This window comes from Rousettus aegyptiacus, unplaced genomic scaffold, assembly GCF_014176215.1.
Source record: "Rousettus aegyptiacus isolate mRouAeg1 unplaced genomic scaffold, mRouAeg1.p scaffold_m13_p_2, whole genome shotgun sequence".
Classification (NCBI taxonomy): Eukaryota; Metazoa; Chordata; class Mammalia; order Chiroptera; family Pteropodidae; genus Rousettus; species Rousettus aegyptiacus.
In genome coordinates this window covers 66,869,304-66,941,392 of record NW_023416295.1, presented here as the reverse complement: position 1 = coordinate 66,941,392, position 72,089 = coordinate 66,869,304, and the positions used below count along the sequence as shown (strand labels likewise).

Here is a 72,089-nt window from a genome sequence, read left to right as displayed (position 1 = left end):
AAATCAAGATCCATATATAGTATTTGTATATACTGCGATCAACTTTTAAAAAAGACACATAAATAATTTTTGTTTTATAGTCGTAAATTAACCTTTTAAATGACCTAATATACCTCATCAAATATACATGAAAAATACACTTTAGATTTCATTCATTTTTTTTAAATTCACAATACAAAAAATAGGTTAAGCACCTTTGTTAATTAACTCCATTTCATTAAAATTATGACCTCTAGTTTAAAATGCCTCCACTCTTGTGTGTTAAATTTATGTGGATGGTCCATAAACAGTCCCTAATTAGTCACATGTGTATTCAGATGTGGGCTCGTGTGTTATAAACTAACACTGAAGTGTATAAGGAACTGTCAGTCAGATCAAAAGTCAACTGAAATCATCCCGTTTGCAAAGCTGAGAGCCTGTCACAGTTAGTTAGTCATAAATGTTTAAAACAGCAACCAAACTTTTATTCTAATTGAGCATGAGTTGAAAGGCTACCCACTTTGATGTCTTTGCTTTTATCATTTGTATATAGCTTAAAAAAAAAACTACTATTATGCTTTTTTTAATCCCCTCTTAGAGTGGTAGACATTACTTGGTTCTGAAAATATACAGGTAGATCAATCTATAATTGCAGGGCCTTTGTACAGTTTCGGTTATGCCTATAATCTTCCATGTGCAAATGTTCAAAAGTAAAATTCTTCCCTTTTTTTCTCTATTTGATCTCTTTCTCCACATACATGTGATTCAAGACATAAGGAACACATCTTTGCAATATTTGAGGGGCTATTATTTAAAGTATAGTATTTCTCATACCACACTTTTATCAGCCTTCAATAGAGGCAAGTCAAATCATATATTTTTTAAAATTAACATTTTATTAGTAAAATTCAGTGTCATTAATGGCCCCATTTTAGAGATTTAGATATGGAGATTCAGAAGTGAAGTGACTGTTAAAGTCCTAGAGCAATCTGTCTTGAAATACAGCAAAGACCTCAAGTGTCAGGGAGGTACACATTGCCATTCTTTTGGAGGAGAGCTCTGCATATGCCCAGGGTTCTCCTTCCATGCCACTTTCTCCTTCAGATAGTCTGTACTATTAACTCTAACTGCCTTGGTTTTCCTGTATGCTTGGCTCAGCCATTCCCCTGAATTCTCCTCAGTTTTTCCTCCCTATGCTATATATGTCCAGGAAACTACTAAGGCATAAACAGGGGGCGAACTTAGAGCTCACTTTCTGTAGTTTCCATCTCCAAGGGATCACTGTCCTTTATCACCTGATAGCCAATATCTTAAAAGATTGTTTTATTTATTTCATCTGAATTCGATGTTGTTGTTCGAAATGTAAGGTGGGAGGGTAAATTCAGTTCCTATTACTCTGTCTTGGCCAGAATGATTAGTTTTTGATGATTAGTATATCCTAGGCAATGCTCTAAATGCTTTATATATACTAACTCATTGAGTCCATAGTGTAAGCATTACTACCTCCTAGTGCAGACATTGTAGGTTACATGAGCTTAGTTCCTAGGACATCATTCTGTCCTTTATGTATGTCTACCAGAAATGACATCTATGTTTGATTAGGTGTGCATCTCCTCTGTGCATTCAATGGTGTATATTTCATAATCTTAGTGAAGACTATTTCTTAAATAAAATTCTCAGGAGGAAAATGTTAAGAACCAGAATAACTATTAAAGTGCAGTCCTCAAAAGACATTTTAATTGTATTTTCTAAGATTTGTTTGTGGATGATATATATGAATTTCTTTGCTGATTCCTAATACACATTATCAGTTATTGCCTTGTTTTCCTTTTAATATTTTAAACATATTTTGACAAAATAACAATTTCTATCAAAAGAAAGTATACTGAGTAAAAACACATTCAAGGCATAAATAAGCTCTCAAGAAAGTACTACTTTAATACTCTAAAATCTACTCCCAGCTAAGCCAAGACTCAATTAATATGTAACTCTAAAATGATAGAAAGGTGTGCATTGAACCTTGAAACATGCTGATACCTATTACAGAACAAAAGTAAATAAACAAAGTAAGAAACGTATTAAAAAGCACACCTGTTAATGGTTGGAGTTATTTTCTGGTTTCGCCTTCTAAAAAACATCCATAAAGAGGAAATCTAGAATAGATGCAGAACATGTGAAAAAATACTATGAATCATGACAATTCTATATATAGACAAAGATTAAACAAAAACTGTAAGTTCGAAAGTGTTAAATAATAATTTAGGAGTATGACCCACCAATATATTTTTGTGATGTTAGTCCTCAGTATAAATATATTTGTCAAAAGCTTTTATATGTTGTATTTAAGTAAACTGCACAGTGAAAATGATATATGATTCTTGGAGGGAATTGATAACTACAGTTAAAATGGCACCCAAAAGAAACTGCATATTTAGGAACTAAATGTAAGCTATATGTCACAGTCTTGTTGCATTTGGAATTAAACCGAGAAGAGTATAAGAAATTGTGAAATAATATAAAAGCAAAGATGAGAAAAACAGAAGTGAAGTTACTTATGGATTCTTTATTGTAGAGCTATGATATTTATAAATGTTGACCTTTAGTCCCCTCCATCTGTAAAATAATACACCATGACCTAAGGTTGGGTCTGCATTACCCATGCTAGAAAAATCATTTTCCTTACTAGAATGTTTAATTTTAGTGAAATTGGAGGAAAAAGTTCTTTCTGTTTTATTTGTTTGTTTGTTTGTTTGTTTGTTTTTGTTTGTTTTTTGTAGCTTTCATTGTCAAATTGCAGGTATATAGTCAGGGCTATCAGTATTTTCTTTTTCTATACAAGTGGGTGAAATCTAATCTTCCTATAGAGAAGATAAAGCAGTGAAAGGAGAAAGATAAAGCTGTGTATAAGGAGAAAGAGATTGAGAAACAGAAAAATACTGAAAAATACTGAAAGAAAAACAATTTTTGCGGTATTGAATCTCTGAAGATCTTAGTTTTCTTTGGTTCTCTGAGCTTTTCCTTTGATTCAGTGAGCTGCCCCAATATTACTTTAATAAACCTCTATTTAGTCTGTCATAAGTTGAATTTCTGTTACTTAATCTGAAAGAATTTTGAATCAAGAGAAAGCATGAACCATGTTGATCACGTGTGATCTAAAAGCATGAAACTTCCTATTTCATATTTAGGACTTAGAGTTTAATAGTAAATTGTTCATACAATTTCACCATGGACCAAGTTGATTCTAAGTGCTTATTTTCTATTCTACTGACTTTAGTTTATATGTTCCTCTGTAATCTACACATTTAGTGAAATGTAGAGAATATGAGAAATCAGGGACTAGACTTGTGAACTAAGAACATTATTTTGAGGTACCTCTTGTATTTTTAGCTTTATTAAAAATGAAAAATATTACTCATATATCATACAAATAGAAGTATTTCTTTCTAAATGAAGTTAATGTTATACTAAACAATTATTGAAAATACTATGTTTTGTGAGTAGTTAATTCTAGAGATTGAATATAATAGTTAGATAAGACCAAAGTCATGTATTCTGTTTTATTTTATTTCTCTGTCACACTTTTAGTATGTGTAAGAGCAGTTCTAAAAAAATCAGGTGTGATAATGTATATGACCTTTGTTTGATGTATCATAATGTTCAATTAAATGTAATTTTCTCTCCTTTATTCTACTACTTTATAGTGAAGTAGTCCCTTTTGGAATATAGTAGCTTGTAGAGAATAAGAAGAGATTTCTGAACTGAAGAGATCCTACTAAACTCTGCTTCTAAAAGTTTTCTGTACTAATATTCTTCATAGTAATTTGTTAGTAAAAAAAAAGGGGGGGTTCTATTACTAAAACAACATTTGAGAACCTCTAATTCTGGTCAAACTTGCTTCACTTGTGAGTCCCCAACTTTTACTCAAACCATCTCTCAAGATAGAGACAGGTTCTTTTAACTTCTCACTCAAGTCACATTCTTCCCATCAACTAACATGCATCTTAGAACTCAACCTTAAATGCCCTTCCTCGATCTTTCAAGTGGCATATACAATATAGAGAAAATAATAATAATAACTTCCTAGAGGCACCCAAAAGTGTTCCAAGGACAATGGGTCAGTGTTAGGGAAGAGGGGAAATTTTGAATCCTTTATGGGTTTGGGTATTGTTCACTCAGATTGTTCTCTGGCTCCATTGGCCTTATGCTTGGCTCCCAGGGAGGAGGGAGGAGATTGCAAAGATTGACTAAAAACTGAAAGAACTCTTTCATTAGAATTTCTGAAAGATTTTGGAAGCCCAAGGCAATAGTACTTTAAAACCTCTGTCCTAGTGGGATCAAAAAGAGTGGGGATGAATAGAAGAGTGCAGGATACTTTTTCCTACTCCGGGTTTCTATCAAACATAAAAATGTCACAGTGTTTGAGCAACGGATCAGCTGATTGCTGGAATGCAGAAAAATTGGATATGGTATTTCACTGTGATGAGATTTTGTTGCAGCATTGATAATTTGAAATAAAATTAAGACCATAGTAGGTAACTGGAGATGGAAACCTTACAATGGCTTGATGTCACCAAATGATCCATATCAACAGAAAAAGGAAGTGGTAAATTCATGCAGTAGCTGGGAAGACAACTTTCTTAGCACAATTAGATAATCCTGGACCCACGTTAGAGGAGAGTGATTATGTTGTAAAGTCGGTGGTCCACTAAAGCCTCTAACAAGTTGAATTGTATGCTATGAGAAAAAGAATGAGATATGAATATTCAAAAGCAAGAGCTTTAATGGAATCTGCAGGAACTGGAGTTGGAAGTATGCTGGATCCTTGGAAACTATAAAAATCTCATTTCAGGCATTTCACTGTAATGCTTCCAAATTTGAATAATTGCTCATATTCTGAAAGCATTCTTATTTCTATCCCACCACCAAATTGCTTCCCCCGATACAGAAAATTATAGTTTGTTAGGAGCTCTGTCTCCTCATCAGACAAATCAGGGTTTTAATCTTAGATCTCTCACATACATGTTCTTGACCTTGGACTAATCACTCACTTTGGTGAGCTTCTACTTCTACATTGTACAGATGGAATAATAATTTTATCTACATCATAGGATTTTTGTGAGGATCAAATGAGGTAGAGTACATAGTAAATGTTCAATAAATATCAACTGAGAATATTTTTATCATTATTTTGGAACTGTAACCATGGCTAACATGTGTTTCACTAGATGTTTTCTTATCCCTTCTATATCATGATTTTTCAAGTACTTTCTCACTAATAGGTATCATAATCGTTTTGCATATTTTGATTGACATGAATCATCTTTTCAAGATTCATAAATTATTATTTTCTGAATCAGTTGGTTCAGTTTCTTAAATCCATAAAATTAGATATAAGAGCAATTAAGTGGGGAAAAATACATAAATACATAGTTGATATTTTTATTATATAGATCATATCTTTATGTACATATCTGTATCTCTCTCTCGCTCTGTCTATCTATCTATCTATCTATCTATCTATCTATCTATCTACCTATCTATCTATCTATCATCATCTATCATCTATCTATCATAGCTTACCTTGATGGTCAGCAAGCCAGTCATAGAACATAAGTACCTACTTTGTTTCAAATAATATATTAAGTTCAAGAGATATAGCTCTGAGCTCAAAATACAGACTTTCATTTTCCTGGATTCCCAGAGCTGTTTGGAAGAAATCTTTACATGGACTAAAACTACCATAGATCCATTGAGGATACATATTTATTTATTTGTTTGTTCATTTCTTTTAAATGTATTTATTTATTTTTTTTTATGGTGACATTGGTTAACGAAATCCAATAAGTTTCAGCTGTACACTTTAACAGTAAGGCATATACATATATTTACACTGTGTGTTTGTCCTATTCGTTTGTTGCTGTTAGGTTTATATCACACATATAAATGATATCATGTTAATTTTCAACTTTTCCTGTCTGGCTTATTCCACTTAGCATGATTATCTCAGGATACAAGGAGTTTTACATGTTGTTATTTTGACCTTAAAACCCTCCAAGCACTCATAACCTAGGGAAACATGGATTTCACTTTGCAAGTCTGAGGACTAGAGCATTTTGAAGAAAGAAAGCCTTGTGTTTAGAAGATCAAGGTGGGAACACAGAAAAACCCAGTTATGACTTTAATACTGAATGGGAACTTGGACCAAATGAGGCCATGATCCATGGTTCTAGAAAAAAAAAAGTAGTAAAACTGGGACTTGTGATGGATAACAGTATAGAATTTTGTTAATACTAAAACATGTGTGAGTCTCTAAAATAGTTTTAGTGCCTAAGGAATAGTAAAGGACATATGTTTTGTTATTGTTTAATATATTACAGAAAAAGTATTATTAAAATAAAAAATATCAGCATGACTATTTTTTTTAAGGAATGAACTAGAATTTAAAAATCTCTGTATCTTAGTTGAATGAGTGAATAACTTTTGCAAAAAAAAAAAAATTAAGCTATGTTCTACTAGTTTAGTAATTTTAAAAAAATTTAAAAACATCTCAGCAATTCTAATACTATATTGGAAGAATGACTAGAATATCTTGTGATAAAATTAGGGAAAAAGAAATATATCATGAAATCAAAAGACTTGAAAAAATGTAAAATAAAATATATTTAAATTTGAAGGTCTAATTTGTTTTATTTTATAGAGCATATTATCTGTCATGCATAAGAAAATTTAATTTACAAAATGACAAGTGAACAAAAACACAGGATGACTTATATGCCAAAATGTTTGTTATTTTCTAGAGCGCTGCTTTTCAAAATTTTATGTGCACATCAATTGACAGAGGATTTGTAAAAATACAATTTTTAGTTCCATAAGTCTGGGATATGGCCTAAGATTCTGCATTTTAAGTATACTGCCGGGTGATGCTGATGTTGCAGGACTAATGATCATAATCTTGTCTTATTATTTTTAAATACTAGATTTGCATTCAGTTGTAAGAAATAATACATAGAGAATCCATATTCGCTTTATCTAAGTTGTCCCAATGGTAATATCTTACACTTTTGTAAAAAGTTACTTGGGGACATTTATGTGGATCTATTTCTAGGTTCTCCATTTTATTCCATTAATCTATACTTCTATCCCTTCAGTACCACATAGTCCTATTTGCTGTAGCTATGTAATAAATATTAAAATTATGTAGACTGATTTCTCTCACTTTTATCATGTTTTTTCTAAATTCTCTTAAGCTTAGTTCTTTAGCCTTTCTATATAAATTTTAGAAAAATCTTGTCTCTGTTTCTAAAAATCTTTGCTGACATTTTAATAGAAATTATATTAAATCTATTTGAGGAGAGTTGACATCCTTAGATCCTTAGTTTTTTACATCTCCCAAACCATGAACACAATGTGTCTGTTTATTTAGAACTTCTTTGACCTTTTTTATCAGAATGTTTTAGTTTTAGGCATATCTTTTAGGTATTTTGTTAAACATTCCTTTGGTTTGTATGAACAATCATAAATGATATTATATTTGTTTCAGTGTTCATACATTTTTCCTAATTTATAGAAATACTATTCTTCTTATGTATTTATCTTGTATCCTGTAGTATCGCTAAACTCACTTATTAGGCAACGGCTTTTTTTTTGGTAGATTTTACAGAATTTTGCAATCATGTAATACCATATTCCTGCAAACAGGAATATAGTATTCCTCCCTCTCTCATCTATATGTCTTCCCTCCACCCCCCCTTTTTTTTTAACCTGGTTATACTGGCTAAAATGAGGTAAGAGCAGACAACCTTACCTCATTCCCAACTCTAGGGTGAAACTAATCTGTCTGCCATCATTAAGTATAATATGAACTGTAGATATTTTAAAGATGCTCTTTATAAAGTTGAGGGAATTTCTTTATCTTCCTATTTTCCTGAGGCTTAGGGAGTTCATGTAACTTGCGCTATGCCACACTTATAAACAGTAGAATCTGACTGAGAACACAAGGCTTTCTCTTTAAATGCCATTCTCCCCAGGATGTGAATGCAAACATAAAACTAAGGTTTAAAAAGGATAGTCAGAGAGTGGTGTGGCTAAAGCACAGTATGTCTATGAGAATGGTAGTGTTTACACACAATTAGACTGATATGTAGACATCTTTAGTGTTTACAGAATAAACAAACAGGATGGGACTGGAATCAGGGACCTAAGTAACAAGACATATATTCTTCTGGCAACAATCGATGATATCCTAAAGTAAGAAAGTGGTAGTGGAGATTAAATTGTTTGTAATATCTAATTAGTTCTTTTGATCCTAGGTAAAATTAAGTTTAATGTCTATAAAAAAAATACTTAGGAGAGTATAATTACTGTAACAAATATACCTACACGTTTCAATGGTTTAATGTAATAGATTATTTCTTGCCCATGCACCAGTCCAGTATTCATTGTTAACATGTAGCTTTCTGCCTTGAGATGATTCGGGAGACCCAGGCTGCTTGTAGCAAAGTGGCATCCAGTCTGTGTAAGTGAAGAGGAGAAAGAAAAGTAAATTTGTTTCTGAAAAGCCTTGGCCGAAAAGTGATATGCATGACTTCTAAACATATTCCATCGTTGGATACTCTGTTAATTGATCATATATAGCCACAAGAGAGACTAAGAAATACATTAATCTGTATGCCCAGGGTGAGGGGAGACATAGAGGGTGAGGCAGACACAGATTTTGGTGAAAAGTACTCGGCGAGAAGCCTTTGCCACAAATTAAATAAATACATACATACACAAACAAACAAACAAACAAATAAATAAAAATAAAAAATAATGAACGTCAACAATTATGCAGAAATAGAAATTCACAAAAGACTGAATGAAGAGTTATTGCTTTAACACATGTAATAGTTTCTTGTTGCTGCTTTAACAAGTTGCCAGAAACTTGATGGCTTAAAACAACACATATTTATTACCTTATAGTTCTGAAGTTCAAAAATTAGAAATGGATCTCACTGGGCTCAAATCAAGGTACCAGTAGAGTTGCATTCTTTCAGGAGGTTCTGGGAGGATCTGTTTCCTTTTTCTCCCCATCTGGAGGAGGCCCACATTCCTTGGTCCACAGTCTGCTTTTCTTCTTTAAAGTCAGCAATGGCAGGTTGAATCTTTCTCAAGATGCCAACTCTCTGGTTCTGACTCTTCTGCCTCCACTTGCACATTAAATGACCCATGTGATTACATTGGACCCATTAGGATAATCCAGAATAATGTTTTTATTTTATGATTAGATGATTATCAACCTTAATTCCATATAAAACTTTAGCAGCCATCCCTGCCATGTAAGATGTAAAATAGTCACAGGTTCTGGGGATTAAGATATTGGGGGGAAGGGAGCATATTATTCAAACTACTATAGCACAGTATTATCATTTTATTATAAAAGAAAAGAGGTAAGTTTCTCTGCATTCAGATTTCAGCACTGTTATTTAGTAACTATGTTAGGTTATTAGTTTAGGCAGTCTACATAATATCTGTATGCTTATTTTCTAATATGTAAAAATAAAGAATAAGTATTAATTTCACCATAGATATGTTGGTAGGCTTAAAAGAGATATCATGTTTAAGATACTTCCTGAAACATTGTTCATTAAAAATAAGCTGGTTTATTTCAACGTACTTCTTTTATCCAGAGTTGGAAAAGATCAGTACAGTCTCAGATAAAGACATCATTTTTCAACTTTGTGTTTCCAAGTTGGTTATTTTTGAGTCTGTAGTGAAATGATAGTTGTAAAGTATTTGTCAGGAGATGGGCTAGCACCTAAAGTACAAAGCCCCTTTGACCTGTCAAAACCATGAGGTCCTAAACATAGAAATTGAAAAACTCAGAACAGAAAGTTTCTGCCTACTGGGAAAGAGGTTAGAGTGCCTTTAGAGCTCAGGGCAGGCATGAGGGAACTGTGCCCTGTGGGAAGAAAGATTTAGAATAAGAAGAGTTAGGTGAAAATTCTACTAGAGTCCTTCAGAGAAGCTGGCCTCAAGAGGAAAAAAAATTAAATAAAAAAGGAAAATGATGAATTTTAGGAGAAATTAGAAAGTCTCCTCTCTTCAAGTCCATTTGGAAGGAATTCTGATATGAAATTGTCTTAGGGAGTATCCTTATATCATAAGTGAATAGAGTAAGAATGGCAGTAAAATGAGTTAGGGCAGAGAAATGTCAGAGATTATATCCTAATCCTCCTTCCTTATAAAATGTAGACATCAAGTGATTCTTGTGTGTCTCCACTAGGGCAGTATTCCATCTCACCAGTATTTCATGAAATCTTCATGGCAAAGGGTAAATTAACAGACTAAAACAGATTAATTACCAGTGGGAGTGGAGGTGAGAGTCAGCAAGGTGGAACCACTGAACTCACGTTAGGAAATCAGATCTCTACTTATAGCACCAGTGAGCACTTAAGCAGTAAATAAAACAAGGACAGCGTCAATGCCAGAGACCAGGGAGAACAGTTATACCTAAAGTAGAGATCAGTGGAAGCCACCAGAGAATGACTTGTTAGAGTTAAAATCATGGCTATCATGGAAACATAAACTGTGTCAAATGTTTTATTTAACTAATTATTGAGAGAATGAGGGACATATTAGAAATAGTTGAAAGAAGAATTCAAAGAGCACGCACTTAAGTAATCAGGAATGCCGAAATGAATTTACAATAAATGTCAAATTCTTCAATACCAGGGCAATAATGAAATTCATTCCACCAGATGAAATTCAATTTTGCAAAATTTGCATTTCTATGAATAAGAACTGTTCACATTGCTACTACTTTTCTACAGCTTACAGAATTTTAAAATAACTCAAAGACAATGGATAGGTAGGTACATGACTCTTACTGAATCATATAACCCAGAAGGGTGTGCTAGACAGGATAGACACCCAATAATATTTTTGCCCATTTCGAAGTCTTTATTCACATTCTGACTGACCAAACACATGCAGACCACTCATAATATTTTGTCAGCTTTTTCTAGTGTCTGTGCATCATCTTAAAAAGGAGAATGAGAGTAAGAAATCCTGAGTCGGAAGAGACTGAGTCTCCCAGGGCGGCACCCTTTTAAGTAAAAAAAAAAAAAAAAAAGCATTTCTTGAATGAGTAAATATCAAGTTTTAATTTTCATCCTAGTATTTGAGACTTTTAGAAAATCATTTCAGTTATAGAGAAATAATGAAACGTATAGATTTTCTACATTTGGATAGAGACCTGTAAATTTTAAGTCTGATAGACATGCCAATAGAATAACACAGTTTCAGTCACAAAATGAAGTGCTCTATCAAGAGTATCCTATTATGCATTCGGAAAAAGACTAATTTTCCTCCTTTGTGGGTAGGGATGCAGAACGAGTAACACTATGCTTGAGAAAATAATGGGAAATAATTTATTTTAAAAAATCATCTCTTTTCTTACTAACTCAAAATAATAGTATTTTGTATTATACTGCGGCATAATTAAATTTTCCCTATAGTCCAACAGGAAGTAGAAACATGATTCTTTATAATCTAGCAGGAGCCATGACTAGGTGGAATTTGGAAGCAGTCGAAGGACTCACCTTTCTTTGGTATTCTCTTTTCTAGCTCCCTCCACCTTTCCTGTCCCTCAGGTATCAAATACCTTTTTCTTACGGCTTTCAGTTTGTTTGCCATAATTCACCAGTGGTATTAACCATCTAGGCTTTCCAGTTATTCAAGCTCTTAACTTCCCTATCCATTCATTCCTCTTTAAAAGATGATCCACGGCAGGACACATTAGTTAACTTTCAATTTGCAAATGACATATAAACATTCCATTAAAATGAGAATGATGATAAGTGTTGAAAGGATTGTTCTAATCTGACCCTGCATTTAGAGTGAAGAAAATAAATTATTCTCAAAGAATGAAATATTAATGGTATTATGCTCTAGAAGGCAGAGGGTGTAGCAGGGTTTCAGCAATTCTGTAGTGTTCCATGGACTCTACAGGTGGCACTTAAATCATAAGGAGGTCCTGCTCATTCTCCAATGTGTGAGAATGATCCATGATCTGTGTGTTTATTTAAGTAGCACATATTACGCAGGAATATTTCCCATCAGGAGACTATGTATTATATTTGGTGAAACTATAGCTACAACATCCTAAAGGCCAAAATCAAGAGCAAAGTTTGCATGTACTCTAAAAGTAGTTGCCAGATAATTAGAAAATGTTCCACTGCTTCAAAGACCTCCTATATAATACACAGTTAAATGATTATTTTGGAGCTTATTTTGGAGTATTATTACCTTTGAGAAAGCATTGTTATTGGGCACTTTTTCTAGGAGACATTAATGCGTATAATTAAAAACATACAATTCAACCTCTCTGCAGGACATCTATGAAACCATTTACGGGATGTTTTTTTTCTTGTCCTTCTAGGTGTTGCTGACTGTGGGCTCAAAGTAATGAGAAGAAAGTTATTTTTAGGTTGGCATAAGTGTTTCGGTTGCTCTAAACTAAAAAGCCTTATTTAGAGTTTGCACACACTACTACGGTACATTGTGTTTTATACAAAGCTAATTGCTTTCCTTAGTGTTGCCATTATCCATTTTTTTTTTTCTAATAAGCCTTTCCCCACTAAAGAAATGAAAATGGAGTAGATTTGTGTTGCTTGTTGGGAAAAAAATAAAATGTTCAAAGTAAAACAGTATATTGAAAACATTTCCCCATCACTACTACTCCAGTTTATAAGAACTTTAGTTTTCCATCTGTTTTGAAAATAAAATATAAGAAAAATGTATGTGTTCTATATATGCTCATGTGACTAGATGACACAAGATGATCATCATCCGCGTGCATATTTATGAAGACCACAGATGAAAGAAATTTTTGTGTAACCCTTCTCAAAGGTATCCCGATATTCCTAATCATCATTACATATTTTTTATTAAGCACTTACTTTTCCTCTCCTCTCTGTTGGTTGTTGAACAAAGCAGTGTACCTCATCACAGACCTTGAATTTAAGAGCTACTATCTAAAACAGTAAAAGAGAGACCATTGATTAAATAGTTGTTTGAAGTCTCACCATCAAGTTTCAAGCCCAATTTATTTTGACAAATGGATACTAAGTTGAATATAAAATCCAAACCACTGTCCCCAGGCCATTGAACATTTGATAGTATATGGAGATGGGGTTCTAAATAGCTAATTCAGGATAGATTACACTAGTCACTCAGATATGAAAATGGTTGCAATTCATTTGAACATGAAGCTTTCTTATGGCAAGCCATAGGCAGATGAGAACTATGTCAGTCATAAAGCAGACACATAGATTTTTATCAGATAGATATCAAGCACTTTTGAGTGAGTTGAGGAGTCAGATGCAGCAAGCGAGGTCATCCTGAATAGAGTGTGAACGAGGGAAGCGGGGCACAAAAAAATACAAGGAGGATTAAGAAATGTCTTCCTGTTGCTCACAATCCCTTCGTGAATTTTCTGATACTAATTAATTTGGAAAGATCATTTGGAATGTGCTTTTTGGATGTTTGGATGCTTTTAAAGCTTTCCTTTAGGTTTGCAACTTAAAAACAATGAATTGTGTGTTAGAGCAAGTGAGGCTGAGCCTAAACAAAAAAAGTATGGCCAGAGGGGATCTTTGTAAGCATCTGCCCTCTGTCACCTTTTCCTTTCAATAGTTGTCATACCATCATAATGACCAGGTAATCTGTGCTGCCACTTTCTCCTCCACCAAGCTCTCATTGGTACTTTGCTACAGTCTCCGTCTCAATCTGAAGTTGCTGTAGTCCCAAGAACCCCCAGAAATAATCACTGGGCCAGATCTATCTATCATACATTCTCTGAGCCCCAGCCTTGAATTGTTTTCCAAAAGATCTTCACTCCTCCAGGGAAGAAAAAAAGATGATACTTCCAGCTATCTCAGCCCAGCCCTAGCTGAAATGTAGCAAGTTTGCTGTATTTGAAGTGTTAAAGAAAGAGAAGAGGAGGGAGAGATGTTCAATGAGAAAGTGTAGTAGAAGACCACGAGGAAAACAGGCACCAGAAAAGTCCACTGTGCTCTCTTGATACATACAGGGTCCTGATATGATTTTTTAACATCAGTGGCAGGGAGTCTTGATGTAATCAATTTTTATTCTATATTATATAGGTGGAAGTTTGATCACCGTGATCTTTGCCTTCTGGATAATAGCTCTAGTTGCTACATTTTATGACAAAAAGAATTTTGCATATTTAATTAAGGTTGCCGAACTGCTGACCTTAAGATAGAAAGATTATTCTGTGTGGACCCAATCTAATCACATGAGCCCTAAAAGCAGAGAACTTTCTTTGGTTGAGGGCAGAAGAGATGTAACAGAACAGAAACTCAGAGATTCAAGGCATGACCAGGACCCACTTTTGCGGGCTTGAAAAGGACAAGACAACATGGCAAGGAATGCAGGTACTCTTAAGAAGTTGAGAGAGGCTCCTGGCTAACAGCAAGCAAAGAAATGGGACTTTGTCTCCTCTAGCCTTAACTACCTTGGAACTGAGATCTGCTTATAAGCACATGCCCCTACCCCTATCACCAGAGCTTCCAGACAAGAGCCCAGGATGGCTGACAGATTGTCTTTGGCTTCGTGAGACACAAAGCGGAATATACAGTCAAGCCTACCCAGACTTCTGACCTACAGAACTGTGAAAATATAAATGTGTGTAGTTTTAAGCTCCTAAATTTGTGTAATTTGCTATGCCATTGATAAAAAAGTAAAAATACACATATAATGAACTATATTCTCAAAAAAAGTTTACACATAAACATACACAACGACTGTGTATGCAATACCAATCTACTGTTTAAATGCTGTAGTTAAATGAACGTAACTAGAAAAATTAGGGGAAATCCCTTACAAAGTCACCTTACCCCCAATTCAGGTAAGAAAAATGATGGAAGAGAAAAGATTCCCCATGATTAAAATGGTGTAATAAACCTACTTCTATGCATTTTGTGAGAATTAAATGCAATTAAAAGAATAACAGAGCTAGCACATTCTTTAGTACATGATATTCTCCTTTCTTTCTCTTGCTGCTGCCCAACTGAGTCTGTTACTTGGCATTATACCTGTATATTTCTAGAGCTACACACCCTGAAAAAATACTGTAATATAAACTGGGCAGTGAATCAGTATCATCTGCGATGTTTGTTAACTGCAGCCTCCCAAAACCCATACCGGACTTACTGACTGTGAGTCTCCAAGGTTAGGCTTCCAGGGATGTGAACTTCTAACATGTTCCCAAGGTGACTCTCGTGCAGTTGCAGGACATGCGCTCAAGAATCCTGCATCTTGGGTATGGCCAAACTTGATTAGAATCAATAGCTGAGTTATCTGAATCTTCGGGATGGGTAATGTGGCCTAGACAGAGTCATTGTGGAAGCAAGACAGGTTGCTCTTCATAGATTTTACCAGTGAGCTAAGGGAAGACAAAGAAGCTATGTTCTTCCTACCTCTTAGCTGAGAAGGTTAGGTAGGAGGACCCTGCTATAAAAGAAGAAAAAGAAAAGAAGATAACACCATAGCGTGACTTCATATATAATCGTATCTAGAGCTGCTGAGTTGATAGCTTCCCTTATAATTCGGCTGTGGTTGAAGTTGTAAAACCCACTGAGTTCATGGGAACTGGCCTCTAGTAGCAACTGTGACTGTTAGTTTTCTCTTTTATAGTATTTCCTTTTAAACTATGTTTGAAATCTTTGTTGTAGGCGTATACCTTGGGGCACCAGCCTGGTGTGTGGAGACTTCAGTGAGATACAGCACATGAAAGGATAGAGTATAAGTGTAATGAATTACAATGACAAGGCCAAGTCAGAGGTAACTTGTGAATGATAAATTGAATTAAAAATTTCCTTCTATGACAGGGTAAAGGAGGTAAAGGGGGCAACCTGAGAATATAGACCATGATCTCTTCCCTCGAAAGTGTGGCCACATGCACACCGTACCACTATGTTCTGATCAAACACCCAGGGTCTATATTCACCTTGTCTGAAATAAATCAAGTGCACACGTTATTAGCAACCAGCTACATGAGTTAATCACTCATGAAGGTGGGGAATGTGGCCCTGATCCAAGGTTGAGCCATGTGTGAGTAAGATAAAAGAGCATTGCCTAGGTATTCAGAAGACCAATGCAAACATTGTCCTGCGATCAATGAAGCAACAGTTATTAAAGCCCTTCCACAGTGAATAAATAAAAATTCAATGATAGCTAAAAAAAAAAAAAAAAAGAAACTTTCCCTGTTTTTACCTCTTCCTCTTTTTGATTTAAGAAGCAAAATTTATGATATAAAAATTAAAAGATAAAATCAAATAATATCCCAAACATTTAATAAAATTAATTCAAGTAAAACATTGAATCTCATTTTCGGCTTGTGCTTGATAATAAGAGATGGCAATGGCTGTTTTTTGGCAACTTTCCAACTGGAGTTCGTCATAGGATGTCCAGGATACTGTTACTTAGGAAAAGGGCTGCAAAATAAAGAGACTTTGGAGAGAAGAAATGACAACTATGGTGCAAATATATTAAATCTTTCCAAGATGTGCTTTGTGGCCATTCTCAGCTATATCAGTTGTCCAGAGCATAACTTATAAGCCTGGCACAAAGAATGTGCTATAACTGTACATCTGATCTGGCTAGTTTTTGTTTTACAGTTCCAAACACACTTTTTAAAATTCCTCTCCTTATTTTGTACAAACTTAACTTGACTGGCAACTTTCTGCCATACGAATAAAAAGGGAAAATGCTCTTTGGGACTTTTCAAATATTCTGCTTTATTTAATTATGAGAAAATAATAGATTAGCATGTTAAACTCTGTTAGATATACAGTGTTGCCACACAACAAAGAGCATTGCAATGTCCCTTGATGCTTGGAGAACAATGAGGAAAATCCTGAATCTTGCATAAGCCATGAGAGCTGCAGCAGAAGTCTTCTAGACTCTGGAACTCTGACGCTATCGTTCACTGTTACCTTGCTGCCTGATGCTCTCCAGTTTTAAGCACTTTCTCAGCTGGGATCTTCTGATGTCTTCTCAATTGTTAGTGTTTTCTTTGTTTTTAGTCAAGCAAAGTATTTGGGTTATTTCTGAATGTCTGTTTAGGAAATACCTCTCAATTCTCTACAAGCCTCTCCCCCCAACTTTTTATATTTTTAGTATCCTAGAACTGCTGGAATTCAAAAAGATTTTTTTCACTAAATATGTTAATCTTTTCTATTACTATTTCCATTTCTAATGTTAGCCTCCATATTAATATTATCCAGAGAAACAAAGTTCACACACACACACACACACACACACACACACACACAGAGTTTTTAAGAAATTGACTCACTCACATGATCAAAGGGTCTGGCAAGTCTGAAATCTTTAAGGTAGGTAGGCTTGAAACTTAGACAGGAGTTGATTTTGTAGTCTTGAGGCAGATTCTTTTATTCTCTAGCAACCCCCCCCCCCTTTATTATTAAGGCATTCAGCTGATTGGTTGGGGCCCGCTCATTCCATGTAGAAGAATCTCCTTTGTTTAAAGTAAACTGATGGAATATGCTACCCAACAAAATACCTTCATAGAAACATCTAGGTTAGTGTTCGATTAAGTCATTGAGTGCAATCGCCTATTCAAGTTGGTATATAAAACCAACCATCACAATTTCATTCTTGAGAAAACAACTATTCTCTACAGAATCCTTAAGAAATCCATTTGTATTCTGAAGTAATCTGCTTTTTAATCTCTCCCAGAAATATGGATAGAACTTTGAACCACTTTCTCTATTTAGCTCTCTTCTCTAGAGAAGTTTCTTGACTGAGAGCAATGATATTTTATTAATTTATTTGTTAATGGACCCTCTCTTGAGAATTGTTGAAATCTTCAGGCCCTTTTTGGGAGAGAAAAAAAGTTCACATGTACAATTGTAACATTTCACGAATGCTCAGATGTTTACTTTAATGAAGCTTATACCTCAGTTTGTAAACATTTACTCTAGTTTAAAAACTTGAGAAATGGGAAATTCTTCACTTTATTCTGAAGAGTTTTCTTTCCTTACTATGTGAACTGAATATAATTAATTTAAAAATAGATAAGGTCAGTTGAAACAACAAGCAAAACCGTCTCTATCACTGTAGATAATTTTAAACACGAAGTCAATTAATTTAAAAGAAAACACATTCATAAAAAGTTATTTTTGCCCACAAGGCACATAGGAAAACTTTCATAATAATTTTCACCTCTTATTTAATGTACCATAGAGGGCACATAATTTCAAGAATAGCTTCTTTTGAAGTCTAGAATCTCAACTATACCTGAACTATGAAATCGCTAGGAATTTCATTTGACTGTCATGCTCTAGTTTAACAGCATAAACATACTGCTGTTAGCTGGATTATTGCAAACTAAAGATTTGATCTTAAATATTTATCAGAGAATCTTCCATTGAATTTGAGTGATTTTATTCCAAATATTGATGGGTTCAATTATTTTAGTACCATTCAGTATAAGATTCTCTATGAACAAAATATTGTTTTAAAAAATCAGATTTGTGAAGACATTACCTAACTAAAATATTTTAATAACTATATGATTATATCAGAAATATATAGGATTTAAACGATGGTCTGTATTTTTTAATATAGTATTCAGTTTGGGGCACTAAGATTAAGAAAGCTGTGAATGAAGGACTATATGCCTAAAAGTAGTGTTCAAGGTAGTGAAAAATATAAATAGATAGAGATAAATGATAGATGATATAAATATATATATATATATACATATGTAGAGATATATTAGAGAAATGAGGCATTTGTTGCTTAGAAAAGTAAACATAATAATATAAAAACTCTAAAAACTTTAAATAGGTTTCATTAAGTTCAAGATGCAGGACGGCAGGCATAGTATGCTACCAATAGTGTCACGCAGGAACACGTGCATATGAGTGCATTTGTGTGTACATAGACTATCTCTAATGAGTTAAAAAACTAGCAGTAGTTGTTAGAAAAGTTGATTTTTTTCACTGAATATATTTTATAGTGTTTGAATTTTTAACCAGGAAATATATTACCTAATCAAAATTTTTAATTATAATAAAGTTGCTATAATGTGGGTAAGAAATCCCAGTAATAGATAGTTGCTGTAGGGTTTACTCCAATGGGAATAATAAAAAGGAAATAAATATTTATTAATTATGTGCTATCTGTCAGAAAATTCAATATCTGTTTCATATGTTCTTATAAGATAGGACCTCCTATTCCCATTTAAAAGAGTTAAATTGAGACTCAGCAAACTTAAGAAACTAGTCAATGTCACTCTTATAATGCAAAATTGAAGGAGAATTCGATTTCACTTTTGTTTGACTGAACCTCCCGCTCGAAGCTCCCAACTGATGGAAATTTTCAGCAGGTGATTTCTAAGGTTTATTCCAGTCCTAGTCCACCATGACCTTTGAAAGACTAGAGCTTCTTAGTGAGTAGTTTCTAGTGAGTGGTTTTATTTCTTAATGAGTGGTTTCTAGTCTTTTCAGTTATTGTCACAAAGTTAAAAGAGACCAACTGGTAAATAAGCAAGTAGCTTTTTGCTTTTGAAATCTGAATGTTGTGAATGTTAAAGTTAACAAGACAAAAATTTAGAAAAGGGACTCATTAAAGGGATTGTGAAAAATAGTATAGGAACATAAGGATCTTTTTACAGATAGCCTATGTTGGCATTTAGAGTAAAGACAATACTGTAGAGTTTCTTGAAAGACAGAGGGCCAGTGAAGATATTCAGAGAACAGGATGAAGTAATTACAGCTGCGAAATAGAGAGATGAGCTCAGGCTCTTGTTTTAGACATCAGAAAGGAAGGGAAGCTGAGAAAAGCAACAATATCTGTGGTTCACATGACTAGTCCCAATAGTCTTCCCAACTCCTTTCTCAATTTCATTCACATTCTCACGATTTCTTCCAACCACTTGGCTGATTTCAGTAGAAATGACATATATTTCATTGAACTCCCAGAACATTCTTATTAAAGATATTCCCTCAACAATTCTGTTTTAGTTTTTGTTGGAAAAATTACAGCTACATGAGCTAGCCAATTACTATATCTGATAATAGACAAGATTGACCTGTGGGTAAACATACCAAACCACAATAGAATTAACATTTTGCCTCATATTTCTCTATTGTACAAACTATAACATAGTTTCCAAAGCTTTGTTTAGACAGAGATACTAATAAGAGCTGATTGATAGAGACGTAAAAATATTATAAACTTATCTGAACCTCTGATTAATGCAGTGTTTATTAAGTTTATACAATAAAATGAATTCATTTAGACTATATCAATCTGGAATTTGAGATAATTCACTCAGAGTCTGGGGTAAGTGGGCTTCATAAGTATTAGAAAGAAGTGTGTCTGCTGAGTCAATTAATAAAGTAAACCCTACATAAAGGAACATTAAAATATGTAATATGAAAAGAAAGCTTTTTCCAAGAATCTTCTAAACCAGTGATTCTTAGTCAGGGACTAAGATTTTGTCCCCCGAGGAACAATGGCAATGCTGGAGACGTTTTAGGGTTTTTACAATAAGTGGGAGATACTACTGGTATCTAGTGAATAAAGGCTAAAATCCTGCTAAATATCCTTTAATGCATAGGACAATCTCATATAACAAAGAATTATCCAGCCTAAGATGTCAATAGTGGTGAGGTTGAGAAACCTCTAAAAGGATCCATTTATCTTGTTAGTAGGCTTATTGAAAACTCTGTTTATCCAATCATTAAAGTAGGCCCCCTAAAATTTCCACTAGGAAATTTTTTGTTGGTCTAGGTTAGTTAATATTATAAAAATCATTTAATGTGTCTATCTGTTATTCTTCTCCTGCACTAGGACTCCTGCACTAGGAGACCATGGTGTTAGTTTATTGTAATATATAGTAACTGCTGCCACATCAACAATAATATGACAACCAAAATACTTGAGGATGATAAATTTGAATTTCTTTTAAAATTGTACATTGTGACACAACTCACAAATTTAGAGCTCTCTTTTTCTCTTTATACTAAATATAGCCTAAAAAAAATTCAATTCAGTTTTTTTTTTCCCAATTACAAACATATTTTATCTTGCACTTGAAGTAGTGGTATATTTAAGAAAATAACATTTAATGAAAATGAATATTCTAATAGTTGAGTTTAAACTAACTAACTATATATTGTATAATATATACTAGAAAAAAATATGTGTTAATAATTAAACCAGTTATTGTAATTTTTTCTGCTATATTGTTTTATTATTTAGTAACCTGCCTTACATTATCTAAATTAATTGTACATATTTCCAAAATGTACTTGGTGTTAAAGCACAAAATTAAAATTGAGGAAAGAAATCAACATGTTTAGACAAAGGAGAAAAAGGTCTCCAAGTAGTTTCGCTAAGGCATCCAAAGTTACTAGACCCTGGGGCAGCTTTGTATTAATTAATATAGCTTTGTTTTAATGATATACATTTGTAATTATGCACTCATATCTAAAAAACTTAATGTGTTTGGATGAAAAAAAATTGGACCTAACAACACCCTTTATAAAATAAAATTTAATTCTCTTTTTTATAAGTAAATGAGAAAAATAAGCCAAAGTAACAGATACAGAAACTTTTAACTCTGTTTCCAAAATTCTTTTTGAATTTATCCAAGAAAAAAATGATTATTTGTTACTATTTATAAAAGTTAAAAAAAAAATCTTTACAGAGTAGACCCAGGGGTCAGAAAGTACAACAGAACATTATCTAATCACTTCTACCACAAAATTAGTGGACATTAGTCAGGGGACTAAAAAAATTCCCTCCTCTCTCGATCCTTAAGAATCGAGAAAGAATTTTTTTTTGGTAAACTAAAATTAAGTAAAAGCATAGAGGTTATGAACCAGTTCTAAAAAGCATAAGAATGTCTAGGCATTAATAAATCTACAAAGATGCTTGAGAAAGAGTAGAATGGCATAAAAGTCAACAAAAGGATAAAAATGACCAATTTAAGACCTTGTACTTAACTCTTCAAACTCTTTCTTCTAGGTGCTCTTGTTTCATTAATAATAATAAAACATAAGACTTTTGACCCAATTCTGCTACTGCCTTGCTGAGTAAACTCAGAAAATCACTTAACTACTTTTTGCCTGTTTCCTGTACACAGTGATAGCATCTGTACCATATGTCTTGTTTCTTCAAAGTGGAACATCATTCATCAACCAGAGAAAGACTAAGCAAACAGCACATCCAATGGTTGCCTAGTGTGTGGTACTGCATGTGGTTTTCCTCGAACACCAATTGCATTCTTGGTAGTTCAAATGAGCACCGTCATTTTCTGCTTTAGTCAAAATGACCCTTTCATGCATTTGATCCTTATCTAGAGAATGCCAGGCAGGTTTTGAAGATGAAATTTGTTGATTTGTATAAAGCATGCTTTAGAGCTAAATAAATATACAAAAAGGACTGGGTTACTCAAAAATTTTTCAGAGTATAGTTTTTCGAAATGAATTTATTAGCAGAACTCCTGCAATTCTTTAAACTTTGCATATTATTTAAAACATATATGAAAACATATTTGCAGCTCTCTAAGTCTGTGACTTTTCTACACAGGTGCCTGTCTTCTCACAGCACAGCAAGAGCTCTGCTTGCTTAAAGAGCACCGGTGACACAAAGTTGAGGAATGTTAAGTGATATCTCACTAGAAATCAGAATGAGTTCAGGAAATGATTAGAAGTATACATCATAACAGAGTCCTCAAGTTGCTTACCAAATTTGTATGACTAGCATGCTTGGCTTCATATCCATATTCAGAGACTGTATTTAACATGTGACACTTCCTCTTAAAATATCAGTGTTAAAATCAAGAAGAAAATGTCTTTTAAAACAAACAATTTTCATTGATCAAGCATTATCCATTTTGCCAAAGTCTTCCCACAAAATGAGTAAAATACGGTCAGATTTATCTCCAAATTCAATAGCTCTGGCTTATATTGAATACTAGGAGATGGTCATACTAAGCAACTCCAGCAACTTCTAAGAGAGGTAGATTATATAACAAAGAATTTTGTCTTTGTCCTGGGTTCCTGCCATAGAGCTTCTACAACCCTTGAAGTTTTCTGCATGGTAGAAATGTCTTATTCATGATCACATCTGAGTTTATGTTAATAAGATGACTCATAGTGAACCTACAGTTTAGGATTGTGGTCTGGTCACTAGAAAGACCAACCACTGATTACAGAGTTGGGATTTTAGGCTAGCCCAAACCCCAGAGAGGAGAGAGGGCCTGGAGGTTGAGTTCAGTCATGTGGTCATTGATTTAATCAACCGTGCTTATGTAATGAAACCCCAATAAAAACGTTAAACATCGAAGCACAGTGGCATTTCCTGATTGACAAACACACTGATTTGCTGGGAGGATGATATGTCCTGATTCCACAAGGAGAAGTTGCTGAATTTTTTAGATCTAGAACCTCTCGGACTTTGCCTGCATGTGTTTCTTCATTTGGTTGTTCCTGAATTGTATTCTTTATAATAAAACTGTCATGGTAAGTAGAATATCTCACTGAATTCTGTGAACCATTCTACAGCATTATTGAACTTGAGGGTTTTATGGGAACTCCTGAATTTGTGGCCAGTTGATCAAAAGTGTGAGTGGCTTGGGGATACCCTGAACTGGCTCTGGCATCTGCAGTGGGGAAGTCTTGTGGAGGATAGAACCCCTAACTCATAAGGTCTGTGATAATAACAGATGGTCAGTACTAGAATTAAACTGCAGTACACCAGTTGGGGTTAAAACAGAATAGGAATTCCTGGAGCTGCCAAGTGAACATCAGAAACAGACGAATGTACTGGTGTACACTCTATACTTCTTCACCCTCTCCCTGTTGCTTCTGCTGCTAGGAACTTTCTAGAGGTAACTCTCTTCTGGGAGATGATAAGCTATGTTTTCTGCCCATTTTTTAAGAGAGAACATACCCTTTCCCCCTTTGCTGCTCAGTTCCAAGGCTAAGAGTGTTCCACTTTAATGTGGTAGATGTCTCTGAATGTTTAAGAAAGTGCAATGCAGAGAGCCTTGGATTGATCCTGTTTTCTAGATGGTCAACTAATGCAAGGCCAATAGAAAAGCCATCAAGCAGACTTGCTGTTCCCATTGATCAAGGCCTAGTCCTATGAGGCTCCAGAAGGAGGGAAATAGTTCTTTTTAACTCCAGTCTGAAGTCTTCTTCTAAACTCTTTATTTCTTATCCTCAGGTAGACCTTTTCTCAAAATGATTGGCAGTGGACAATTCACTCCATTGATACCAAGAGATAAGGTGGCATAGCCCCCAAAATATTTAAAAAATCAGAATTAGTATCTAAGTTCATTGATCTAGATTCCTATATGCAGAGCATCCATGGCCCAACTAGTGCTCAACTAGGCCATTTTTATCTCAGATCTTTCTTTCCCATATCCTTCTTTCAGTCTGGGGTAAAGTTAAGACCTTTAGTCTTGAGTAAAAATAAAACAAAACAAGAAATACTATATATTCTGAGAGTAATCTAATTCATACAAAGTAAAGGCACATTTTTCTTAGTTACAAGGCCTATGGAAGCTAAGCTAAACCTATACCCAATTTTCATTATCAAATAGAACAATTAGCTGAAGAGAACAATTGTTTGAATATCTGAATGCAGTTCAATGGTCACTTCAGTGTTTTTCTCAAGAACAATGTGACCATGTTCTCTTTATAGTTCTGTCACTGAAGAGCCCAGTCATATTTTTCTAAGATCTAAATAATTCCTTCCCAAAGTTGAACTAAAATCCATATCTTTTAAGAAGTTGAACTGTTTTAAATATTTTTAATAATTTTGTCCATCTTATACACATGTAAGATATACATATATGTGTATATATGTATATATATTGACATATATTATTATTTATATAATGCTCAATATGCTGTGGTCTAAAAACATAAGGGGCATCAATTTAATAATTGACTATGTCATCAAAAAATTGTTGTCATATTCTATAAACATGATATATTTTAACCAATTCATCTGGGTCATATCTAACTTCAAGCACCACTTGCCCTTAGATATTCTGCAGTATGCAGAAAATTTATTCTTCTTCTCTGGGCTGAAAAAGAATATCACCATCTGGATTTAAAGCTATTAATGTAGAAATGAAAGTTTATTTTAAAATTGATCTTGCTTCACAATTATGAAGGGTATAAAACTCAAAATATGTTCAATTACTCTTTATTTGTAGGTAATGATGGACAACATCTTTACCTTTTAAACTCTGATATATTTTCATTAGTTGTTTATTTAACCAAGTGCAGCAACATTTCAATAACTTATATCTAAAATTTTACTGTTCATTTGTTTGCAACTACAGACCCCGGAGGTTCTGCATACCTGGCCCTGATCTTTTTCCGCTCCATTTCTGATAAATAACTCTTGCTTATCTTTGCTTCTATCTCATTTGAAACAAGGCCAATACTTTTTTATCTGCTTTCAGATGTTTATGTATATTTGATATGCATCTGCCTGTCCCTATCATTAAAGCAATCATATCTCTCCAGCATATTCTTTGGTTCATAATAATCTCAGCATATAACATTAGTACACACATTCTGATGTGCAGATACTACTAATAAAAAAATAGCTGGATAGTTATTTGGTTCTTATTTGGTTACAGACCATGACATTTCCTGTGCTGTAAGGCACATGTATCTTTAGAGGCTATAATTTCAAAAAAAAAAAAAAAAGAAAAAAAAAAGATTTTATTTCTCAATAAGAAAATTAGCAACAATGTCCTTTCTTATCTGAGAAGGAGTTAGCAATATAGCCTTTAGGACATGATGAAAAAAGTATAGCCTGCTTTAGACCCTCTTCCAAGTTCTGTTATTATCATAGACATAAGGTAAGCCTGGCTTTTTAAGTTTGGTGACATGGCTGAAAGTAAAGGAATGTTTTTTGAATCAGCAATGACTTAAACAATGCTGCTTCTGCACAGCACTGCGGACCTTGAGGGAGTAAGATGACTGTTCAGAGTGGGCCATCAGCTCCATCCTAGGACACCTAAGTGTACCTCCCTCTTAGGTCCACTTCATGTTTACTGCACTGAAAGCAGAGGAAAGTTTGTCTCTGCTACTCTGAGCCAAGAAGGAAGGCCAAATTTATGACACTGACTTTGAAAAAAGTGTGCTGTTCCAGTGTCTATACTGCCTGCTTTTCTTCCTTCACAGCAGCCCCGAACACAGGTTGCCCACCAGGCTAACTGTCCAACCCTTACTTAACTTACTAACAGAGCCAAATGGGGTGTGTTGTTTGTTGTTGCTGTTTTGTAAACATGCTATTATGTTGCTTACTGTCTTCTGAACTTCCTAGCAGAAACTAGAAAAGAAAAAAAAAAACATTACAAAAGAACATTGACTGTTTTTATTATAGTTCTAATTTAAACAAAATCGCAAAATTTTGAAACTCCCTCAAGAAAATATCTCTTTTAAGAAATTCAGTTATGTATAGAAAAGATTCTGTTCTCATGTTCTTAATAATAAAAATATTTAGCTTTTCTGAATTCTATCAATTTTATATCTATTTTATATCTATATTTATGAAGGCATATAAGTATTCTTTAAAGGTATATATATACACTTATATTTTATATTTTTATAAAACTTTCTCTAATTATATCTTATAAATCTACATATGCATTTACATCCTTAATTTTGAATAGATAGGTGAATATATGTTATAATCTAAATAATAATTTATCTTTTATTTGTAACCTATGGGGTAATCTTAGCTATTTTTCTCAGTTATTGAAATTGTGCTTTCTCCTTAAAAGAAACCTGCCAATAACTTCACAGATATATGTGGTGGTTGTGTTTCCAAATCATGATTTTCCAGGAGACAGAAAAGAAGAGCAGTCCTTCCCTTTTTCTCTTCACCAAAATGATGAAAAGAACTGCTTTGAGTTTTGCCTTGTGTTTGTATGTGAATTTTTGCAACTTCTCTAATCATTTTTCATAAGGGCTTTCATAACTTCAGTGAGTTTTTTGGGGAAAATAACAATCCTGAAAAATGTGTACATTATTAGTTTCCCTTTGAAAACCCTTGCTGCAAATGTCTCAGTCCAGCTAGTGGACCACGGGATGTATGAGGAAAAGAGGCAGCTTCTTATCAGAGAAATGAGTAGGAGAGCATTTCCTTGTAGTGACTGTAACAGCAGTGGTGATTATGGGCAAAAGGGCCATAATGATAACATCTACAAAATGGTACGCTGGTCTCTGAAATGCAACATGAATATTCCCAAGAATGAATGATAACCAGCTACAAACGCTGAAAACAAAACATACTGATTCATGAAACCGTGGAGCTATTGCCCCCTTCCCATGCTTAAAAAAAAAAAAAAAAAAAAAACAATGTCAGAGGAGAAAGGCAGTTCAAATTACATTTCTTTTCTTTTTCTTCTAATAATTCTATAAAAAAGAAAAAGAAAAAGCGAAAACAAAGAGAAAATATGGCTGCTGCTGAAGCCCAGGTTTCGGAAGACAAAAGAAGTGGGGTTGATAAATTAGCAAATAGGATTCTAATAAGTGAAGATCGAATAGAATAATAATTGAATGCATAGAAAAAAATTGGGGTCTAGCTAACTGAAGGCTATAAATATCAATAGAGGGGTTCAGACATATAGCTGTCTTCTGAGAGTGAAAGGTTATGAGAGAGCAACAATAGTTTGAAACAAAAAGGAAGATGTGTAGGAAGGACATGAAGGATATGTGTCTATCTATGGAAGGAATGAGGAAGACACACGAGAGTTTCTTGCAGTTGACTGACTCCAAATAAGCCACTCACACATGAGGCATTGTGCTCAGGTCTGCTTCCTACGTCTAGGTCAGCCATGACCAGCAGAGAACCATCAATCACTCTCACTCACAAAATAGAGTGAGAGTGATTGATTGTTCAAGACTGAATTAGCCCTGCCTGATTCACAGAAACCTTAATGGAATCTGGGAGCCCTGAACTGGAAACTTGGGTTTTGGCCTGGAAATGGACCCCAAACCTTGGGGCTAAGTCTAGGTGTGCCCTAGTCAATCCAAATTCGTAGCTTCAGAGAGATGTAGTTGGATACTGAGCTCCACATATTGCCTGTGCTAATTCTCTCTGAAAAACATGTTAAAATAATATGGGATTTTTTTTGGTCTTACAGGAATATATTCAATTAGTATTTTCATTGAGAACATGTTTACTTCTCTTATCCCAATCTTAAAAAAATATTTATTTTTAAACAACTGTTTCACGTATAGAGATATGCTATAGAGAAAAATATTTTTTTTCAATAAATACACGTCCAACATAAGAACATTAACATGGCGCAAGATAACGATCACCTAAAAAGAGTTATTTTCCTTTCTTATAATTACTTGCCTTTCTTTATTATTATTTTTAACTCAGTGGCAAACTAAATCATGTGAACACAGTTTTGTTCCTAGTGACACCATTGGGGCTGATCAGAGTTCAGTGTCACCCCAACAGCAGGGGGAGGGAGAAGAATAACAACGGCTCAGACATGTAGTTAACATTTTTTCTCAGTTCTTCCTCAAATGACGCAGTGAAGAATCACAGGTCATTGAGATTTAATAGTTTTATTAAAAATACATTTTAGAAAGACAAAGAATGCCCTAAGGAGATATATGGTCCCAGAGCTGTAAGCAACACAAAGAGATCAAAATGACTACAAAAAGGCTAAAAGGCCACAAAAAAAAAAAAAAACACCAAAATGAGAGACAACCCTAAAGGGCAAAAAACGGCAAAAAAGGGAGCCCAGCAGGGAAAAATGGAGGTCCTAGAAGCAGAAAGATCTGCTTTATATTTTGGCAGTGACGGCTAATTCCAAAGGCATTCCTAGGTGATTGGCAAGTGAGGCCATTTTGATTGACACCTGATTGAAATGCAGCAATAAATTTGCCTAGTGCTCATGTGCTCACCCAGAATTCTAATACTATTGGGATGTTCTTTGGGCTGTCTTTAGGCTGGGCTCCTATTCATTTGTCGCCCCTGTCACTCATGTGTGACGAGCCACCTAACACTAGGACCCTTTCTTGGTCGAGATGAGGAAATGACCATTATTTCTTAAAGAGGAAAATGATAATGAACTATATTTATAGCCTGAACATTACGATCACTCCTCTCCCCTTGAACCTTTCACTCTTGAGGTTTCAGAACAGCTTGAGTTTAAACCTGAACTCGTGTAAAATCTAGTAAGGATATTTATTTTCCGTAGAGGGATCCCTCATTCTCTAAATTCCTCCCTTCTCCAAGTCTGACAGAATCTAAGTTTAAACCTCTGGATAAATTGTAAGGGCATGTTTTAGAGCAGCCTCTTAGTTGTTTGTGGGTTGTGCTATTTTTACTAGTGGTGCAGGTTTGTTCTTTTTAATTTATTTTATTTAGGTATAACATTACATTCATGTTAGTACATATTTTTAAACAAATAAACTATTTAAAAAACAGATTTTGAGCAGTTTGTTTAATTTAGATTACAATCTCTGGAGATGGCAAGCCAAAATCAAACTCCAAACCATTTGAGACTGGCCCAAATTTAATGGCCTAAAAAGGCCATCTGAGATTGTTCCCTGAAGAGTCAAGTCTGGGATTGGAGTGGTATGAAAATTTTTCCCTATCAAACACACATAATATGACATAGTCAAAACACATTAAAAAGTTTCCTTTACTTCTAAATATATTCAGTTCTCTTTTTGATATTTCACAGGAAACTTCACAGGAAGTTGCAGGGAGCATGACTGAAGGTTCTTTGACAGTCAAATTGTTCCCATCACTGCCTAGCTTTCTCACCTGAACTTCTTGCTTAACTTAAAACTGCTTTAAACATATTACAATACGGAGTTCTGGATAGAGAAAGCACACACAATTTATCCATTTTCTTGGTCATTAAAATTAATACTAACTAGCTAACATTGCTGAGAGCAAGGTACTACAGTAAAGATACAGGTGTCAAATTCATGTTGATGGTAGAGAGGGTAAGACAATTCTATAACATGTGCTTCTAGCAGAGAGCATAACTAGTAGGAGTCCTCTGCCCCAGGAGATAGCTACTTAAATGTGAAATGAAAATAGCAGCAGAATAATTTTTCTAGAATCACAAAATGTCAGATTTTTGTAGAAATTTACACATTTTATATAAATACGGAAACAAGTTTTTTGTTGTTGTTTTGGTTTTTGGTTTTGTTTGCTTTTTTGGCTGGAATTCCATTACCCCCATTTTGTTGTTTCTCTGATTATCTTGGAGTTCACTCTGTTTCTCCAATTGTCACCTGGTCGATTATCCCCATTTTGTTTCTCATTAGATCCTTAATCGCATGACTGATATTACTGATGTATGTCCAATCTCGCCACAATAAGTTTACAATATTTTTGTCAAAAATCCTATCCTAAAGATGATGTTTGCCATACATCTTTAAGTTTTACCTTCCTGTTTCACTGGGTTGTCAGATAAACAAACTAGATTGTGGTTGGTGATAATCTTATGAAGACTAGAAATAAGGCTGAGAAGGCTGTAGAAATGTAGCACTAAACAGAAGATCCTAGGGTTGAAAAAAGATAATTTTAGGGACATCCTACCATGCATCTTATTTCCAGTTTCAAATATTTTATCCACCATGTAAGTATATTGAAATAAAGGACTGTGGACTAAGAACAGAGATATAACTAGGAAAATAGCGCCCTTAAACCAGTTTAATGTTAAAGATAAAGAAGACCACCCAAACAGTGTTTTAGGCATCCAGGGAAATACAAAGAGCAATTGTGATAAAAGACTCTTTCTCTTCCAAGACAAAATAAGATTGTAAAACACTACTGTTTTTTTCGGTATCGTGGGAACACAAATCCATATTTAAGAGTGACTTCAGCTTGGCAATGGGTATATCTGGAGATAGTTAGTCATCAAGGGCTAGTTAGTTTAAAAATGGCATTGGAAGCTATCAATCCTAGGGAATATGACTTGCACATTTAGTAGGGAAAATGTTCTCTTTGAACTGTGTTTATAAGAACAGAGTGGGAAACAGTTATGTTTGAATTAATACAGGTCCAAGAAGGAGAGGCCTGAAATGAACAACTTCAGCCATCTTTTATTATATCAAGTGCCAAAGCTGATTTCCCAAGACAGATGCTGAATGTATTTTATTGGACACTAGTGGTGGATGTTTCCTACCCATTAGAAAAGAGATACGGGGGGCGGGGGGTGGGGGGAGACAAGGGAAAGGGAAGGGAAGCAATAAATCTTTTTTAACTGGGATTAGGCTTCTCATGTCCAAGTCATCACTTAAGAGCATTTGATGACCATTTTAAAAATTCTTGATTTTTAAGGAGTCAGATGCAACAGGGATATTCTTCATGCACAGGACAGCATTATTTCATGAAAATGACAAAAACTGTGACTGGTTTTGTGACTCATTCACATTATGAAAGGAATAAATTCCTTGGTATATTAGTACTCTAGAAGTTCTCTCTCTCTCTCTCTCTCTCTCTAATTAAACCAGGCCTTTAGGTCTTTATTTGTAACTAGGCAGCAGTATTTCTTTGTGGTTATAGTAACATAGATATTATGACATTTTTAAAAGATTATATTTTCAATTGATTCTATAAATACAGTCATGGGTTGGAGTGTATACAATATCTATAAACACATATGTGATAATATTTATTATCAGCCCACATCTTAATTTCCCCATTCTTTTGACTTTAGTTTGATGACAATGATAGATATAAATTTCAAAATGTTAGTTTCATAATTTTTTTTCTTAGTCTAAAATAAATCTCTCTTAAGTTCTTTCTTCCTTGGGCAATGTGTTTCTCATTTGCTGTGGCACTAAGTGTATAGGTATGGCTGACCGCTAACCTGACATATGCCTGTCACCAGGGACCACTGGTTCTTTCATCTTCTTAATGGACATTTTTCTACAGATGTCTGTGGCCTACCTGACTATAATCCTTTAAATTTTAATTCACTTTACATTTAGCCTGGTCATAAATACCATTTACGTACCAATACTCTGCTTTATGCAATCCCTAAGGTGGTGCTTTTATTTTAATGAGGCCATTTGCAACTTAAGAGCAAAAAAATTCCATCTTTGATTGAATATATTTGTCAGTTTTATTCCCGATTGGCATTTTCATGGGAAAACTTGAATAAAACTAAAGGATGGCTGCTTACCAAGTGGGATAAAAGTTTCAGTATGTTTCTACTTTCAAAATTTACTGAATAAATGGTCTTTGAAATTCATTTTGAAAACATCAAAGTAAACCATGGCTGTAATCAAAAGTAAAATCCAGAATTAAGTTATGTCACAAATGAAATTTCCACTAGCATTTTTTTTTTCTATTTGAAAGGAAAAAATAAATGAGGCTCCAGTTAATAAACTATTCAAATATGGGCTAGAATAACACACGGAAATAAATGTAGAAAAATATGTATAAATAGAGACTTAATTACTAATTTTACAATTATATTCTCCATTTTTATGCCATTGTTAGTCTTTTTACTAATAACATCATATGTTCCCTTCCCTTCTCCAATTTCCATTGAGTTTTTATTTAAAATTTTGTATGAAATGAATCTATTAAAATATATCTCTAAGAACTATACGCACAGTTCTCTGATTATGGGGCCAGATTCTAGTTCACACACATTCCTGAATGCTTTTATAAAGGCCCTCTACATTTATAGAATCTAATTTCTATGGATATGTGATTAGAAATATTGAACTAGATTTTTACTCTGCATGAGTAAACAGTGATTTCATAGTTTTATTTAAGGGAAGAGCAACAGACAAGAATTTGAGAATCAACAATATTGAAATATTTTCTTGGAAAGAAATGAGAACTTGACTATTTAAAATGCTATAATAAATACATGAGTTAACATAAGTATCAATTTAATTATTAGCTTTAGTTTTCCAACTTGGATTTACAATATTCCTTAGATAAGGATGTAGTAGTTATTTCCTTGAATAAGACAAATGATAGTTTACCATTCAACACAGCAGAATAATACTTGGTATAACGGTATTCGCTTTCTTTTTTCATTTAATATTTTTATTCAATTTTAAGATGTTATTATAATTATTTGACAACTATGAAAACTAAGGCTCAGAGGTTAAATAATTTTCAAATGTCACATTGTAAATTATGAAGCTACAATTGAAACATCACTCAGAATCCAGCATTTTTAAAAATTCAGTTTTCTCTTCTATCTCTGCACTGTTTGCTCAGTAGTTTTTGTTTGTTTGCTTATTTAAGATATTAAAGGTAAACTAGTATCTTTATGACTAAGCCAAGATCATGTGTTAAAGATGATATTCTGACATATCTTTACTAGTATTTATATCAAGGGCACTTTATCTTTCAGAGAAAACCTTGGACCATATAAAGCTAAGACACCGAACTGCACATTTCAGCAAATGCATATGTAATTTATTTTCATATTTGCATGTTTTTGTCCTTGAAAATCCTTGGAGTGAGTGAACCTCAACACAAATAATGTGCATTATGAGCCTAAACTCTCATTTATAAACTCTGCATTTATACCAAAATGTAGAGTTTATAAATGAAAATAACACTGCTGCTATTTTCTAATGTATGGCAGCACAAATATTTAAATATTCTATGAGAAGATGCTTCTGTATATTTTTTTTCTGTTTTATCAAGTAATTAAACCACTGAGGAGACTCCGCTTGCATTGAAAAGTAAGTCACTCTATTTGTCATGGTTTATCGCCCAGGATATAAATTGTAAACTGATACATGATACATTTGTGAGAGAGGATAGAAAAGAAATTTCTATAAAAATAAATGTATGCACAAGCTATTCTTTAGGTTTTAGAAACCTGTTTCAGAAACCTGTTTCCTGTTCATTGTAACCTCCCTTTCCTTCCCTCCTTCCTTCCTTCCTTCCTTCCTTCCTTCCTTCCTTCCTTCCTTCCTTCCTTCCTTCCTTCCCTCCCTCCCTCCCTCCCTCCCTCCCTCCTTCCTTCCTTCCTTCCTTCCTTCCTTCTTTCTTTCCTTCCTTCCTTCATTTTTTCTTCTTTCATTTTTCCTCCTACATTCTTGGTGCTAGCAATTAGCAATAATCTACCCACCTCTTAAAAAAAAAAAAAAAAGCAAAGCAAACAAACAAAGGTAATATCAAAGTTTATTTGGAGAGCTTGAATTTTCAATGAGTGATAATATAGGAATTCTAGTCTTTTTGCAGGTTCTTATATCATAATTTTCATAAAGCTGAAGTTAATATATTGCAGGCTACATATTCATGGATATCTTTTAAAATGAGTATTATTTTTCAGAAATTAAAGGCAATAGATTAGAAGTGTATTTACTTTTCTCCATAATTGATAATAAGCACATCAAATATTTTTTTGACATTTATATTTGCTAGGTATTTTGTTAAATGTTTTTTGTTCATAATTTTCTTTATTTCTCACAATTCTCATAATTAATACTATTATTTCTATTTTCAATTGAGAATATTAAAGCACTCAGAAATTAAATGATAATCTATGATTGCATATTTATTAAATTTCAGGGTCAATATTATGTTTCATGTATTTGTGTCTTAATTCAAAAGTCTCACAGGGATGCTTAATTTTAATTCTATACAAATTTTGTCATAGTTACCTATTGACATCTGTGGGGCACTGAGAGGAAACCAGTGTATTTGAATAGATGTCTTAAACTTAACATTTTCAACACTTTATGTATTTAAAACTGAGCAACTGATACGTGTTTGCCTTCTCAAAAAATAAAAATCATATACTTCTGATAGTCTTCTCCATCCTCATTGCTAGTCAAAAGCTTTTCTTTTTCTCTAACACTACCCATCCAACTCATCAGGAATACCCTCCAAATCCATCTAGAACTCAACTTCTCATCAACTAGACCATACCCTCTCTGATCAAAAACACCATCTCCTTTCATATATATTACTGCAATCACTATCTAATAATTCTTGTTGTTTTTGTCTCCTGTCAGTCAATTTATGCAGGAGCCAGAGCTCATTTTAAAACATAAGATATATCATGCCACTTCTCTTTTCAAAAATTTTTCATGACTTCCTACTTCACCCAGAATAAAATTAAATGTTTTTACTCGGCCCTCTAAGGCCCTACATATCTGACCATATCTTTTGTTGCATGCCTAGTCACTCCAGCCCACACTACTCTGCAAACAATACTGGCCTATTTATTGACCTCTGAACATACCCAGCTCCTGTCTCAGTGCTTTTGTACTCCCTCTTTCCTCTTTCTGGACAGCTTTTCCCTCAGATATACACATGACTTGCCTCATTATTTCATAACATTAGATCAAAACACAACCACTGACATTTATTTGCATGTTGTCTAAAGTTACATTTGTGCTACAATGGCAGAGTTGAGTAACTGTGACAGAGACCGTCTGGCTCACAAACCTACAGTATTTACTACTTGTCCTTTTATATAAAAATTTTGCACAGCCATTTTATTTCCCTCCTCAACATTTATCACTATGTAGCACGCAATACATTTTATTATCTCATTCTTGTCTGTCCCTCTCTACTTGATTTAAGCTCCATGAGGGCAGCAGTTTTCGACATTTTATTACTGTATTCTCAGCACCTAGAGAATAAGTAGATTAGGACATTAAATAAGTATTGGTGGTTGCATGAGGAAATTTGCAGGATGGCTTATTCTGGGTCTAGATGCCTGTTTCTTGAAGATGTTAATGTAATTTATAATTAGTTCTTTGACATATCTTATTCTCCAAAAGAAAACTTCATCTCATTAATAACAGTAATATTTATAATGTTGATGCAATAATTTTTGGCCATCAACTTTTGATTGAGTCTAGATAAAAATAATTATTTTACTCCATAAGAATTTGAATTTTTAAAGTTATAGTCATAAATGAATTTTGGCAAGAAAATGTGCTGTGTATGACACTCTAAAGCAGAGCAGGGATAGGAAGTGTAAAAGTTCTGGCTCTATTCATTATTAAAGCTAAATATTGTGAAATATGTCATGAGGTCTTTAAAAATTTCTGGAAGAAATATACAGTTGAGGTGTTATAGTTTACCAAAAGAAGTTCAGAACCTGAAATCAGAAGCAGTGGGTTAGATTCCTGGCTCTATTGTGTACAAATTGTATGATCCTAAGATTAAGATTATTAAGATATCTATATTAATGGTTATATTGAGCATTAAATAAGATGAATATGACTTAACCTATCCTACCATAAATATTTAATAAATGTAATTTAATCAGCAAAATCTGAGCTAATTTTATTATGCAACAAACATTAGAACTTTATAGGCTATTCTGGAAAAACATTCCGATGTACAAAAAAGTTGATTTGGTGTCTTTCTAACCAATGGTTCAGGTTTTTTTTTCTTTTTCCTCCACATATCTAGATGTGGTTTTATAGAAATTTGAGGTGAACTGACCTGAATGGACTCAGTTTCTTCATTTATGAGCTATGTTGTATTAAGCAAGTTGTTCACCATTTTTGAGACTCAATTTCTGCTTACATAAAATGAGGATAATAATATCTACTTACCAGTGTTCTTATGAGAATTTAGGAATTGTACGTAAAATACTTAGCAAAGACTCTAGCATAGTTTAAGTTCTAAAATTTCAGTTTGTCAAGGTAATCCTCCTTCTCCCCATAACTCTTACCTCCAAGGCCAATCATATAGGATGTGGTTGAGCCACATGATTTTCAAATTCCCTAGCAACTTTATCAAATAAAGCAAACCTACTAAGAAATATGGTATAATATTTTAACACTCTATGACCAGAACATTTTTTTTTATTTTGGAATTTTGAAATTACACGCACACACATGAAAACATAAAGAAATAACTCTTTGAGAATAAATTTCTGGCCCCTGAGAAAAAATAATCATGGAAAGAAATTATTTTCTTAATCTTTCAAATAATATTATGTAGATGCTGTATAATTCACTTACTTCAAACATAAATATTTCTTTGAAACACATCTTCAATAACATCCTGTTTTGCCTCTAACATCAATTCAGTTTATAGGGTTTTTTTTTTTTTTTTTTGAAGGTGGGGAGAATTTCTAGGTTAATTTTATTTTACTCTCTGAGTTAAAAAGAAAGTTATGTTACTGTAAAATCTCATATACAGCTCAATGAGAAAAGAGTCTTTCTCCATGACTCTATGAGTTCTGACATCCAGCATAAGTCTGCCTGTTTCAAATTGAAACTCAGCATCTGCTTTCTTTTTTGTTTTCTTTACTGCTGCTGTGTAAGAGCTGGATTGAGTAAAGTCCTTCCCACAGTACATCTGAGAGCTCCTTCCTGGTAGTGTAGTTATACCTAGCCACTTAAGAAAGCTTTTCTCTTTTTATTGGTATCTCCGGTGCTCATTATTTTACCTTTATCTGCATTCTTCTGCATTTCATCTGTGTCTTTGATCATACTCTACTTTGACCTCTTTCTAGCTTGAAAAGGTTTTATTCATAGGCTTTTTCCACCTTTCCTAACCTTTCTCAGAGTCGGTTATTTTTCCAAAGGGTCAACAGCTATGGAATTCAGTATGCTAACTTCAAATAGTGACCTCTTTAAATAAACATTTCTAAAAGGAGTTGTTCAAAGGAGATTGTACGGTCTAAATAAAGCTGGGTTTAGTCAACCTTGTGAAGCTGTTGGAGTTTATCTTTCTCTTCCTCCTCTTCTATCAAAACATAGCTATTCTGTGTTCCATTTTCTTAGAGCTCTGCTTTAGCTGGTTGGCATCAATGCTTAAATGTTGAGTTAATATTATTATGATTTTTATTCCCAATTCTCTCATTTCCAGAATTTTTATTTACTATTTCAAGGATATGAGCATATTTTTAAAATATAACTTAACAATATTGAAATTGAAATAAATCTTATAATTGATGACCTGTCATGATTAAATAGGCAGTATTTTTCTTTCTTATTTGTACAAAATATAATGCTATGTCTTATAATTGATGACCTCCCTGATGAATTCAGAAATAAGGGATTTCTAGAAAGCATAAAACATTAATTTGTGGGAATTAACCTCTGGTAGTGTAATTTCAGGCACAATAGAATTTTAGTGTGAGTCTTAATTTTGTTCATGGAGTAATATCCTTGCTTTCTCCAAACTCTACCTGTCATTTAGGTGACTTCTGACTCCAGCTATAAACCAACTGGTCTACAGCTCAAAAGAAGCGTCTGAAAATTTAGCTAAATCAAAGAGCTTGCTTTGCAGGGTTACTTCCATAGAGTAAGTTACTGTTATTCAGAAAAATTCCAAGATGGTTTAAAGAAATGGAGGCAAAGAGAAAGACTAGGTATGGAGTGGATTCCAATGGCACTCTCTCTTCCCAGTTCTGTAGGTAAGCAGAATTTGTAAAAACCTAGTAAACGGAAACCTATACAGAGCTTTACTCTTATTCCTAGCACTCATTCCTGCCTCATTATGGTTATTTCATAAAATTTCTCTTCATAAAAGTAGAAGTATGACACTTTGTCAATGTGAATGGGATAAAATGAAAAGAAAATGAAACATACAATCTGTTTCCTATCATTTAACTAAATTTAATTATGGAGCACGTGTCCTCTATTTCTTTCCCATCTATTAGTTAATGACTTATATATCTAGGAGGAATATTACTACTTGTGCAATGTTGCCCTATTTGGTCAAAATCACACTGCCACATTCTGTGTCTGAAATGGATTTGCCTTGTCATTTATCTTTAGAAATCCTTCTTGGGCTCTAGGGACTATGTATTTGCAATAGGAGAAATTTTCCACTAGATGGTGATCTTACAAATTAGCAACAGAACAGAAGCTTACTTCTCAGGTGAATTGTTATAAAATGTTCACTTTTTTTTTTCTAAAACTTTAAACTTTTTAAATAATGTAACTAACATAATTAAAGCTTAGAGATTTAAGATAATACATCAAAATTAGAGAATAGAATATAGGTTGAACTGTAAATAGTTGTCCTAAATTCTAGTTAAGACAAGCAGAAGGGTACTTTCTAGGCAACCACAAAATATATCTTGAATCATACCTCAGAAAAAAGGCCAAAATTCCCTGAATTTTTAAATATGTTCAAGTGTTTCTGATGAGGTTGATCCAAGTACTGCTTTTTGGTATAGTTAGACATGATCATCTTTATGGTTCCTTTGAATTTTAAGGGTAAATATTTTCCAATCACTTGGATTTAAATACTGTTACTAAGTATACCCTATCATATTCTAAGTTTTGATGCAATGTGCTAAGAACTTCTTGGCTGAATCAGAAACATTCTAGTGTACCTGATTACCTTTCATTAAACTTTGAAAACAAAATGTGGCTTTTTATACAAGTTTTAGGGGCAGCCCATCTTTCCATTAACAAACCAAGAACTTTAGCTCTGTCTGTGAACAGGAAGTTTTGGCTGTTCATGCCTAAGGAGAGGGATGCCACAATAATATTTAAACACCTTTTGATTTATTTTTTCCTTATGTATTTTTCTTTTAAACTAGGAAACAAAGACTCCAAGTTGTTTTTGAAATTTTCTTTCTTTTTCTTTTCTTTCTCTTTCTTTCTTTCTTTCTTTCTTTCTTTCTTTCTTTCTTTCTTTCTTTCTTTCTAGGACATAAATATGTGCTATATATATATATATATATATTTTATACAAACAACACAGTATTTTCTCCAATGTAGTCTGGGTCTAGGTTGATTGGGCAGCATATTTAAGGAATGCTTATCTGATCTACAACTATTTGCAGGGGACTGAGCCTAAGAAAAAGCATATCTAGCTTTCTTTTCTTTTGCCTTATCATGACTAAATATTTTTCCAGGTTCTTGAGAATCATATTTCCTTAGATATATCAGCTCTGCAATTTTGGCTAATACAAAACAGTGTCTAAAGCATTAGGAAGAATGACATTATAGATGAAAGGAAATAAGTGGTTTCCAAAAGACACTATAACCACCACCTATGCCATATGTTAACTCATTTCCATTTTCTTTGTTTTTACGCTTTGCCTCACCCATTTGGTTACTTTAATCTCTTACCTTCTCAACCTACCATGATTTTCACATTTGTAGTTTGTCCCTTTCTTTGAGAGTCCATTTTATTGGGCCATGCAGAAAACCAAAATTATTGCTGTCAGATAGAAATCCAGGTAGACCCTAATCGGCCACTATTTTTAAAAAATTTAAATTCATACCATTTGATTGCTTTCTATGATAACATCTGCAACAATTCCTAGAGATTTTTAATTACTTTCAGAAGAGATTCTGCCTAATAATCAGTCAATAACATAAATCATAAGCTGTATTTTTATTTAAACTAAAATACTTTTATGAAAATTATAGTCTAAGTGATATACACAGCATCATGAAGAGAAAATTTTTAAATTGAGTGTCACTTTATGAGACTTACTAATTAACTCAACATTTATAATGGAGTCTTCATTTTCACTTGTGTCAGGTCATTAATTTTACAAGTAAAGAGAATTATTGATTTCTAAAAATCATCATATTTTAGGTAGTTCACAATTTAAAAATATATATATATATTTTTAACTGTAGTGTTGTTGATATCTGGTTTCTACTCCAATATGGAAAGCTAGGAGTACTTCTACACTGACAGAAATAAAAGGGCTGGATAAATTGCAAATTCACAGTTTTTCTTGAGCCCATCAAAAAGCTGAGATCGCAAGACAAACAATTAACGAGATAACTGGGGAGAAAGATACCTATAGACTGAGACAGGATGCAAGTATGTGCTTACATAAGGCAGATGCCACTGGGCCCCACAGAGAATTTAGCTAGAATAACTTTTAAATTGAAGGCAGATTACAGAACAGTGGGAGAAGGTGAAGATTTTGGGGTCCACAGATATGGGACAGGATGATTCACACTCTAGTAGCTTTTTTCTCCATGAAACCCAGGAGGTACTGAAAGGGAAGAAATGTTGAGGGACAGCTTGCCTCAGGTACGACTAGGAAGGAACACAGACACTGAGGAACAAAACAATTCCTTATGCCCCACCCCACCCCCACTTTTCTCCCTTATCTACTTTATGAAACAAAGCCTTAATCTACAGAGAGAGGCAACAAAACTCACAGATAAAATCCCACTGCATCTGACTGAGGAATAAGAAAAAAAACGCTCTAGCCCTAGGGAATGGGCAGGAATATATTTTTAACAAGAACTGTAGCTGGAGGAAGAATAGGAACACTTTGAAAGCCACATCTGGGAGACCCAGGGACCCTTCCCTCCTTTACTTCCTGCCACAGGGCTAAAAAGCATCAAGTCAAAGTGATAATGAAATATCTACCTCTGGATAAGCTGCAGGAGATAGGCAGTCTCTGTGCTACAGCATAAAAGGAAAGATTGGATGCTGAAGGTAGTATAAAAATTGAGGAAAACTCTTTGGGAAGCCAGCTTCCACCCTTGAGCACAATGCAGCACTAAAGAAATTTGAAAACTGTGGTCCTTTAAAGGCAAACATAGTAAGAACAATTTCAAAACTGCCCAAGTCCTGACTAGATTAACACAAACCTTTACATTAAAAACCTAGCAGAAAAAAAAGATATGCTTATTCACAAACATAAAAACTATTTACCTGAGTCTCTACTTTCCTGCACAAAATGTTTTACATTTTACAAAAAAATTATTAAGGATATGAAAAGGCAACATACAGAGACACACATACTGCAATAGAACCACATCAGATTTAGATATGTCACAGATATCAAAACCATCGGAAAAATAATTTTAAGTTACTGTAACTAATATATTGCATACTCATGAAAAAGGTGAACAGCATGTAAGATTGGATGGCTAACTTCATCAGAGAGAAGGCCTCTATAAGGAAGAATCAAATAGACATGCTAGAAAGAATAACATAGTAATACTGTAAGTATAAAGTAATACTATAATTACAAAGATTGCCTTTGATTGGCTTGATAGCAGCCTCAACACAGTGGAGAAATCAGTGATCTTGAACACAGATCAATAGAATTACCCAAACTGAATCAGAAAAAGAAAAAAGAAGTGGGAAAAACAAACAATAACTTAAAAAAAAATTACTCAATAGCTGAGAGACAATATCAAAAAATCTAACAATTGTTTAATGAATCCTAGAAAGAGAATCAGGACAGAATGGGACAGAAGAAAAATCTGAAAAAAATAATAATGGCCAAGAACTTTCTGTAATTAATTATAACAAGTAAGCTTAAAGAACAACAAACAGGATAAATAATCTCCCATGGGACAAAGATGGGAGGGTGAACATACCTAGACAGATTGTATTATAAAAATGCTGAAAACAAAAGAAAATTCTTAACTAATGGTTACCAGCGAGTGGGGGCTGGGGGGGATGAATGGGGTAAAGGGAGTCAAAGAAAATAGAAAAAGAGGAAAAGCAACAGATTGAAGGAATGAAATACCATGCAGCGAGATGATAGACTTAAATCCCCTAGTCTTTTGTCTTATTTCCTCTAGAATTATTCTGATAAATAATACCTCATAAACATAGAATAATAATTTAGAAAGAAATCTAACTATGGGAAGTAAACACATAGCGTAAACATGCCTTACTGTTAAAGTCTACAGCTAAAACTTATTGAATTCGTTAACCAATGTCACCATAAAAAATAAAAAAAGTAAATAAAAGTAATTAAAAAAATAAATGAAATTTAAAAAATAAATAGAAATGTTTTAAAAAAGAAAATTTTTAAAGCAGTTGAATTACAATCAGAGCAACAAATTTAATATAGCTGATCTCTCATCAGAGACCATAAAGAAAAAAATACTGTCTTTCCATAATTCTCTACCCATCAAAAATATCATTCAAAAATGAAGTGTAAATAGGTTTTCTAAAACAAACAAAAACATAGATAATTCACTGCAAGCAGATCTATACTACAAGAAATATTAAAGGAAGTTTATCAGGTGGGAAAAATATATCAAACTGAAATTTGAATTTTACCAATAAATGAACACTAGGCATGAAATAAATGAAAGTAAAATAATGTTTAAAATGGCTCTAAAAGATAACGGACTAACAAAAGGAAAAATAGCAGCCATGTATTGTATGTTCACAGCATGCTTACAATAAAATCTATGACAATAGCATAAAGGGTGAGAGAGAGGATTTGAGAATATACAGTTATAAAGTTCTTACACTACTTATGAAATAATGTAAATATTATTTGAAATATGATTCTGTTTAAAATGTATATGTAAGCCATAGATCAATCACTAAAATATGAAATGAATATATAAATAGCATGTGAATAAATGGAGATAAAAATGGATTAATACAAAATGTTCAGTTAACCCAAAAGAAAGCAGAAAAAGAGGAAAAACAACAGATTGAAGGAATGAAATATCATGCAATGAGATGATAGTCTTAAATCCCCTAGTCTTTTGTCTTGTTTCCTTTAGAATTATTCTGATAAATAATACCTCATAAACATCGAATAATACTTTAGATACAGTTTTACCTGGAAACTGGTGCATCTCTATAGCTTATGGTTTTCTCTATACAAAAACAAATATCTGAATGTATTCATTTACTCATTTATCAAGTATTTATCGAGCACCTTCTCTATTCTGAGGACTGTGTGTAGAACAGTTGATAAAATGCTTAACAGGCTCAGATCTAGTTCTCTTTTACTAGTACTTATTTGTTTATATGTACCTGGTAGGTCAAAAAAAGTTCCCCCAAACCCTCTTCATATATATACACATACATACATACAAACATACATACATACATACATACATACATACATGCATGCATATATAATTTTAAACAACTACTTTCTGATGCAATAAAGAAATTTCTCTTCTTAGAACATTTTATTTTGATGTTTGTTGCACTACTGAGAATAAAATCTTTGAAAACTGTGTAATACAAATATATATAATAGACAGTACTGGTGACCTACACAGCATTCATTATCTCATCATACCCGTGATTTTTCAAGTTTACAGGTCTTCTTCCATACAATCCATATGACACAAGGAATGTTGAGTCCATTTCTAGCCCTATATGTTAATCCTGATCAGCCTAAACAAATCATCTGATCCCATTTCCAAACCCAACCCAGTGACTAATTTGGGAACTCAGACTTAATCCAATTAGTGTTTGGCATTCCAACAGAGGTTATTTTTATTCCATGGGTTGACCTTTGACATAATGCAGCCCAAACATGCTGGAAGAGAGGAATTTTATTCCACAAATGGAAGAGTTGCTTTTTCTCTATTCTGCCACACAAAGACAAGGAGACATTCTGTACTGGAGGCTATTGGCAACATGTTTTGGCCACAAAAAAAAAAAAAGGCCAGTTTGAGAACAAAGTGATACATGTACAATTGACCTAAGAGAATCATAAAGGGACTGAGTTGGAGTCATATTTTTAATTTTCCTCCAGGTTTTCTTATCCTGAGACTTTCAGTTATGTGAGATTCATTTAGTCATTTAATAAATATTTACTGAGCACTTACTATGTGTCAGCTATTCTTATATTAAGGAAACAGCGTGAATGAAAGAAGCAAAAGGGCCCACCTTTACAGAGCTTATGTGTATTGTAAGGTCAAAAAATAAATAAGAAAAGAAGTAAATATAGACTAGGTCAGATGTTGAGCAATGTTGTATTTGTTATTTTTGATTGATGCTCCTTATTACTTCTTGTGACTCTAACTTTCCATCTGAGGTCATTTCCCTTTAGCCTTTTTCTCAGGAATCCTGCCCCCAAATTGCCAGCCACTTCACTTTAACAGCTTTGAATTCTGATCTCTTTCCCTCACTTTAGGTCCTTCTCCCTCTGCTAAGGTAGTAAAACACCTTCAAGCAGAAATTTGTGATGATCTTGGGACTCACTGTATGTTTCTCTTTTCTTTAGGATCACATTCTCTCTGTTGTCTCATGTCTAAAAACAGCTGCCTTGTATATTTTTGTTAGAGAGAAAGTACAGTACCGATCTCATGACCGGAAATGGAAGAAAACCTGATGTTTACATGGCGAATAGGATTTGGAAAGACAGACATTCCAGATACAAGAAATAATATAGATATGGAAGAATGAAATATATTTTTGAGGGAGAAATTGAGTTGGTTAGAAAAGGAGAACAGTTTATTTCTAAGAATTATGAGTGAGCACTGATTTGCCAAGAGGGAAAAACAAGAGCTATGTCATGAAGTGACTTGGACCTGAATAAACATTCATTGCCGAAGAGCCCCTTGCCCAACTTTTCCCCTATTATTTTTGCAGTGTATATTGCTTACCAAAACTTTTTTCCCGCATATCCCCACTATAATATAAGGTTGATGAGAGTGAAACAATCACTTTTTCACTGTTATAGTTCCAGTATTTATGTTACAGTAGGCATTCAAAAAAATTCATTGAATTCATGCATATGTTCGTATACATATCAAATGTGTTTATAGGTATATTTGGGCTTGTTTCATGCATTAAATTATTTAAAATTACTACTGATAATCTCAACATAAAAATTATTACTTATGATTAAGTGAGCTATTCTGGGAAACACATTCATTCTTCCAGGAAAATATTATGTTACTAAGAAAATTTATTTATTTCATTAAAAGTTTCAAAGTTTGGCCCTTACATTAAAACTACCTCAAGTCAAAAGTTCAAAGAAATTATAATTAAGTGAAATAAATATAAGCATGGATGTCCAAAATATGTTAAATCAATGAAACACCCATTAAAAAAATAGTACACCTCTCTTGGTAGGTCAACCGCCTGGAGAGTGTCTCAAATAATTTAATAAAGAAACTTTATTTTGTGACCTCAAATGGTTACGGTGTTATGAAAGAGAGGCTTTCTTTGAGAAATAATTTTCTTAATTTTGTCTGCCATTGAAACATTATTGTTATCTTTATATTCAAAAGACTCATTTTTACTATATGTTTTCTAATGCAATGTGAATGTGTGAGAGATGTTTCAAAAAGCCACCTGGAACAAAGAGTAGTAAATGACCAATGGGGAAACCAAATATTTCAGTGGGAAAAAATTTTAATTTATTCCGTTTGCATCTAGACCTATTTACTAGACCCTTTAAACACCAAAATAAATAATGAAACATCTGAGTTATCCCATCTGACTTGAACTTGAATGTACAGTGCACACAGTTAATTCCATCTAGCTTCTCTAAAGCGATGCTTCACGGTCTCATTTTTTTAAGTAAAAGCATTTGACATATTGAAATTCAGTCACCTCTCAATCAGCTGCATGTGGATTATAGGCCTAGTATGGACTTATTGATTAACTGTACACGTCTCTTGTTGGAATAAACATTCACTTTTATTTCAGCACAAGAAAAAGATATGCTTAACTTTTATTCTGAAGAATGGTGGTCAAAACCATGTGGGCAAAATAATTTTATATAATGAAGTATATTTTCCTGACTCCTGAAAGGATATTTTCATACTGCAGAGACAGAAGGCAGATGTCTAAGCTGAATGTAATAATCTGGCGACTTTAAGGAGATATTTTAAGGGATGTGAGGGATTATTTGTAAGCATAATAGGAATTTTATAATTTAAAGATAAAAATTAAGCTAAGCTTCTTTAGAAAGACTAGAGCTCAGTTAAAAAGTATATACCTGCATACATGCAGGTTTATATATAAATACCATCAGAACCTAGGGAAGTTCTCTCTGTTCTGTTTACTCTCTTTCCCTCTAATTCTTTCTCTTTCTCTCTCTCTCTCTCTCTCTCTCTCTCTCTCTCTCTCTCTCTCTCTCTCTCTCTCTCTCTCTCTCTCTCTCTCTCTCTCTCTCTCTCTGCTGATTTGGGTTTCATTGTTTTTCAGTGTGTATGTTAAAGCAGCAGTCCCCAACATTTCTGGCACCAGGGACCGGTGCTCCTCAGAGAATCTAATATTTGATAACTTGATGTGGATGTGGACTGAGGTGGTGGTATTAGCTCTGGGGAGAGGCTGCAAAAACAAGTGAAGTTTCACTGGCTCGAAGGCCACTCACCTCCTGCTGTGTGGCCTGGTTCCTAACAGGCCACAGACAATACAGGTTTGCAGCCCAGGGTTGAGAACCCCTGTGTTAAAAAACATTACACAAACATCTCAAGTTTATACATCTCTGTTCAAGATACTCATCCTGACTGAAAGTGAGATCTCTTAGTTTTAGATGATAAATTCTGGCAAAAGAAACTGATTGGCTCAGCTTGGGGCACTTTTCCATTTCATTTTAACTTCTAATAGAATTATTAATTTTGAAGTTCTCTATATGTTATTTGTTTATTTGCCTTCCCTATAATGACTCTACAGGACACAGTTTAAATAACTAGTTTGTTTGTTTTGTTTTTTACGATTGTGATGCCCTTCACTATGTTACTTTGTGTCATTTGCAAGATAACACAAGAAAGTATCAAGCACCATGGATAACTAACTTAAAGTCTTTGAGAAACTGGTAACAAATTTATATCAGTAGAACCTTTAAAACATAGAATTTTGAAGAAGAAAGGTTTGAGTCACCCTATCAGGGGGGAAAAAAAAAAAAAAAAAAAAAAAACCTCTACCACTCCAACTGTGGGCCAAGGACAAAGGTAACATGAGATTGGTAAGTGGAAGTATGTACTTGTAGATATAAACTCTAGCATAGAAGTGTTAGCAACTTAGTCTGTAAAACATATAACCAAGTAGGATTGTGATAGAAGAAGACGTAAGTTAATAACAACCTGTGAAGAATATAATAAATAAGGAGACTTACCTTCACTTTTGGAAGAGAACGTTTTGAGAAAGTTTTTATTTAGGCAAAAGCTAGTTCTAATATGTTGAACAGAAGCAAATCACTTTTGCTATTTTGTGGTACAACCGCTAATTACATGTAAAAATGTGAAGTGGACACTTAGAAGCAAATACTTTCTTATAAATAAATGTATTACTTGAAGAATGCAGAAGCAAAAATCTCTTTCCATACTTTTGTTCTCATTTACTGTGGTGGAAACTATTGTTTATCCTACTTAATCGTTGGTTTGCCTTCTTCACTAACAAAACCCTCGTGTTGAGAGTTGAGGGAGCCATCTCATGACCATAATAAAACAGCTGAGGCAAAGCATATATACTGAGAATGTTAACTTCAAAAAATGGAAAAAGTTCTATTCTTTGATGAAAAAGGTGAACCATTATATTAACCCTGGGATAGCTTATTTCCAGAACTCTTACAGGAGATAATTAAACTCCCCAATATTTAGGCTATGTGGTGATGAGTATTTTGATTCATGAAACCAAATAGATTCTAAGTTATCCAAGTAAGAATTCCTGACTCAAAGTGGTTTTCACCTTAAGGACAGTTATTCTCTTTTAATTATTATCGTCTTATCAGTGAGACTTTCTCTGATGACCCAGTATAAATAGAAACCTTCCCTGGCACTCCTCATAGTAGTTTTATTTATAAAATCTCCCCAAAATGGAAAACAAAATATATTTCGTTGCCCTTGCCAAACTAGTGAACAACCTGTTAACCAGGTGATCGAATGTTAGAACAAGGGGACATCACAGGCTTTCTGGGAAGGGCACAATATCATTACTCTGGTGATCCTGCCAGATATCATGATCTGAATTCAATCATGCAAAACATCAAACAAATAAATTGAATTACATAATAACTGCCCCTTACTTCTCAAAATTATCAAGGTCAAGACTGAGAAAAAGAAACTAAAGAGATGTGGCAACTAATTGCAACAAGTGATTCCAGAATCGATCTTGGTCTGGGGAAGAAACAAATCCAGCATATTATTAGCATGGCTGATAAATTTTGAATATGGATTATGTATCAGAAAATAGTACTATATCACCATCTCAGTGTTAAATTCCATGGTTTTGATAATTGCAGTATTATTATGTAAGAGATGTCTCTGGTTTGAGGAAAGGTACCCACAGATATTCATGTAAACAAGCATGACATCTTTGATTACTGCCAAATGATTCAGAATAACCTTTCTTGAAATTATAAAGAAACAAAAAAACAAAAACCCATGAAGGAAAGCCTTAGCTCAAGCACAACTTGCCAGCTTTACTGATGTTCCAGTCTGATATAGATGCTGTGTCCCTCATAGCACCCTGTACGTACCACCACCTTAGAATCTCTCACTCTTATGATAATCAGTAATTTGCATCTTTTCCTAGGGGAATTAAAACTATTCAAAAGCAAAAACTATGTCACATTTTATTTGAATCCTAGATTATAGCACAGGCAGAGCATGTTATAACTAGGAATCTAATAAACAGTTATTGAGTGAGCGTATATAAAAATATGAGTTTAAAGAAACATACACTGCACATAGAAAAGAAAAATTGGTTATTATTAATGAAATGATTTGTAAATCTGCAACATTATGTATTTTGTAAAATCATCCTTATGACTGCAATTTAAGGTGATGATAATTGATTTTAGACAATCCAACAGTTTGAGCTTAAACACATCTAATATTCAGATTTTCACAACCACTAATTTGCACACTAGTGACCCTTTTGAAATATTTGAAAAGAGAATGTGGTGGAAATAAAACAAAACAAAAAGCATGATGTATCAATGCTAAGAAAAACATACCTCTTAAATGTTACTGCTTCGATATCAGTGCATTACTTAGTAAGGAGAGAGAACAATTTCTTTACATTTCTGTCTTCATAAAAGTTCTTATCTCATTCCACCTTTTTCTTTTCTCCAGTTATAGGCACATTTATATAATTTGCTTGTCCACTTAACTAATTTCTGTCAGCTCTGTCTCATAGAAAGAGTTTATTGTGCTTAAACCTTAGTGGTATTTTTTTTCCTTTTAATGTGTATTTTGGGTTTATATTTTAGCTCTCTTACCACTAGAAATAGTGTTAGAGGAAATTATTATCCCCTATTCCAGGTGTTCCTTCCATATGAAGAAGACTCTCTACCCCTTCACTCGCTTGTCTCAGATGGAGGAACTTCACTTAAGGCATAAAACAGGCCATCTCAGGATAGGTTTATCCTTTTCTTCCCACAGGGAAAACCCATTATCTCTATCCTCCCAGTGTCTGCCTCTTCCTCACCCGCCTAGCCCAATCTGCTGATGGAAAAAAGAGGTGATGTTTATTGGGGACCTCCTTGAACTCTAACATGTAGGATGTGACTGATTTTGTATATTTTTAACCCTAATAAATTTTGGTTAACAGATCATTTTAATCAATGTTCCACAGCTACCCTAAATACCATATTTCGGGTTCTTTGTTGGGAATAAACCAACTTACAAAAAAGAAAGTTAAAAAGAAAAATGTCAGTGTGAAGACACTTCCAAGCACTAGTGTAAAGCAATTCTATGCAATTTCCACCTGAAACTAACTTTATTACTACATTGTCAGACATTATTATCATTGGGATTTGTATGCTGAAAGATTTCTCTTGTTATTAGTACACAAATGAGCTGGAAATGCCAGGTATTCTTCAGGATCCCTACAACTAGTTGTGCAAAGTACTATAGTTCCAGATCGTTTAATATGGGTCACATGAAAACAGTTGCATATTGTGAGTTATTGGTTTATGTAATATTAATCAGACTTATCTTTTATAATCCATGATTAAATAAGATAGACTCTGAACTTCTGAGAAGTGGGTATGGTATACGTTAATCCTATTCACTTTGGCATTCTTCACCTTCAGGCCTTCTCTCACTTGTAATTACTAGGGGTAAAGAGATAGACTGGCTGAAGGGCTGTTTCCAGCAGGAACACATGCCATAGAAATAATATTTGCTGGAGTTACTTCAGACCCAGGGCGTGGGCCTTGCCTTTGCCTAGTCAGGAACACTGTTTTATCAGTTTTTCCAAGGATGCTCAAACTCTAGAGGACTCATTAATGCTAAACAAGCTTACAGGAAACAGATTTTAAACCAGAATGCCAATTTATTCACTTACATGAAACAACACACTGCACTATGTAACAGAATACTTGCATCAGCTGGCAAATACATGCTCCTTCTCAGTAAAAAAAAAGTCTTCTTGGGAAATCAAAACAAGATCAGACAGTTTTTGTCATGAGTCAAGAGGCTAAACAAAGGGAATTAGATGATACTGGGGAATACTTTGCTCAATCAGTGGTATGCCGATGTATTCTTCTTCATTTCAGGTTTATACCTGCCAAGAAGTTAAGAGCAACATCACCAAATTTGTTACTCTCTTTCTGAATCATTTCACAGTAAGCATTGAAAAATTTTACTATTTACTTTTAAAAACAAAACAAAACAATATTCCTTATTACTTAAAAGAATCTGTGAGAACATTTGTTTATGATAGGTATTTCACACAATTAATTACTTTCTAGCTTGTCTTTCATTACTTATATTTCTGACTACTGTGTCCCCTCTTGGGTTTGGGGAAAGTTCTATAGGCTTTTTGCTAAATTTTTGGAGACCTTTAGAGTGGCCTTTTAGAGAGAGTTACCTTTCCAGATGGCAAATCTCATTTGTTTTGTGTTGAATGACGGTAGCTTCAATTCATAAAGTGACATTTAATGACCATATCTATACATCTTATAATTCTTTTCTATTTAAGAAGTGTAATATTAAAGTACAGACTACATAACTAAAATATTCTTTCTGTTGCTGTTTGATGTAGAGATATTACACATGAAACAAACAAACAAAAAACATTAAAAAAAAAAAAAAAGGGGAGAGGGAAGGGGACATACCTGAGGGGTACACTACTGCAAACACTCACCTATTGCAAAGATTGTCATATTCAATGATTCAGTATAGGATATGTTTATAAGGTTTCTACCTTTTGCCAGTGGCTTGGGAACATAAAGACAAATAAGATTCAGAATGCGATTCCATGCATATATTAAATGTAGTAAATATGGATCAGGATTTCTCAGGTTGAATCAAACACCATCTATCTATTATTCATTTCAGACAGTACCAGAAATTAATCAGTTTTTTTTTCTCCCTCACTGATGCTTTTTTCTTCATATTCTATCATTAAAGTCTTATCATTTTACAATTTACTTTGTATTGAATGCAAACCTTCCTCAAAGAATTCACCCTTCTGTCAGCCATGTGAAACCTGAAAGAAAGAAAATAAGTGAGAACCCTGACTCAACAAGACACTGGCTGGACAAACATTGAACTAAAATTCATGAAACTTCGGAGTTTACCCTGATCCTAGCTCTCTGCTATGTCACCATGGATAAGCCATTTATTCTGTGCAGATCTCATTCTTCTTATCTTATTAGCTGATTATGAACTCAGATGGTTATGGGTATTTGTTGGGCAGATAACCTAATAATTAAACTGAAAAGAAACTGAAAAGTTCTGGGAGATCTTGGCATTAAAGAAGAAAAGGCAAACTTAGACGCCTTACACGTTTTTATCTAGATGGCGTAGTTGCAGCTATCCATTTGACATCATATTAAGCAACGCTTTCTAAACTCATCAAAGTAGATTAGTATATTAAACATAATTTCTGAGGGAAATGATAGGTACTCTATATGCTTTATTACCTCGTCCAATATAACAAAGTAACATTATAACAGAGCTGGGAAAGCACCGGAGAATAAAAAGCCATAGAACTTTAGATCTCAAGATGGTTTAGAGATGAGGAATTATTTTGTCTTATTTTATAGAAAGGCCTTAATTTTAAGGCCTGTAGTAAATAAATAGCTAATTTAAGTCTCAGGTTGTTAATAGCCAGGCAAAGACCAATACCACAGACTCCTGGTTTTTGTTTGTTTGTTTGTTTGTTTGTTTGTTTGTTTTTAACACTCTACTCTTTTCTGTAACACACAGATGTTGAGAATTGTAGGGAATCTTAATATTAGCTAGTTCAACCCTTTGATTTTTTTTTTTAGATGAGAAAATCTATACTCAAAGGATTAGAGTTGTCAACCACACAGTTAGAAATAGCTCTAGCTCTAGCCCAAATCTCCAAACAAGCAACAGGTATTCATGTTTCCACATATTTTATGCATTTTTTACTTTATGTAACAACTGATGCAAAAAAACAAAAGCAATTGTCATTAAGTCTAAAGTGCCTGCACAACTACAATTTTAAATATTGTGCAAAGAGTAATATGATATAAACTCTCAGCCATGAAATATTGTGATAACCACTTCTAAAAATTTAAGACAACAAAAAGATTTAAAAGTGATCTTGCTTTTTTCTATTCAGAGTCTGTTTCTATCATTAAGAAATGATCTTTAGAAGAGAGCACACTTTCATCTCATGATAAACATGTTTGTTTCTCTATTTCTGTATATAGGCATATTATATCAGTCACACAGTGTGTTTGTTTCTTTTGGTTCAATATGCAAAAAGTTCTCCGAAGTGTCTCAGTTTTTAAAGGCAAATTAATCCTAGTATCATATGTAAACCACTGCTTTGTCAGGCTTCTTCCACTAGTGACTCTATTTTGACAAATGCACAGTTTGTTCACTAAATGCTACTAAAATTGTTTCATCAAATCTTGAATAGAAGCATGTAGGTCAGAATAGGAGACAATAGCTTCTGTTTGTCATCATGAAAGGCTGTGGTTATAATGGAGAGAATTATCAATATTCACAACATTTGTCACAAGAACATTTACTTTTGAGAGCCTACCCATATTTTTTCACAAGGATGTAACCAATGAGAATATAATAGAACAGGACAATGCTGAACTACCAGTAACTACTTTTTAAAGGTAATGTGGCTTCCAGGAGTCATCTACCTGTCAACATAAACCAGCTAACCAACCGGCCTCCTGAGGTATTCGGTATATTCACTTTACCTTTAGTTACTTAGAGACTATCTCAAAATGGAACATTTGCCTTTACTTGCGCATTTTCAGTCTTGAAATAGGAGTTAAATTGTTAATGCTTTACTTTCACTTCCTTAAATTTTTTTTTTAATCAAACTTTGCTTTTTCTCTCCTTGGGGAACAACAAATGGACAGCTTTCCTCTCTTGTACTCCTCCTTCCATTACCATCACAGGAGAATGCATCTGAGACTGTAATAATTCAGTGATGAAATACAAAATGTCGCAATGCCATCTCTCTTAAAGTGAACTGAGATTTTGTTATGCCATTTTAGGTGCACTAATAGCAACTCAAGTCCCAAGGAGTATCCTAATGTGAATTTAATGAGCTGATAGCATATAAATGACAGTACTGTGAGGGTGAAGGTGACATAACCTTTTTCTTTCTATTTGATGTTTGTCTTTGAAAAACTACAGATCTGTTCAAATGTACCACATTATTACTAACTGGCGCATCACTCACCAAAGGAGCTACTATTGTTTTTCATTTAAGAATATTTCTATCTTTTACTGAAACAAGTAGCAAGAACAATTTTTTATCATTAGGATAATAAAAATCTGAATAGTCTTTCTCTGAACAAACACAAATTATGTAGTGCTCTGGTGTCTATTTTGCCATAGGCTGATGGTCTCTAGTGACAAATATTTACTTATAGGCCCTGAATCCTTTGAATGTCACAGTCAGTGATACAACATCTCTAAATTGGACGTTAAAGATAGTCAAACTATTCATCCTTATTTGAGGCATTTTTTCAGTATGCAATTTTAAGTACTTTATAAAGATGGTATTTACAGAAGCTTTGTAAGTTATCATCAATTGATTCCACAATTTAGTTCAATCTTTCAGAATGGCTTATTGCCTGTGAAAATCCAGGTAACCAAATTAAATCGGAGTAGCATGGTTTACTCCTGGCACATATAAAAAACAGAATAAGGGGAAAAGGCGGATAAATTAAAAAAAAGAAAAAGAAAAAAGAAAAATGACTCAATATTTTTGATGGCGAACAGTAATAACAAATATAGAAATACTTTTTGAGAGTGTATGACTTTTCTACTGCATTTTCAGTGGGATTTATACCCTAGAATTACTAGTTATATATCAAGGATGCTGGAGCATTTGAGGATGGAATGTGGAAGTCAAGAATCAACTGAGTAACAATGAGATAGATGAGTATGGACCGGTGTGTTACTAGACTAAAAATCTTATACATTTCTTCCCTATTAAAAAGGGAATATACACCTCAACTATTTTATATGACTCTTTGAACTTTTTCATTGAAACTCTTAATTTACATATGGAGAACCTGGAACTAGAGGGATTAAATGCTTTTCTGAAGTCTCAAGACCAGTTTAAATAACAACTAAGCGAGATTAGAACCCTCATTTGCTAAATCCCAAATATGTAGTCATTTCACTTTCATGGCTACACCAAATCATGATAAAGACGGGAAACTGATGTAATTTTTTAAATTCATCAGCCGTTCATGTAGGTCTAAATAAGTAGCATGATCTCTGACCTGAATTGAAATTGTCATGCCTAACAATTAAGTTAAACAAAACAAAGTTAAACAAAATAAAGTTAAACAAAATGTCTCAAAACTCAAGAAGTCAATTTGCTTTCCAAAGAAAAATATACCTTGGTTTACAGTCTATGAATATAAAAATTAAGCAGCTTATGAATCTCAAAAGTTTGGATTTTGGCAAAGTTCAAAAATCTCTTGGTTGCCAGGTGACAAAGCAAAACATATCACATATGCTTAACAACCAACATGTACATATTTTGTCTTTCCAAGGTTTCTAGGGCTGGTCAGGCAAAATGATGCATTACTGCTGAAGGAGCTTCCAGCAGGGACAAATGTTTATCTGCTTCCAAAGCATTTTCTTAATCTATAACAAAAACAGCCCAATATTTCTCATTTTTAATGATTGAGTAAACATTATTGCTACCAAATAGATGCTATATTCCATGTTATATTTATATTGTCTCAGAGACAGTATTTGTTAAGTGAGAATCACTAGTTATGTTGTGGTTGAAAAGCATTAAATACATAAAAGGTATTTTCTCTCCTATGGACTACAAAAGCATTAAATTATTTGGCATATCTATTATTATTAAAATATCAAATTATTTTTGTAAGTTTTTAGAATTATTTTGAAGTCTGAGTATTATATTCATTATACACAAATTTAAATATATATTTGAGGCTTATAAAATCCTTTTGAGACAAAAGACCAGTCAAAACATTATTCTATTATATTTAATATCCGGCAAAAAAAGTAAAATGATATGTTACTCACAAATTCCAAAGAGAATATTAATATCACAATAAATCTATGCCTACTGAAGAGTGATAATAACTTCAATAATTTTACCTCATAAAAATTTCTTTTCAAGAGATTTATGCCTATAAAATTTTCATTTTGTTTATACACATTAATAATTTTCTGATTCTTACACGAAATGCAATCATTCCAATTATATTGTTCAATATATACTTTTTTACATATCAATATATTCAATTTCTCTAGCTTATTCCTTAATATAAATTTCAGCTATCTATATATTTACATATCATATCCATGTGTCATATAAATATATGACAAATTACTTTAATCCTCCCCATCGATGGACACTTGGGTTCTTCAAAAATTAGCAGTATTAAACATAATACTATAATAAAAATTATAAATATGTTTGTATTGTGGGGGCATTTTTATAGACTACATTTCCAGAAGTAGAAATGCTAAGTCAAAGGACATTTAATTTTTAGGATTTATTGTCAATATAGAGTGACAACAACCACATCAACTTCTGGATATTTTCAAATTTTACAATATATTTTTTAATTTTATAATTTAAAAAAGAAGCTTTTAAAAAATCAATCAATTTTATTACACACAATTGCTTTTTGTGTATTATTGCCTGTTTCTAATATTTTGTTAGTCAATTGCCTATTAATACTTTGTCAATTTAAATCTTTTTTCTTGTTGATATATAGGACCTCCTTATATGCAAAATTATAGGGCTCTGTCAATCTTATATGTAGCGAAATTTTAATAGTATATCTTTTGCTTTATAATTTTTCTTATGAGATAAAGACTTCTAAAATTTAGTCAAATGTATCAATTATTTATTTTATCATATTTATATTTTATTTATTATCTTAGACACACCCTAACAATTTTGAAGCAATGAGAGTTTCGACGTAAATTAAAATGATGACTATGCTATGTCAAGACCAGCATTTCGAGTGGCCAAGATGACTATGAAGTTTAAAATTTCTTTATATATTAATAACCTAAGGTATTATAAAAATAAATAAATTTTGTTTTGAAGAACCTGGTGGCAATTCACTCAGTAAGCCCTGTTGACATTATTGATCACAGGAGAGATTTCTATGAGTAACAAAGGCAGGCACTTATATTTTTAACCATATGTGTACTCTGGGCATTGTTGGTTTACTGGATCTATTGTTAAGCAAGTGGAAATCCTAGTTCTGACTTCGCTATTTGGCCTGAGGATAATCTTCTGTTGTTACCTGACATAGCTCAGGAGTCTATAGACTAAAGTCCTAGAAATACCTAGTTATAAAATTCTTCTGCCTTTGCACATCTGATAGAATCCCAGAGAATTTTTGAAGTAGTTCAGGACTCTGAAAAAGACAGAGAATAAAACTAAGTGATTCTCAATTCAAAAGGAGCCAGATTTTAAATTAAGATTAGAACCTGAGGTTGGAACAAGACACAAAACCCTAAAGAGCAAATTGTTTTCCTCTTTTAGCCTGGAAACAGAATGTTAAATTCATTGTATTGTCCCAATATAACAAAAACTAAAAGTGTTATCTCTCTCCCTTCATGTATTCAAAAATATGCATTAAATATTTATACTGTTCAAGGTATTGTGCTAGTCATTGTGTAAGATCCAAAAAAGAATGAGATGAATAAGGATTATTATTATTATTACTGTTATTTCAAGGAACTTTTTATACATATAAACACAGAAAAAAAAGCAGGAGTTAATAAAAAAGGAATACAGATAAAATGTTGATGGTTTTTTCAGGCCAAAGGGATTGTTTACGGAAAAGGTGACTTTCACAGCGTTATGAAGAATAAGAGGTGTTTAGACATGGAAATATATAAGAAGCAATAACCCAAGGAGAGAAAGTGTTTTGAGAAGAAAAATGGTACCTGCTCACAGTCAAACTCCTCTTTCGATTTCAGACAAAACATTTATTTATTTGCTTGTTTATTTGTTTGTTTATGAAGTTTTTTGCCATCAGAGTAGGCCCAACAGTGTAATCTCATGAGATTGCCTGCCCTGTGTACACTACCTCTTTATAAATAATCTTTCAACTCTTGGCTATAACAAGTACAAATTATTTGAGTAAATTTCTTAAATATGAACTAGAGATAAACTGGTTGACTAGTTTCTGTGATACCGGTAAATAGTTTGAACTTTTTCTTGTGTTAATAGATATTCTTAGTATGCAAATAAGAAGTCTGATAATAGGCTAAAAGACTTTAATTTTTTTCATATACACTTTTGCCATATATATATATTTTATTTTAGAAGCTTTATAATGTTTTTTTCTGATGCAAATGTTTTGAGAGGGTTTAGATTCAGATACGAGGAAGGAGAGAATCCAAGGCCTTTGATTTTCTGTTTGTAGCCCTGGATGAAAGCATGTCAGAAAATCAGCATTATTTTGCTTCCAGGTTTTAATAAGTCTGAGATAGCAGAATCCTCACCAATATAGCCTAAAACATAGGAAAAAATCAATCAAATACTTCAGTATATGTATCAAAAAGTACTGTGTGGAAAAAAAAAATGTCATTTTTATCTAATAGCTGCAAGTAGAGGCCCTTCCATGACTGTGACCTAGAGCATAAACACTCTTCTGAACTAGCAGGTTATGTGCAACATCAGTTTAACATTCATATAGTGTACAGATTGCATCTGAGAAAATGTGCATATCAGAAAATGTGAATCACTTGTCGACATAAGAGTCCCACATGTGTAATATGGATCAGTGACAGCAATGGAAGAGCTTGTTTCCTTTTTGCCTCCAACCCAGGCCTATCATTCTATATGATCCAATATCTCTGATCCTAATTTGAATGCTATTGTTAAAATGATTTGTTCAGATGAAACTTGATTGTTTCAGTGAAATAGTGGGGGACAATTTTGAGAATCTCTCTTGTCTGTTCAAGAGTATATGTGTGTGAAGCAGGAATATGATTTAGATGACTTTTCAATGAGTCTTCAAGCCCGATTATGCTGTCTTTCAAATATATAGAGATCAAGAGCTATATGGAAAGAAACTGCATGCCTTAGAATCACAATATGCCAAATTTTATTGGCATTAGCATGACTTTAAATACATTTTACCTTAAAAGGAGAAGGAGTAAGAGGAGTGCAAAAAGAACACAGCTCATGTAGTTTGTTCAAGAGGGAAACAGATTGGGAAACACTCAAGGAAACAAAGCTTGAGCCATAGAAGCAAATGGTCACTGCTGCAAAGCCCAATAAATTGAAGCTTTGTGTATATAAGTGGACAGAGTAGCTTTGGAAACCACACCTCTGTCAGTTTATACTCATGGACCTTGTCCTGCTGTTACCACTCAGATTGTAAGCTTTGATTTATGCAGCTTTTGGTATTTGAGGTTTTGTTTGGTTTTCGGATCCGGCCTTTTTGCCTTGCTTGCTTGCTTTTTTCTTTTATTGCAGCAACAACAGTTTGTCCTAAAACATACACTAGAATCTTTAATTATATGTACATACAGTGTTGTATTATAGAAGGTACATATTTAATATAATCTGAATAGTCTAAATCAATGTTGAGCAGAGCTTCTACGACTAAAATAATATGGAAATTTGTGTAACCTACAATTATAAAAAAACACAGTTACGGGAAAGAAACATTTTCTAATCTCTTCTGGGAACCCTACATAATTTATTTATTCATCTTACATTTGATTTACAACAAATGAAATAAATCGCCACCAAACTTCTCAAAATGCAATTATTTCCATAGGTCAAAGAGCTGAAATATATTCCATAAGAAGTTCAAGTTAGAAGGGACTTAGCTCTTCAGTGTTATCCAAGCCCTTTAGTGGACAAATTAATAAATTAATATCGGAGAGGTTGGTTAAGTTATTTGTTCAAGATCAGACAACTTAATACCTCAAGATCTGTTCTTACTTACTTACCTTCTACCCTGGCTCCTAATCCAGACTTTTTTCACTACAACATATGTGAAGCAGGAGGGTCCCAAAGTTCTAAATCTAATACTTTACTTATTTAAGAATGAGAAATTTAAACATCGGGGAGCTTACTTCAGTAACTAGTAGACTGACTTTCTGTAGGACAGAATAGCTTCTGTTTAATCCTGTATTACATATTACCAGGCCTCCTCTCAATAATCATTCATCTTCAACACTAAACAAAGCAAACAAACAGAGAGTAGTGAGAGAGGGAGAGAGAAAATTGTGATTTACCAATGATCTAAGTGCTTTTGAAGAGCATGGCGGAAAGAGTCTCTCTCCCTGTGACATTATGAAATTGGACCAGTGTTTGATCCAGGCTTTGGGACTTAATTAATAATTGTTACCATTAAAATTTTTTTCTAAATTTATTTTTATTTCAAATTTTATAATACGGAATCATCTAAATAAGAAAGCTTTTTTGTTTAGGTACTAGTTCCATAACTGCTATCTTTGCAAATGATGACCTGCTGGCCTAGTCAGCAGGATTTGGTCTTTAGTGCTATGTAGTTCAAATCTCAGCTGACTAATTTCCTGAACCTCAGTTTCTTCATCTCAAAATAGAGATTAATTCACAGCGATTTGTGAAGCTAAAATTAAATTATCTATATAAAAACAGTAAAAAGTAAAAACTCCACAACTATTTGCCTTTTCCTTTCCTCACAGCTATTTGATGGATTGGGATCTTTATAGGGATTTGCTAAGGAAAACAGTTTTGTTTGCAAAGACAATAAGTTTTCCTGTTACCTTTACATTCTTTATCTTCCAGAATGTGTTCACTTGTTCCAAAGTTGCATGACAAAGAAAGTATCATGGAGCTTCTGATAAAGATTGCTGCTCACGTCCATTCTGAAGCCATCTAATCCATAGAGCAAAAGCCCCTAGTGGTTCTTCTCAGGTTTTCCTTTTCCTATCTCTTCATGGAGAGGGCTATGCTGTGCCCATCCATTGTGTTGAAATTGATGTGAGGGAAAGAATTTTGCCTTTGCTTTTGTCATTAAAGACGTCATCTATCGCTTTCTAAGTCTCAGCAGATGCACTAACTTCATAACTTCGCTTTTAGGAGCATCAATTAGGTTTACATTAAGATTGTATAGTGAAGGTGTGAATAGTAACACAGATAACGAAGGTGGCAACAGTCATTAGGTCCTTTTGAACTCATGTTTTCAATGAGAAAAAAAAGCATAAGGAAAAATATTTCTGGAGAGAATGTAACTTCAAGTGAGATGTAGAAATTATCTATGTCTATTTCACCACAGAACTCTCCTTCAGATTCACTGGAATATAACCAGAAGGTATGATCATTCGGTAGTTACATTTTTAGTAAGAGGCTGATTAATTGCTTTGCCTGAACACTTAAAGTTCTGCTTAAAAATACAGTTACAGTCACCACTGACAAGTTCTGCTTAACCTGGAGGGAAAAATAAGATCTTTTTCTCTTTCCTTCATAAAAGATAAAACAGAAAGCTCAAGAAATCAATGAGAAATGGAAAGCATTTACAAAATAAAATCTAATTGGAAGATAAATGTGATTCTGAGAAACAGTAGAGTAATTGAAAAGTACTTGTTAAAGTAAGCAGGCTGCTGCAGAACGGACAAGTAAATATGAACCTCTTCAGTATAAATCTTAACCAGAGACAATCATTTTTTGCCTTTCTGAGGAGAGCAGAAAACGTTATTGTCTCTGGGAAATGACAGGTATACAGGTTAACGTCTGGTAACATAACTGGTTTCACGGGTTCCTCTCCTCTATCCAGCTTTCTTGACATCTTTTTCCTATCTGGTCTTCAGTGAGCTGGGTTCTCCTTTCCTATTTCCTGGACAAGTGATCTGAAGGCATTTGAAAGTGTATCTGTCTCAGGTTATGTTATATCTGGTGATAAATTGCAGTTGGGATATATGTATAGGATGTATTGCATTATTAAATAGCTGAGAAGACTTATACAATGATTTCTAGATTACAAAGATTTTATGTTTAAAACTAACTCAGTGTTACCATAGTTTCCTCTTGTTACAGGTTCTCGACCCATCCAGTCTGCTCCAGCACCTCTACACTTTTAGTGAAATCAGACAATCCACCATTCTTTTTAAATTCTGTATTAATTTATTTTTTAACCTCTTTTGGCATTTAAATAATGCACTGAACTTGTGGTACATGGCTTGTATCATATCTTCCGATCTTTCTATGAATAAAATCCCCTAATCCTTATCATGTCCTTTGCCCCTTTGCTTAAAGGGCTTATTCTAAGTATACTCCGTATTTCCCCTTCATTCCACTTTAGCCAAACAAGCCTACTTGCTCTTCCAGAAATATGCCAAGTTGACCCACTTAGGGCCCACAGTGCTTGCTTTGCCCTATGCCTCGAAACTTCCCCAACGGTGTATTTTTCAGGTCTATCCTTACACATTATCTCTAAATGGCTTTCTCATACCACCTTATCTAAAATAGCACCTCTGCCACTTAACTACAATGGATTCACACTACTATATTTTTCTTTTTGATTCCTATCAATCTGACATTATGTTTGTTATATTTTTGGACATATATTTAATATTTACTCTCTCCATTACAAGGACACGAACTCCATGCAAGTAGAGATCTTGACAGTTTTCTTTATGTCTGTGTTTCTAGTATTTGCAGTAGTGCTTGGAATATGGGGATTCAAGAAATATGTTGAATGAAAGAATGAATGTATATTGAACTTTAAACTTTTTGAGAGCAGTGAATAACAGCATATGTAAATAAATTGTCTTATACACAATTGGTGCTTAATATAACTTTATAAACGAAAGAATATATAAATAAATTCATAAAACAGTTATTTGATTAGCTAGAAAACCTTATTCTTAATCAACAACTTAGTGTATTATAGAGATTTTCTAAGTGTTAACAACATGTGAGAAACAAGAGAATATAATTGTTGAGGTTTCTGGATTACAATTAATTAAATTCTTACCTTCTATATGATCATGTCTTTAGAGCAGTGGTCAATGAATAGTCACATAACAGCCTGAAGGAGGACCAATAATGTCCAAGTTAGAAGGGATGTCATGTTGCTTTGTGAACATTGGAATCTATACTAAGCCATCTGGTATGATTGGGCTTTCTCAATCTTTTGGGGGAAAAGTTATTTAAATCTGATTTAATCTTACTTTGAAAAATTTCATGCTATTTTTCACAGTAAAATAAGTGATGTCATTCCATAATAATAAGACGTTTGTATGTTCCAATATATTGTAAACATTTTAGAATTAAAGGAGCCTTTAAACATGGAGCATTTGCTATAGTTCGTTGTAGTGCATATATATTACTAATGGGAGTTTATCTTGATTGAAAAATAATAGATATATTTAGACTTTTCCCTTGAAATTTTGTACTAAACTAATCTTTAATGATAGTTTGCTCTTTATTCTACAAAACAATGAATACTTAGTTAAAGACAAAAAAAAACTTTGGGGGATACATTTTACATTACAAAAGCCTTTTGATGCTTGATTCTGGAATCAATAGTTGTCTAAGAAAACAGAAATCCAATCTTAAATGCTGAGATTCAGTTTAAAGCTTATAGCTTACTACCTTAAATTGGTTTTAAACTCACTGTTATTACTGTGAGTGATTTTATGAGGCTATTATTTTGTAGCAGCTCATAAGGTGTTTATATTACTAGTATGCACTATACTTGATCTTTGGCTCATTCAGAATATACCTCTGGTAGATTATCCACAAATTGCATATTCATAGTTATCATTGTGCCATTTAGACATGATGGATTTCTCTTTCTTATCCATTTAAAATTATGAAGCAGTGTTTATAGGCTCTGGAAGTTCTGAATGAAGAAAAGCATTCCATTAGCTGTAATCAAAATGATACTTTTTGTCAGGTATTACTATTTGTCACTGACCTCATCTTTTTACGCCAATTCATTGTATGGTCTGAATTTAAACTCAAGCATCATGCTTGCTATTTGCAAATACTGTACAGAGCTTCTCCCCTTGAATTTGCATAGCAAGCTAAAACAAAATAAAAAAAAAACTAATAAAAATTCAAGAACCAAGATAGTGGGTGTGTATGTGTGTGCAGGTGGGAATGTGCACATCTGAGTGTATATACTTAAGGCCTAAAGTTAACCATAACACCCCAGACATGTAAATCAAGGAGCAAACTATTTGCATAATAAACCAATATTTAGGTTAAAAAAAAAAAGCATGCTAGTATTTTCATTTGTCCTTTTTCACATCTGACCTCTTAAGAGTAGTACTAGAGCACAGTTTGTTCAAACAATATGTTTTATGATTTATTGTTTATAAATTCTGTTGAAATATTTATTTTGCACTTTTGTAGACTATAGTTTTTTCCTGTGAATTCGGGTTCCCCTAAAATGACTTTTCCTTTTTTGTGAGGCAGAGTTAGCTGATAGATTCATAATGTACCTTTTAAATTCACTCTCTCTCCTCTCTTATTTCTACCTCTTAATTTTTAGAATATCAGAAACCAAAATTATATACATTTTAAGTTTATATAATTGTAAAGTTTAAATGTGTATAGATATTATATTTTATACATTTTCTTTTTAAGGATTTAAAAAATTTCTGAAAGATTGAAAAAATTCTTTAGTGCCACACAAATAGTTATTGGTAAATATCGAACTAAGGAACTGGAAGGATGTTTGAGGTTGAACATAATATATTATCCATGTTATTGAACTGCTTTATTAGATATAGAATTTTTTTTAACAAGAACAATAATACGATACTGATTTTTGTAGCTTTTTTATACATATTTCTAAAATGTATGCCTAGTAAACCCTAAGGGCCAATCCTCAAACTACATATACATCATTTTTAACTATGGTTAGAGATCCAAATATGAATATGGGACAATAATAAGACCCACAGTAGATGTAATAAAGAAATCTAATAGAATTAGTCTTAGCTATTCTGTCTTTTGTAATAACTTGAGATACCAATTATTTTTGCCTCACATCAAGTTGCTGCAATTCAAATATTATTGAATTACAATATATGTTTAAATAAAAATGGTAAATCTTCAAGCTTATTAAAAGAACAGAATATTATTGAATTGAACTCGATGCTAATATATAACAGCTTTCACTTTATATGCCACATGATTTATATTTACATCTCAAGAGTGAATTCCACAATCAGTTTATATTAATCAAGGCTAAAAAAGTGTCCTAAATCTCCCTATATTTTTTCCCTTTTATGAAAATGGATAGGCTGCATTGAAAAGATTGTAGGATTTACATGACAATCAAAGCAAGAAACACTTTAAAAGAAGGGAGCATAAGAAAAAATAATTTAGCTATTAGGAGAACAAAATGAGAGGAAAAAAGAGCAATAATTATTGAGAATAATTGGCATCTGACAAATATAAGTTATCCTAAAAAGTTTTGCAAAAACAATTGTGCAATATTGGAATTTAGAAAATTAAAACACTCTTAACTTAATTCGTCATTTATCATGCATTCTTTATTTTTGTCCAAAGAAATATAGTGACTGGGATTAGCATTCCTAAATAAACTAATCCTATTTCAGGGAAATGTCATTTTCCATATGAAAACACCTGTGTAACAATTCCAACTCTTCTGCAGGAAAGTTTTCTCATTGTGTGCAGTGTTTACTTGTTCCTCAGCGGGGTCTGCTGATGCTAATGGACTCACAGCAGTGCCTCCTACTTCAGTTATTACAGGTCTAATTCAGTCATTAACATTTCATTAATGGACGGGCCTCCTAGCTGGCTTAGAGGCTGTGCAGATATTGATGAGATCCCTGTTAAAAGAAACATGTCTTTAAGGTGGACTGATTTAGATATGGAGTGTCTTAGGGTTCTGTAGAGAAAAACATCGTTTGTTTTCTGAGGGTTTGTATGGGACTTAGGTTAAGACAGAACAGAGATTGAAAAAAGTTTGTCCCTCACCCTCAGGGATTCCACAGCATATTATAAATTGAGCACACATTTGATTCTAGGATAGGTGTTTAACTGATAATTTCCCCTCTCCCAAAACAAAGTGTTGTGCATATATCCTTTGTAAAAAATCTCAAGCCAATTTCCCAAAGCGATTTAATTTTTGTTGTTTTTGTTTCTTGGAGTACAAACTTGAAGAAGTAGCTTAATGACAATGCCATTTAACCTCTCCTTTCCTCACACCTACTGCCACCATAGAAGAACATGCCAGCTTAATGCCTCTAGTCTCCTCTTCCACTTCCCTGCCTCTATCTCATCTGACCAAGCTTTAGTCCTAACCACCCCGTCAAAGCTCAAGTGTCAGGGAAATGGGTGATTTTCCGTTTTGCTAAATCTGAAGGTCACTTAAGCTGACATTTATTTGTTACTTTATCTTTCATCAACATTGAATACACACCCAGCCTTAATTTCTTCTTGTGGGTTCAGTGATCCCACGTTGTCTTGGTTTTCTTGTCATCCTATTAGCTACTCCTCTGTAGCCTTCTCTACTAGCTCTTCCTTTGCTAACAACTAAGGTTGGGATGCTCCTCTTTGGGATGCTCCTTCTCTTCCATCTCTCGGTGACTGAGTTCAACCTAATAGCTTTAAGCACCTTTTCTGTACACCAGACTTCCAAATCTAAATCATTTGCTCCAGCATCCTTTTATGTCCCTGAGAAAGTTAAAAAGTTTTCATTCAAGCTTCTGTATTATGTTATTTAAGTCAAATAACTTCCCTTAACTTCTACTTTCTTTTCTGTAAAATGAAGTTGTTAAATTATTAGATCTCTAAGGTCTCCTCGAGCCCTAAAATTCTATGACTAGAAGTCTAAGCTTTGTATAAAGCAGGACAATCAGATCTAAGAGTATGAACTGTATCCCCAGTTCTCCTATTAAACAAATTGTTATCTTCCTGTGCAACTGAGAATTGAAATATATTGTATCATACAAATTTCTAATGCAAGTACTTTGTGAAAATTACTAATTTGATACCATAATTATGCTTGTAATGTAAAATTATTAAGTACAGCCATATTGCTGGTAAGTGTACATAGAGCTTATATTGTTGCAATAAAGCGTGTTTAAATTCCATTACATAACTTTATTGTATTTTTAATAGCATTCACAATTTAAATAGAAAAAAGGAAGGAAGTAGTCAAAAGAGGATGATTGTGAGTAGTGAAAAATCTATTTCGATGCTTAAAAGTGATAACTAGTGAGTTTCCTATAAGCACCTTTACATTTTTTATAGTCGACGTTACAATTTTTTTTTTTAATAGTAAGCATGGTAACCAGCAGAAACAGGAATAGGGTTGAGTCATTTCAGAAAATGTTGAATAAGATTAACCATAAAAAAGTATTCTATGAGATACAATTTCTGTTTCATTAATGAGACTTTAATTTTTTTCTTGTTTATTTGGTATGATATTTTTAGACACTTTAAATTTCTGTCTTCTAGACCCATGCTCTTCAGTTTTAGAAACAAATATGAAAACTTATGCATATATTTATGTGATGGAGCTAAATATGAATAAGGTAAAGCCTTTTTAAAAGTTTATAAATAGGTAATCCAGAGCAAATGGGTGTATATGTTTCCTAAAAAAAACTGTAATTATAGGTGAGTTATGGATGTAGATAGTGTTCACTTAATACAGGAGAAATATGTATAGATCATAGGCCAGATGGGCAAAGCTTTTTTAAACTCACAGATCTAGGGCACTTTTGTTTATTTGAATATAACAAAGATAAATAAGCCACAACTTTAAAAAGATGAGCTGAGTAAAGAGAACAAATGTCTTTGCTGAAATAGTATTTTATTTTGTACACAATTATATGACTTCACTTTGATTTTCAGATAATTTAAAAGTTTTCATGCCTTTAAAACCACAGACTTCTATAGTCTTAAACATACAAATGTGATATAAGTAAATAATGAGGATATTTAAGTTTCACTTAATTTTTAATTTTATACTTTGTATAAAAAATAAAATAAAATTTAACTAGAAATTATGTTAAATGTTTATAATAATTAAAATAAAGTTTACTGCAGCAAAGAGAAAAAGGACAGTTTCCTCAATTAACATAATAAAAATATTCACATGACTTGAGCCACATTTATAATACATTTAATATTTGACATTTTTTCTGGACTCAGAATTTTAATTAATTTTTACCTAGTGTGTATTATACTACTGATTTACATAGTTTGTATTATATTGAATTATATTATACTTTCACATATTTTCCTTTTTTCTAATAGTACCTTGTAATAAACCTTCAAAGTAAACAAGAATACTTTGTTATGCATATGTTTTGACAAGTCTTTAAATCTAGTATCTGGCAAAGGACTTCTTTACTGGCAGTGTGAATAGGTTATAAAAGTAAATTACAAGAAACTTTCAGTTGTCCATGTCAGTTCGATTTGATTCATTATGGTCAACTCTCCTCCTAGTCTGATTTATTTACAATTATCTTTATTTTCAGCAATTTATGAAGAACCATAATCTATCCATCCAGAAGTTTGTAACCATGTCTCTGTCACACATTTAGCTTTCTGTGTAGATGCCCTAAATTGTGTAGCTTCTTCAGATTCTCCAATTGCCAATGCCATTTCGAAATTCTGGAGGAATGACTATTACAAATCAGTCACTTTGCAAGACATTTCTTGGTACTCGTGAGAAATGTAAGACCAATTGTTGAATAGATTTCTCTTCTACTAACACAGTACTTTTCCATTGTTGATCCTCTAATTTAGAAATGTGACTTTCTAAGGTTCTGTAGAAAGCAATTGGTCTTACATATTACCTCAGTCTACCTTTTCCAATGAATATTATCAGTTCCCTGTCATTCATGATATGGTTCAGACAGACTGTATTACTAGTCATGTCTAGAATGTGAATATTCTCTCCCTTCGCCATGTTATAGAATTGCAGTTAACTCTGCAGCTCTGTTTGAAAAAAAAAAAAAAAATCATGTCTTTTTGACAAGCTTTTACCTATACTTTAAGACTAGATGCTAGTTTTCCCTATCACCCTCTCCCACATCAGTGATCCCAAAGCTTTGGGTATACCCTCTCTTTAAGTTATTTAAAACATTGCATTAAGATCATTTATTTGTATATAAACTTCCCCAGCTAAATTGAAGACACATTTTAAGATAAAGAATCTTTTTTTTTTAACTTTGTACATTTAATGTTCAGAATATTGTCTGATAAATAGTAAGAGATGGAGATGTGTTGGTTGTTATAAAGTTTATTTTTTGGTGAAACTAGGCATTTAATAAATATTAGTGCGATGGACTGAACTGTGTCTAGCAAGATTCATTTGTTGAAGCCCTAACCCCCGTGATGGTATTTGGAGAAGGGGCCAAGGGGAGGTAATTAGGTTTCGATGAGGTCATGAGAATGGGGTCCTTCTTATGCAATAGGATTAATACACTTATAAGAAGAGACATCAAGCACCTTGCTTCTCTCTCTTTCTTTCTCTCTCTCTGCATTATACAAGGACACAGTAAGATGGCAGCAGTCTGTCAACCAGGAAAAGAGCCCTCAACAGAGCCTGAACATTCTGGCTCTGATCTCAGACTTCTAGGCTTCAGAATGGTGAAAAAAATGAATTTCTGTTGCTTAAGTCACCTAGTCTCTGCTATTTTGTTATGGCAGCCCAATCATACTAATACATTTAGTATTCTCACATTTTCCTAAAAAAAAAAAAAAAAGAATACTCACCTCATATTTCAATAACCAAAGTTAGCCGTCAGGAAATAGAAGAAATTCTGAGTAGCAATAAATTATGAAGCTCTACTGTTTTTTTTTTGTTGTTGTTTTTTGTTTTTGTTTTTTTATTGTATGATTGAAACTGTTCACATCTACCTTTAACTACTCTAATTTATTTTCCCTCACTTTCATAGATTTTCCTGCTATAAAATTTATTTGGGTGTAAAACATAATAGAAGAAATAGTTATCCTAAAATTCTGCCAATATAGACTCAACCATTAACATTTCTGGCATCGAGGTTGTATTTTGCATTGGGGTCAGTTTTTCATGATTGAAGGAAAAGTTATTCCAAGTTTCTCTCCTGTTACTCATAAGGAAGTCAGTGAGATTTACTGGGTGGTCTAGCGTTATTTGCAATTGGAAAGAAAATTCTTATCTGTTATAGACTATGAATTTATGCCTGAAGGATGAGGGTTGATTTACCTTTGTAGCACTGAAAATGTTATTAGTGGTCATAAAATTACCTAATTCTATCTGTGTAGATTATTTAATTAAATATCTCCCTGAGCCAGAAATTCTGCAGTTTAACTATGTGCTGTGTGAGAAAATATTTCTTTTTATTTGGTCTATATTTATTGCCCTTTAAATCCAATGAGGGTCCCTTTGCTCTCATATTCCACACTGTGGTGAGTAAGAGGGAATGAACAACTGTCATTTGACTCCGCAAGTTTTACTCAATTCCTCACATACGACTGGTCTCTTCCCAAAATACAGACTCATTTGTTTTGTGTTTTAAAATATAGAATCTGTCTCCTCTCCTTCCCCAATTATTTTTAATATTTTCGTTACTCTCCCAGTTATTTTTGTTATATTCTTCACTCTCCTCTCGTGATATCACAGTTTTAAGTAAATATCTTTCCTAAAACATTGGGAAATAATCATCCAGGAAGGGAGAATCCCTGGAGCTATGAAATAGACCCCACACAGGAAGTGGACATGATACCCTGTTAATTACCTCAGCTGGGCCTGGAAGGAGTCAGGGTGAACAGGTGGAATCAGGTATTAGAATTTCCTGTTTGATTCCCACTTGGGTGTTTCTCTAGACTCACTGCTGCATGGCCAGTAAGTTCTCTCAAGTGGAGAATTCTTGCCTGGAGTATGATAGAATAAGTTTTTTTGCTTGAGTTTTGTTCTTAAAAATGGTTAAACAAAAAATAAAAGTCAAGAGCAGAGGGGAAGAATATTGATTAGATTAAATATAGTCTTTAAAAACAGTCTTTAAAAACAATTGAACATTTATATTTTTTGACATATTGATAAGCATTCATATTCATAGATTGCTAGGGCTAAAACAAGTAGACTACATTCATTTGATATGCTGGACAATTTTTCAAATAATATTATCCATTCGTTGAAATATTTTGGATCCTAGGAAACAATCCATGTATCTATGTCAATGGTTTATATAAAAATATAAGGAGTAATACAAAAATAATCACACTGAAGACAATTTTAAAAGAAGCAAAGCTTCAGCCTATGCCTTAAAAAGGCAATGCTCTACCAGAATTATGGGTATCTTATTTAAAGTAGCTTAGTAAGTAAAATCTCATGCTCTGGGTCCAAACTACCTGTGTTGAAAGCCAGGCCCTACCTAATGTATGATATTGAGCAAATCATTCACTCTTTCTCTTTCTTAGTTTTTAAATCTCAAAATGTTAATTTTAATGTTACATTACAGAATGTGCAGATAAAAGCATATGTTAATATTAATAATGTCCTTAAAGTACTATCTGACACAGACCAAAACTGAGTCTTCATTAAAATATCAAAAGATGATGCTTTTAAAAACTCAGAGTATAAATCTTTGAAATATTGTACAAATTAGCTATCACTGCTTAACAAACATTCCAAAACCAGTAGCTTAATACAACAACCATTAGTTGTTTCTTACATATCTTTAGATATACTGGGGCTTCTATCTTTCTCTGCTGGGCTCTGCTAGGCTCTGCTGAGTTTCCACATGCATCTGCGGTCGACAGTTTAGACATCGAAGGCTGTTTGATCTAGGAGGTCATTGGCATGGATAATTAAACTCTGTCCCACCTGATCTCTCATCCTCCACATCTGACATGGCAGGCTTCCAAGAGAGTAAGGAGAAATGCACAAGCAGTTTTTTTAGGCCTTTGCTTATATGAATTCTGTTAACCTTCTTTCATCTAAAGCAAATTACATGTATATTCACAGATTCAAGGAATGAGCAAATGGACCTCAATTCTTTTTAGAGAAATTGTAAAAGGTGTGGATATAAAGTATTATA

At 33.3% G+C, this 72,089-nt stretch overlaps 1 long non-coding RNA gene across 1 annotated transcript; it reads left to right on the top strand.

Moving 5' to 3' along the window:
- Nucleotides 1-23,426: 23,426 nt before the first annotated feature.
- On the top strand, nt 23,427-57,123 carry LOC118613723. The gene is made up of 3 exons (XR_004955752.1): nt 23,427-23,546; nt 51,164-51,232; nt 56,997-57,123. It is a non-coding gene; the product is annotated as an uncharacterized LOC118613723 (long non-coding RNA).
- Nucleotides 57,124-72,089: the final 14,966 nt, after the last annotated feature.